Source organism: Cornus florida, unplaced genomic scaffold (genome assembly GCF_030987335.1).
Source record: "Cornus florida cultivar Cherokee Brave unplaced genomic scaffold, ASM3098733v1 CherokeeBrave_3.0.0_Hap2_Chr08, whole genome shotgun sequence".
Lineage (NCBI taxonomy): Eukaryota > Viridiplantae > Streptophyta > Magnoliopsida > Cornales > Cornaceae > Cornus > Cornus florida.
The window spans coordinates 9,428,240-9,489,187 of record NW_026775578.1 but is presented as its reverse complement, the minus strand read 5'-3'; the positions used below and the strand labels follow the sequence as shown (position 1 = coordinate 9,489,187).

The 60,948-nt window shown below is 36.2% G+C and overlaps 4 protein-coding genes across 9 annotated transcripts; all 4 read right to left on the bottom strand.

The window, feature by feature from the left end:
* Positions 1–1,255: 1,255 nt before the first annotated feature.
* Positions 1,256–6,224, bottom strand: LOC132269283 (U2 small nuclear ribonucleoprotein B''-like). 2 transcript variants are annotated; one of them, XM_059770430.1, is made up of 5 exons: positions 6,055–6,224; positions 4,854–5,026; positions 3,419–3,512; positions 2,395–2,477; positions 1,256–1,861 (listed from the first exon to the last, which is right to left on the bottom strand). In XM_059770430.1, the coding sequence occupies exons 1-5, from the start codon at positions 6,128–6,130 to the stop codon at positions 1,580–1,582; spliced, it is 708 nt and encodes a 235-aa protein (XP_059626413.1). In that variant the 5' UTR covers positions 6,131–6,224; the 3' UTR covers positions 1,256–1,579. The 2 variants fall into 2 exon arrangements, with proteins under 2 accessions (XP_059626413.1, XP_059626414.1); XM_059770431.1 differs by having other exon boundaries at positions 2,395–2,474.
* Positions 6,225–7,169: 945 nt separating this feature from the next.
* Positions 7,170–32,726, bottom strand: LOC132269282 (E3 ubiquitin-protein ligase listerin). Of its 5 annotated transcripts, XM_059770427.1 has the most exons (18): positions 32,450–32,726; positions 32,234–32,348; positions 31,407–31,469; positions 29,617–29,694; positions 29,375–29,466; positions 27,578–27,680; positions 24,245–24,397; positions 22,757–23,415; positions 22,082–22,574; positions 19,830–20,356; positions 16,452–17,184; positions 12,264–12,972; positions 10,627–11,669; positions 9,883–10,344; positions 9,563–9,793; positions 8,717–9,128; positions 8,562–8,619; positions 7,170–7,480 (listed from the first exon to the last, which is right to left on the bottom strand). In XM_059770427.1, exons 1-16 carry the CDS (start codon positions 32,503–32,505, stop codon positions 8,901–8,903), a joined length of 5,745 nt encoding a protein of 1,914 aa, XP_059626410.1. In that variant the 5' UTR covers positions 32,506–32,726; the 3' UTR covers positions 7,170–7,480; positions 8,562–8,619; positions 8,717–8,900. The 5 variants fall into 5 exon arrangements, with proteins under 5 accessions (XP_059626410.1, XP_059626407.1, XP_059626408.1 ...); XM_059770424.1 differs by lacking the exon at positions 8,562–8,619 and having other exon boundaries at positions 32,450–32,652; XM_059770425.1 differs by lacking the exons at positions 31,407–31,469; positions 32,234–32,348; positions 32,450–32,726 and adding exons at positions 30,593–30,681; positions 31,151–31,383.
* A 5,167-nt stretch (positions 32,727–37,893) lies between these two features.
* On the bottom strand, positions 37,894–38,560 carry LOC132269691 (uncharacterized). Its single transcript, XM_059770948.1, has 2 exons — positions 38,348–38,560; positions 37,894–38,103 (listed from the first exon to the last, which is right to left on the bottom strand). The coding sequence occupies exons 1-2, from the start codon at positions 38,558–38,560 to the stop codon at positions 37,894–37,896; spliced, it is 423 nt and encodes a 140-aa protein (XP_059626931.1).
* Positions 38,561–40,037: 1,477 nt separating this feature from the next.
* Positions 40,038–50,911, bottom strand: LOC132269281 (protein LURP-one-related 7). The gene is made up of 3 exons (XM_059770423.1): positions 50,393–50,911; positions 48,223–48,432; positions 40,038–41,237 (listed from the first exon to the last, which is right to left on the bottom strand). The coding sequence occupies exons 1-3, from the start codon at positions 50,609–50,611 to the stop codon at positions 41,091–41,093; spliced, it is 576 nt and encodes a 191-aa protein (XP_059626406.1). The 5' UTR covers positions 50,612–50,911; the 3' UTR covers positions 40,038–41,090.
* Positions 50,912–60,948: the final 10,037 nt, after the last annotated feature.

Below are 60,948 nucleotides of genomic sequence, written 5' to 3'. Positions count from 1 at the left end.
CTTTCGACCCGGGCAATCTAGAAGATCCACCGGCTAAAGACGTGGATGTGTAAAAGTGGGTCATTGCGTCTCAAACATGACAAGTTGCGGAAGTCTAGATATTTTTTTGCTTGTAATAATTCTGTTGTACACGTGTGCAATAACGCAATATAATTAATCAATGACCGAAATTACAAAATTGTACTTTAATCATGTTGTCTTAGTTGTAATTTCTCAAATTACAAATTTTTTTTTTTTGCCAATCAAATTACAAAATAGTAGAAGCTACTTTAAGTTTTCAAAGAGCTGTAGGTTAGGAAATTCAAATTCAATAAATTTCATTTCTAAAGAAGAAAAAATACAAGGATATTAGTGAAGGTTCATATCTTTAAAAGGGACAAGGTGAGTATATAAGTGGTTTGTGTTTATTGTTAATGACAAAAAAAAAAATCAATTATAAAATCATTAAAGATAATTATATTTTGCAATCGTGATGCCATGTAATATGGCGGATATGGTTTCACATAATCATTGTTGCAAAGATACACTTGTGCCCGCTAATTGTGCCTCACATGACTTTTTTTGTACTTATAATAAATTTACTTTGAACTCAGATTCTGAATTATAAAATAAATATTAAGTGTTGAATATTTTCAAAGTTCAAATATTTTGAGTTGAGTTTTTTTTTTTTTTTTCTTTTGTCTATTTTATCATCATTTACTGATGCATTTAATTAAGAATCATGGTCAACTCTTGAACTGGCAAGGGAAATCAATCTTTCAATAGAGTAATACTGTAACTTCTGAAGCCCAAATGTAAATTGCATAGGAAAATTATATTTGTTGCCCAATCTCAACATTCACCGTCCTTTGCAGGTCCATCACACGATGGAGAAAATTTTATTGTGCCTATTGTACAGTGCAACAAGCGCCTACCACATCCAATAGCAGTGCCCCAGCCAAATAAAAACAATAATTTCAATCGGTATGCTTAAATATCTAGAAGATCCATTATTTTCCCATTAAAAATGCAAGTTTTTTAATGGGTTGAGTTAAGCCTGATGCCATCTCCGGCTCCACATAAATTTTTTTTAAAAAAAATCCAATGTTTTCGGCCCTAACTTGGGTTAGTTCCCCTGCAGCCAAACAGGGCTACAAGCCTACAACAGGGGGACATAGAGCCATACCCAATTGGTTGGATAATCCAATCCAACCAAACGGCCCTTCCATTTAACACTTTGACTCTCTCCCATACAAACACCACACATACACCGACATACACACTTCAAATTTAGTCTACTAGAATAAAGAATGAATGCACCATCTGTAACCTAATCTTATCCAGAAGATGTGAGGCCCGGTGAGGGTTCAAGTCCAAAGTAGGTGTGTTATTTGCTAGGAATATATATAGACAAATATATATATATATACACAGCAACAATATCCATGCTCAACATATCACTATTAGCGTCTCCAAAATCCAATGCAGTTTCTGCAACCAGCACTCTCCAAGATCTATATGATTAGAGTAAGATCTTCAAATAGTAAAGTTGCTCAACCTAGGAAAACAAAATGAAGCACTTGCTGCGAAAATGAATTGGTTACTTCTTGGCATATGTGATGCCCATTGGGTGCTGAGGAGTGATTTTGAAGCCCCGAAGAGCCTGCATGGCAACCGAGGACTGCACATCGTCCTCGAATTCCACAAAGGCAATGCCTGGCTTTGCTTCGATCATTCGAACTTCCTTGAAACCGGGATATTGATTGAACAGCACTTGCAGCATCGTACTAGTCGTCTCATATGGTAAATTCTGTACAAAAAGTATATTATTTGGAGCTGCATCTGCTTCTTCTGTACTCGGCTTTCCTTGGCGGAAGGAAGCCTGCATGAACACATGCCAACAGTTCATTACAAGTTAGATTGGTCAAAAAGCACATGGGGAAACATTTTCAAATTCTTAAACAAATGTATACACTGGGAGAATAAAGACAAATATCAAATGTCATACATGGACAAGCTCACATTGCACTCCACGATCCACCTAACTCATCCTTGATGTTTATAGGTCAACAAACCCAAAAGCATGCAAACAATTTATCTTTCATTAGACCTATTTCATGCTATATTAGAATTTATCATGCAGATACCATCTACAGAAAGTCTGTAATTTCAATTATTAAAAGTCTATTAAGTATAATCTATTGTTGGTCACACCAATGTAGGGTGTTAAAAGGGGTAGACACGGTACAAATTTAACCTCTGATGTTATTTACAAGAATTAGCTGCTGTCAGACTTGTATCCTTTTAACTGCCCTCCAACTCAAACCCCCATTGGGGAGAGGGAGAGCCTAACACTAAAATAAATTTAAATTGAGAGAATAGAACTCAAATAACACTATAAATCAAGAGACTTACAGCTGAGCCTCCATTACTGTCAGCTCTTGTACGATTAGCAGTGGCAAATTGCTGCGCTTCTTCAGCCCGTCCTTTTCTTTCTACTGAACATGGAGATATAGGTTAAAAACAAAAAATCGCAACACAAAAGATTCTCAACTCATTAGCAAGCTTAACAAAACAAACACAATAATACCTAGGCATCAAACCAAACTAGAAGATAAAACGGAACACCATGTAAAGTATAAACCACTTCATCAGTGATCCCATGATACTATGTTGATTTTTCTTGGCACATCTATTTCTTTCAGTTGGAAATGCAGATATAGGTCAAAGATGAAATGGCACCAGCATACAAGAATGGTCAAATTATTAGAATAGCTTAACAAGTAGAACACAGCAAAACCAGGATACCAAACACAGTAAAACCAAGACATTAAACCAAAGAACACTAGGGGAAAAAATGGAAATACCATGTGAAGTGTAAACCACTTCAACAGTGATCTGATACCAGGTCGATTTTTCTTTGGCACATCTCTTCTTTTAATTCAAAGTGTCGATATATGTCCAAAAAAAAAAAAAATTGCACCACATACAAGAATATTATCATAGCTTAACAAGTCGCACACAGTAAAACCAAGATATCAAACTGGAAAGATAATGGTACTTCAATAAAAAGAATGGATACACCACGTAAAGCGTAAACCACTTCCATTAATGATATGATGTTAGGTTTTATATAAATTAGTGTTGGATATATGAGATGTCTTTGCAATTTCCTACTCCAAAATTTGGTTTTAGTGTGTCAATATGTCTTCTATGATAGTCAATTTCATATTTGTTCATGATAGTCAATTTTTTTTTTTTTTTTTTTTAGATCAGGCCACTCAAAAGAAACGTAACTTCCATTTACACAATTTAGCAATTGTTATCAGTTGTGTGTGTGTGTGTGTGTCTGTGTGCACGCGACACATTATAAACAAAGGGGAAAAAGAGAGAGGGAAAAAATGGTAGGATCAAAACTGCAGAAATGATTTCCATTTACCTTTTTCCTCTTGCTTCCTTTTCTTATCTCTTGGGACATGGGTGCCATCAGCTTTAGCAATAGAATCTGACTTCATTTTTGCATATTGTATCCGCTGCACCGAATCAAACACTCTGTCATATCATAAATATTGATTGGCTATATGAGCATATGGCATATAAAATTTTTTCTAGAAAATATTAAGTTACTGAACAAACACACAATGCAAATATAAAGTAAAACACTATAAGCAGGTGCAGCTTCTATTCAGGCTGTGAATGAGCCATTTCGAGCTTAACAGTGAGTTGCTCAAACACAGCTCTTAAAATTAACAAAAACACAGTCAAGCCTGACTACTTTATCTCTTGGGCTGATATTTAGCGAGCCTCTAACCAAGCTGATCCTGATATGAATTCGAGTAACTTGAAATTTTATATAATCTTAGGTTCATTAACTTATCAAGCTGAGTTCCTATTGAGCTTAATAAACTAATGAACTTTGACTAGTTATCTAACTCAGCTCGTTTACCAGAGTGATGGTCTCACTGAGCCGATCACAAGCGAGGTTTGAATGGTTTTACAACCCCAATTTCTGTATTCCTGAAAACCAAAATATATTACTAAGCCATTACTTATTCATAAGGTCATTCTAGTGCATGAGGCAGTGTATTATGAATCAAATGATTGCGGGAAGTAAGGAGCTATCTAATCCCCCTTGGCCTGCCCTTTCCTCTATTTTCAAAATTAACCCCATAGCTAGGGAGCTATTTGTATCTATTGTGGAAAAACAGAGGGATGGTGATAAGTGGAGATAATTGGAAGGAAAAAGGAGTTAAAAAAAAATAGGAAGAACTTTAATGAAAGAGATACAATGAGGTATAGAGCAAAAACTTTTTTTTTTTTTTCTTAGTTGGTACTCACACACACATGCCTCCATTGAGGCTTGAACTCCTAACCTCCCTTTGGGAGTTAAGGGCCTGATACCGCTAGACCACTGACCCGTTGGTGTATAGAGCAAAAACTTCACATGTGCCATTTCTCTAGTAAACCTACTCTACCAAATTTATACTACACACAACAGGACTGAACATTATCCCGGCAGAAGATTTCTAAAACATAAAAAACATCCCATATTCAAGGCAATTGAAAGACAGGATCAAGTACAAAAATTTCAGTCAATGAAAAATAATTTTACTTTCATCAGTGTTTTCAGCAAAGACGAGATCTTTTTTTCAAATTTATAACAATGATTAAATCCATTCAAGTTCCAATTTTCTCTTCGTAAGTTAATCATAAAAGCAACAGCAATAAAGCAAAACAGTAAAAGGGAGATACTAAGGCCAAGCTACAATTTAACTTAGTTTCCAAAAGTTTGAAGTTCAAATACATGTGCACACACTACATGAGTGAATGGACAAGATATATGAAGAAGTACTAGGTTATTTATTCAAACTTACCATAGGCTTATCATAAAATGGAAAATTCTGCATTTGTCGCACTGCATTACTGGCAGCTGTTACTTCACTAAACACAACCCATGCCTGTCCTCGAAGCTTGGCCGTCTTCAAGGTAACAAGGTCCAAAATCCTTCCATACTGCGAGAACAAGGCATAAAGAGATCTCTTCAACTCTGACAGAGAAATACAATAAAATAAAAAGTTGAATATTGCATTAATTCCATATTCCTGGAGGCACAAAAGACGGTATAGAAATGAAAATTTTAAGATGACATGTTAACTGTGATGTTGTGGACCAAATTTGGTGCCAGGTCGCAATGCGACCCATTGGATGAGCTTTGTGTGGACCCTAATTAGTACCCTCTTGTAGCTCGTTATATAATGGTGCGTAGGGTTTGGAGTGGGATCAGAGAGAGTCAGGGGCTAAAAGTTGTAATCTTCGATTTTACACATAGTGAAGACATTCGCCGGATCTCCACCATGGATGTAAGGTTTGCCGAAACACGTATAAATCTTTGTGTTCTTTGTGTGGTGTGTTTATTTTTCTGTCGTGTTTCGTAATTGCTGTTTGGTTCATTGCGTTTGTCGCAACACTAACCACCATCAATAGATCTCAACATCATCACAACTTTCAAAAATGGGATCATAAACAACATAAATAAATATTTGCATGATGCTTGCGGGCTTCCCTTTGGAGCACATAAAAATCGAAGCACATTGAGTATCTTGCATGATAAAAGTTATGCCAAGTAGGGACGGGCAGACATGTTATAAATAATTACTCAAAAAAACTATTACATATACTGATTAATTAGCTCATGTAAATACTAGTGCAAGGTAGCGATCGGTATTTTAATGAAATGAAAGCATTAAAAGTAAGAACAACACGAAACCGAGCAATTTTGCGATTCTCTTGTTTGCGTTCAACAATCTCTACATCGGAAGAGAGAAATTATAGAATTTCATTGGGTAATTTAATTTAATCAGTTTTCTCAGGTTAGGAATAATGGAAAATTAAAAATTCAACGTCATATTTTTCTTTTCCTACAGTCTTGTCTCTACGCAACCAAACTGGAGAAATTGAAAACATTCCTCATCTTTCTCTATCAAATTACTGAATCTTTAAACGGCGAGTAAAAAATATAAAATCCAAATCTAATTCTACAAAACGACAAGACGCATTGAAGAAGACGAAATTCACCTTCTTTCTTGACCTTCTCGTCAATGTTCTTTATGTATATAGTTTGATTAGGCGGTGTATCCCCATAGAGCATCATCACTCAGCACCTCTGGTTCAGTCTGTTAGCTAACCTAGAGAGAGAGTTTATTCGGACCTGTCTAAGATTCTAAAAGCCCTGGTACAAAGCTATGTTCCGATTTTAATTGGTAGCTGTAAGTAGTCCACGGCTATATATAACTGTGGGCCTTGTGGCCCACAAATAAAAATGTCCGTTGCTCCACCGGGCCCAAGTGGCCCTTCTAAGGTTTAATGGTCAACTAAAGAGAGAGAACTGAAGTTCAAAGGGACATCCTTAGATTCAATTTTAAACTGGTCTTTTCAATCCAAAATCAATTTCTTTAATAACTAGACAAATGATTAATAACTAGGCAAATGAGTCAATGACAAATGGTGCTAGTTCGATCTTCTTTTTTTTATTTCTTATTATATTATTTTTTTTTATCCCAGTCAGAAAGTGAGCACGCATATTTGTAGACATTCATGAAATGAAAAAGTATAAGGACTTGGTTAAATTCTGTGTCAGTTGACACAGATTTTTTTAAATTAATTATTTACATTACAGTTAAAAATACAGAATTTTCCAACTGTTACATAATTTTTTTTTAAAAATAGAAAATTATTTTCAGAATGGTTTCTGATCTGTTATCTGTCAACTTTTGAAGAATCTAGTTTTAAAAACCCCTACGTAAGCATATTGTAGGCTCAGGAGACAGCCTGATGAGCCCATTTTATCGACCATATGGCTAGTGCCATAAATATTTGAATTCCCCCTATGCAAAAGCAGCAGCAAAACTTGATCCCGAAGAAATAGACAACAGCACATACTCAAACATACATAAAACGCTAAACACACACACCCATACACGTGCGTGTGTTTATTTTTATAATGCTCCAAATGATATTCTTAGTTAGAAAACCACAAATTACTTGGGCCAAAAAAACCTTAAATCTCATGAGAATGGGTAATAAACAACACATTCAAAGTATAACATTGAACAGTGTACAAGGAAACATGTGTATATATATATATATAAATATATATATTAACTGTGTAGAATATGTGGACATGATCCTAATACACGTCACACTGAAGAGTTATTGAATCACAAAATCTACCATAGCATTACATAACAAAATACTGACCAAACAAATCCGGGCTTCGATAATTATGGTTTTTAATAATTCGTCTACTCCTGGGTGTAAATCAACTATTAATACAAATAGATAAATGTACAACAACTGTACATGTACTCTGCTAAACTTCAATAACAAGGGGCAGTCCCCTCTGGATTCTGAAACTACCAGCAGCTCACCAACACCCATTTGGACAACGCAAAAATCACAATCTTTTTTGGGAAATCAACTCTACAACATCGCCTGGTTTGGACTGCATAACACAAGAAAGCAAAGTCCAACTATTAAATACAATAAATACTAAGAAATCCACCCAAGAAACAAAAAAACAAAGAAAAATAAAAGATTATTACCAATGGACCTAACCTTTGGAAATTAAACCATACAGAACCTATTTGAAGAAACGGGTCCAGAAAACAACAATGATTTGTTGCATAGGCCTAAACATAACTCCCTCTAAGGGTCATCAAAGGCTCAAGAACTAGAGCAGTCCCCCTCAATTGAGGGTCTTTGGAGGAATAAACAGGATAATCTTTAACATTACTTGCACAAAGTAGCGGCTCTCAAAATCGGAACCTACATTCTCACATTTGATAGTTCAAGCTTCTACCAATGCACCAACCAATGGCCTCTTGTATTGTCCCTTACCATTACAAATTTTTTATTTTCAAGAGATCAAAACAACAAACCACATGCATCAGAATGCAGCCTGTTAAGATAACAAATGCCTATTGAGTACAAGTCTGCAGGACTTATCTTAATCTCCTACAACCAAGCACAAAAAATTATTTACAGCCCACGGGAGATCTCAGTAGGTCACGATTTCTAACTAAATTGCGGAAAGAGATTTTCTGTAGTAGTCTAAAACAGCTGGGGAAAGGAACAATGAATGTAAGCTAGTGGGCTATAGTCTGTGTTAATCGGGCTCTTTCGCGAGACAATTCGCCCATCGTACCGTCTTGAAGCGCTAAGATGATGCGGCAGATTTCAGATCAATTTGTGTGTTTTCACATCAATAGTCAAAATCAATTGTAATCCAGAAGTTCTAAATCTCCTCAATATATAAATTTAAAGGTTCTGACAAGTAAAAAATCAATACAATAGAAACTTCAGTAAATTCATATATTGAGGAGATTTAGAACTTCTGGATTACAACTGATTTTGACCATTGATATGAAAACACACAAATTGATCTGAAATCGCTAAAATTTCCCAAGAGTGAAGGTAATAATAATAAGCAAATGCTGAAATGGAGCTATGCAAGTCATGTGATTTTGAAGCTTACTTGAATCACATTAGACAGATATGAAACATAACACAGAAGAAGAATTTACCATTTCAATATGCGAAACATAGAATGGTGCAGACTCACCATCTGACAGACTTCAAGCACTACATGGAAACTTCATTGTCAACCATTGAACTAAATATTAAATCAATAAGTAGTCGACCCATCAAAATAATCGACTCTTTAAGAGAGAGAGAGAACCTCATTTCCCTGCTTCAATTTATGCTCCAGCTCTTTCAACTAGTTCAACCTTTGCTTGCTTTTGTATAGAGGTGTCGAGTGTCAAGTTACAGTGTCAAACAATCAAAATCAACAAAGTCCAGTATTCAAGACTTAGTCACCATTCCCCATAATCTAATGAGTTTCATGGCTTGGAATTTTAAAATCAAAATGGAGATTGGCACAATGGGCAAGTTGATTTGTGAGAGGTTGAGAACCATTTGTAGAGGCAGGCTGAATGGAACTTGTGCTTACAGGTCTTGCAAGCAAGGCGCGGTAGGCTGTGGTTGGCAGTGTGGATCACACTGTAACAAATGGGGCACTCCTCAACACCTTCAAATTCCTTGTCAAAATTGCTCTTCCATATTCGTATCGCTTCAGCTAAAGCTCCATTCTGCATCAACCAACCAAAAAAGGTTAATCTGCCTATAGACTTCATACTAAAATGGTTCAAAGTCTACCTAAGCCCATGAATAACCTGTTTAACTGAGAATAGAACTGCATAAGCTCTAAAATGTAATATACTGCTATTATGAATCAAATTCTTGTAATTCATGGCAAACCAACTACCCAAATGAACTACAATTAGCACCAAAAATAAATGTAATACTTTGCAGGGAAAGATACTACAAAATGATGTGCATAACATTTATCAAATGACAAACTGCTTTATGTTAGCAAACTGGGGAGCACACACAGTGAGCAACAATGCTTTTCTGTGACCCAAACTATCCAATTACCATGTACATTGCTCGATTTCCATTTACATCACTTTGATGAAATAATGTCTTATAAATTACTGCAGAAAGAAAAAACACACGGAAGTACCTGATTACGAACAAATAACAGCATAGACATTAACCATTTTCTCTGCTTCACTTCACTAATACCAAGGCTCCTTGTACAGTCAACGTCTACAGCCCGCAGTGGGTAAGATGCAGGAAGACGAATTACTAAATCCATTCCAGTTTCATCCTTTGTATAAGTAGCAACAATCTCATAGGCAGATTTACTCACACTGACTGAAAAATTCTCATCAGCAAAACTAGCTTTCTTAATCTGCATTGGTAGAATGTAGAAGTTGGAGCTTGCATAAAATAAAAGTTTTGTACCTAGAAACCAAAAGATCCAAGTCAACCTATACACACCTGAGATAGTTCATTTGAGATTAGAGGTGGGCTACACCATGTTTTTGTAAAAGACTCAATCGCAGATGATGTAGAACGGTCACGTATATTACTAAACCAGCCACGAACATATGCAGGAAGAATACAAAGCATCAAACCAAATATTGCACCAGCAAGTGAAACCATTTTCTCAGGTCCAACAGGCCAAAGTGATTCCACAGAGAACAACGCTGAACTGGTAGTGATGGCATGTGTTGCTGCAGTGGCAGCGTCCAATAAATCAGCAGGGAGTTGTACATCTTTCTTCTTTAGGCTATGTGTCAAGCTCAACAACTCCAATGGAACATGCTGGAAAAGGCAATCCAGTATTGTTGAATTAGAAGATTCTTGTATATATTGAACCAATCTCTCCCTTGCTGACGACGACGATGATAAGGATAGAAGATGTGATAACAACAAAGACCAGGCAAGAAAGATATTCACCTGCACAATAAAATCAATATACGACAACAATCGTCACTTTCAGTGAGAAAAAAAAAATTACGCTTAATAGGAATACAAAGAAAATAGGAGCTATCGCTTGGTGAAATGATTAAAGCTCGAGCTGAAAAAGCTAAGGATGTGGATTCGAGTTAGAGAGCCACTTTGTGTAAAAATAATAACAAACGATGGGTCTACTCTAGTCTTCCCCTCCTAGCACCCTGTGTAGGTGGGACAAAACGAAGCAGATAACAAAAAGTTTGCTAGTGATTGAAGCATACTCACACGTTGTGGTGCTACCAACTCCATGTCAAGAATCTCATATGGTAATTTTTCAAGCATGCAAGAAATTTCCTCCCTCAAATGAACCTCTTGTTCTGAAGATAAATCGAGACGAGACGAATCCTGGTCATCAGTGGTAACCCCATCCAAGAGACATGAAGTGTCTTCTCTAACAATAGCCAAGTGAGAAACAGGTTCGGTTGAGAGAATAACATAGGCAGCAAACTGCAAAGAAGGAACCGGTTTGGAAGAAAAAAGGATTGCATACAAAGAGCTTATGGGCCCTTTGCTTAGCCCCCACATTTGAACTGATTTAAAAGCTTTATCTCTAGCAAGTGTTGAGGATTTGACAACACTTGAAGCGACTAACTCCCAAAAGTGAGGATGATCAAGCCGGGTAGATGCTATAACAGATGAAGCCTCATAACAACATGAACTCGCAATAGCCTCAGCAGCACCAGTGGAAAAGAACAAGCGAAGAATACCTTCTAGACTCCGATCTATAAAAACACCCCATCTCTCACTTCTTAACAGGTTCAAATCATCTGCAACTTCTTCCTTGTGAAGTTCAACAAGCCCAAGAAACAGAGAAAATGCAGCAAGGGCATTCCTAGCAATCTTTATAGGAGAAGGTTTTAAAGCAGAAGCAGTATGCTCAATCATTTTCAGTGTAACTTCCATGTTAGAAGAATTAGCACTGTCTGTTATAGCACCATTCACATCTTCAGCTACTTCCTCCATCAATAAAACTGCACTTTCAATCCACCATCTTAAACGATACAGTACAAATTCCCAGTCTTCCTCATTAAATTCTTTCCAACAATACCCAACTGAAACTACCATTAACTTTGACAACAACATCTGCACCATTGGCAGCTTGTTAGCTGTAGCTGATCCACCAGCTCCATGTCTCTGCTTTTGAAATAATTCAAGTAAAAGTGCTCTCTCCTCATGGCTGATACCTCTCTCAGGCTTTAATCTTTGTGTTCCTCCTATTGCACTTAAGGGATAACAAGATATGACTAGCTGAAACCAATCTTCCATTTCTGCAAGGAAAAAAACTGTTTGTAACAACACTACTAAATCAGGGGGGAAATAGAGGGAAAAGCAAATTGAAGACTGATGCCTTTTTTTCTGTTAAAGGTAGGAAATGAACAAGGAAGTGGACCATGCCTCTTGATGCTCCCAACTAAGGACATACCCAAGCCCAAAAGAATATGATTGGAACACTGAAAACATACAGCATCCATTTCTACAACGTAAATCAATAAAATATAGATGGATGGACTGTTGTAATGCTTACTAGATCTTGGGTGGACTACAGCCCCTATGCATCAGGGCCTTGAGCAGTGGAATGCGAAATTTAACGCTATCTCAGTAACAAGGGTCTAGTAGAACATAGAAGAAAAATGCATTTACTGAACTGAAGAAAACATATTTGTTTACACCTCCGCCATGGGCTTAGCCCAAGTAGTATCAATTCCTCCCTTCCAAATGGAATGTTAAGGGTTCAAGTCCCCACTAAGACAATAATGGGTCTGTGTGTGACTTACCTAACAAAAAGAAAAAGAAAACAAAAAAAGAAAAAAGAAAAAAGATGAAAAAAGAAAAAGAAAAGAAAAGACAGCATTTTCATTTACCTTCTCCTGTTTGCCATGCAGTTAAAGGTGGGAACGATAGAGTTCTTTGGAGCCAGTCCTTGATAGCATCATGCATTTGATTTTCTTCATATGGATTAGGTTGAACAATTCCATCAGACTCATTAGATCCAATGCTCAATGGTCTAATAAGGACACTCATGATCAGAGGAAAAATCCTCAAACAATTGGAGTTTACTGCTGCACCAATGTAAAGTTTACTTCCAAGCAATTTAAAAAGCAACATAGCTTTGTCTTTATCCCATATTTTTTCTTCAAAAATAGTAAACAGTAACGATGCAAGAGCTCTCAAGAAGGGTTCTTCAATACTTTCCATTTGATCATACGAAGGAGGCCATACATTGGGAAAACTTAGTTCATCACTAGCTCCTTGGATAAGAGCACCGTCTAGCAAAACTTGGACAATAGAATCTAATAAGCTTCCTTTGGAAGAATAGTTTGCACTATTTGCATATGCACTCAGTAAAGGTAAGAAAGAGCTCAAAGCACTACCGCCATGCCACTTCCATGTGCATAATATTTCAGCTGCAAGCCAGGCTCGAGAATTATTAGCTTGAGCACTGATCAATTCATTCGTTGCTTCTGTAGTTGAAGATGGAAGAGTATGTGAAACAGAACCAGCAACAACCCTATCAATCCCGATTTTAGATATAAGCTTGTCAATCATAGCAACAAATCTGTGATTCATAGCCTGCACACAGTAAATGTTTGCAATTTATAAGTTAACCATATCTTGGATCAAGTAATACGAAAGTGTTCGGACATAGTTTTATATTTCCTTTCTTTGGTACATTGAACAGTACACTGCAAAAGGGAATGCATCTTTTGATTTTCAATCTATGTTCAAAATTGTCAATGCATCCTATGATTTATACTATGATACAATTTGCAATTTGAGAAATATGATATAATTTGATATATAGATCACAAATAACTAGGATGCACAAACAAGAAAATCTGTTCAATGTAGTTTGGCTAGAAGAAACTTAGATATGACATGGCAAGGAGCGATGACCTTGGAAACCCAGCTATGACTAACATGATGTCACATCCCATGTGCCCAAACATGGAGAGAGAGAGAGCAAGAGCAAGCTAGAGTGGGAGCAAAACATAAGAACATCCAATTTGAATATACTTTGGTCCAAAACCAGTCAATGCTTCTACACAATACTTGCAAAACATACATCCATCTACATATAAGCATATAAGATATATAGGAAACATATTAATTTTTCATGATGGAACACAAAATATAGTATGATATTATGATTGTAATTATTACTATTTCCGTATGTTAAAGTAATAAATAGAGAATAAATTTGCAAGTAAAAGATAATTTCTTGAATTTTACTCTCAAACTTAATCTCCTTTTATTATTAATTATGTTAATTTTTACTTTGGCAGGTCATGCTTTCAAGCTAGACCTTAATCTCATCAATGTACCTGTATCTACAGAACACAAACATGGGCAGGGTATATGCATTGGACATAAGAACCCAAATCTGAAACTCCAATCCTATAGGTGTGATGCTGCAAGGAAAAAAAAAAAAAAAAAGGGGGGGGCAGAGAATGGTTTCCTACTTTTGAAATTGACAGATTCAGTTTTTCCATCAAAATCACATTTAATTTAACTTCTGATGACCATATATCATACATTCTATAATTAATTGTACAATTAAGCAAACCGTGTGTGTAACCATGACTTAGCTTTTGGACACATTTTCCCGTATTCCAGAATTTAGGAAGGTCCAACATATGACATACCCGCACCCGATAAACATATACGTAAGTCCAGGTAATATAGCTTTCAAGTGGCCTTGGATGCAAACTTCAATAAGTTTTTTCACCTTCCAGTTCTAAGAGAAAAAGTTTGGCAGATTAATCTGGAATGAACAAATCTGGTGTCCTCTAGCCCACTATAAGCTAATCAATATCCCTTGAAAGGGCTTGTTAAGAGTTGAATTTTGGGTGCACCTAGGATCCCCACGCCTAGGAATAGTGATCCATGCTCCTGTGATTGCCGATTTGTGATTCAACAAAAATCTGCTCTCTCTTCACCAGTAAGTTTGATTCACTTTAGACAGTTTAGTTAACTTAGGTGACATCATTAGACTATTTAGCCTTATAGAATAAATGACATGTTCATCCTCATCACTTGAGTCCCAGAACTCATTTTTTTTCAGCAATTAACCACAACCAGCTTTATGAAGATTTAACCAATAAAATGTCACAAAATCAGCAAGCTTCGCCCTGATTCCAGCTTAATAAATCAACTGTTAGCCCAATATCCAGCCACAGTAACAAGTCATATAATTGTAGTCTGGGCAAACTTTGCTTAAACAATTGTTGGCCCATAAAATGAAAAATATCTTTGCCTAGTCTTATTGGACACTTCCTTTGGCAACAAAACTAGAAATGTAGAGAAACACCTTAGAGTAAGAAGAATTAAAAATTAGTCGAGCTAAACAGAGTATACGGAAGGTAAATTTAATAAAAATTTGAATTATGATAATATAATGATCACACTTCAAAACCAAAGGATCATTCAAAATAACCAATTTCGATATTTGGGGTCAATAATACAAGAGGATGGAGAAATTGGATACTGATATAACTAGGAATTGGAGCAGGATGGACAAATGGAGACAGGCTAGTGGCATTTTATGCAATAAAAGAACAACAAATAGGTTTTTAAAAAATTCTATAGAACCGTTATTAGACCAACTATTTTGGGGCAGAGTATTGGGCTTTAAAAAAGAAACAACAACGCATTCATGTAGCGGAAATGAGAATGTCAAGGTGGAAAATTGGAGTAACTAGAAGAGACAGGATCACTGATGAAAGCGTGAGAGAAATATTAGGAATGACACCTATTAGTGAGAAAATAAGAGAGACTAGACTTAGATGGTAATCATGGTATGGACACATATACCAAAGACTTGTAGATGCACAGGCAAGAAGAGGAAGACTACTAGTTGCCATAGAAGGGAAGAGACATAGAGGTCGATCCAACTTATCGTAGGTGAGATGGTGTGTCATAGAAATGAATAGAAAAAGAGAATTCATAGGGGGATTAAGGCAGGGATGATTAAGATAATTGCCAACCCAAAAAAAAAAGAAGAAAATTATACAATAAAAAAAGTTAAACTCCTCATTTTCCCAAGTGACTGAATTGTTGAGAGACAATTTCTAAATTACAGGTTGCATTGCATCAATCGCAACGATGGAGAATGATCAAAGAAACATGTTGAAATCTATTAGAGGATATATATGTGTGTGTGTGTGTGTGTGTGTGTAAATCAAAGTCATATGCATATCAACAAATCTTATGTATGTCAACAAGTTCTACAGACCTAAAATAGGAAGTAACATACTCTGGATTTGCGTACAGCTAATTCCTTACCAAATTTTATTTGAATGAATATATAAGAATTTTAGAATACAAGAGGTCAAATGTTCAATAAAATCTGGTAGCCTACTTGAGCAAAAGTAGGTAAAGCTACACCTACTAGAAGTGACATCTTCAATTTTACACAGACACCCAAGGCATGGAAATTAATTTATTACTTTTTTTAAGGCAACAATCTCTTTGGACAACTACGAATTTAAAACTGTGCCAGGGAAAGTACCATAGGCAGAAAAGTCGGCAAGAAAGGCCAATCACAATCAGGTAATGCAGTGGTGGTTGCACCTGCAGTATATAGGCCTATCCTAAACAATCTCCCATTCCGGTTTATCATAGGGAGTTCTAAGATACACTTTTTTTTTTTTTTTTTTTGATAAGTAAGAGTTCTGAGATACACTTAAATGCTTCCAGAATATATTTCAACACTGCACATTTCCCACAAAAAGGATTCACATTAAACCTAGAATGGATAGGCAACGCACTACCTTAATTCATGCTTTAGAAGATAACATTTGAAGGAACAATTAATCAAATTAGAGACTGCAGAATGCCAAAAAAAAGGTTCATAGACGTAAATGCAGGAACCAACTAGAGCATGCTGCCACGTCCTGAGGTTAAGAGACCAATAATGCAATCACTATATTATCAGAGGTGCTTCTGAATATTAGGGAAGGAAAAGGAAAAAAAAAAAAAAAAACTTACGTCCACAACTTTCCTAATCACACAATGTCAACATAAGTAACTACCAAAAATATCCCACTCACATTTGTAGAAGTGCTTTCGAGATTCAAGGTCGCTGATCTTTCCCCAATACTGAGATCTGGCATGATCCACGAAGGCCATAAATCACCCTTGCTGAGAAACTGGTCCAACAATTTTTGTTCCTCAAAATGATCCTGACAGAGACAATCAAGAACTTCGAGCATCCAAAGGCAGCACAGAGAAGTTATTTGATCAGTTTCTAATTTCTCTTCCTTGAGAATGGCAAACCTGATAGACTGAATCAAAACACTTCCCAATCTCTTCTGATTGTTTAAGCTTAGGTTTTTAACAAACTGATTACTTATCTTGCAACGGAACGCATGCACAAATTCAGACAAGTCAGCCCTTGCCTTGATTTTATTTGAACAATCTTTATCAAGTCGACCACTGGACAAAGCTGCCATGCTACATTCCCAGTCGATCACAACAATTGCAGCTAAAACATCTGGAACCATACCACTTCCCTCACTTAATGTCTTTAGGCAAAAGAAGCTACCATCAAGTACTTCAATTGCAAAATGAGCCATTTCAAGAACATTTATAGAAGATTCAAATCCAGGAACAGAATCATTTGCCGCAGCAGTTAATAAAGAGCATGCATTTGAAACCCAAGAAAATGAAGAATCCATTATGAAAGTGAGTAACTTTCTGAAAACCTCCTCAAATATCAGGATCATTGCATTACTGGACACAAAAGAAGTTTTATCATCCTCTGTTGAGCCACCAAGAACAGCCCTGCAGCCATAGATAAGGATGGGGCAGCATAAGAAAATGTAGAAGGGTTACAGTATACACCAAACAGAATAAATACTCAAATAAACGATTTTTTAACCTTTTTTTTATTATCAAAGGATCAACTTGATTTCAGAATGCAAATTGTCAATAGAAATAAGAACCTTGGCATATATGTAGCCTGATTGAATAATTCTGAGTTCCCATCAAGTGTGTCATTACACAGTTCACTAATCACCTGTATAACACGGACTCTCCTACTAAAAACCTATAACGTACCAGTTTGACACAATATGATAGGGGTATAGTATGTGATATATAACCAACACAAGTACCCAAATCAAACAACAGGGCCTCTAATTTTGAGGACAGAAAAGAAAGGTTTCCTACTTCTGAAATAAGTGGATTCCCTCTTCTCCTCGACATATCCATTTAATTTCAATTATTATTGCGTGTATTTTTAAAGAATAGTGGCACCGTATGTTACGCTTTTATGTAGCATATTATATTTTTAAGTTTGCAAGACATGTACATACCCGTATCAAAGTTTAGCGTTATTTACAATTCTCTTAATTTCACTTTTAAATTCTCTTATTGCGTGTACTTTCTTGCATTCTTTGAAACACATTTAGCTTATTTTATATCGCTTCTTGTATTTCATTACACCACCATTGTTTTTCTTGCTTTATAGATTTCTAACAGTTTCTCCTGAAGTTTCCGTAGCCACATTTCTTATGATCTGCTAGTTTTGACCACAAATTATCTATGATGTCATTCCAGTTCCATTGTTTTCTTGTAATATTTTATCTCTAGATTTAATCTCATTGCATATGTCAATTCTTTACATTTTATGTTCAAGTATCTTTTTCTTGTGCCTTATATTAGTATTATTAATTTTTTTTTTTTCAGGTAAGAACTCACAAACACTTTTGCCCACGCCTGGGCTCTTTGAGAATGGGGAGGTTATACCATTGGGCTAGAGGCCCCCTTTTTTTTTTTTTTTTATTCATTGTGCTTGGATATTTAAATCATTTAATATTCGATTAAATAGAAGTAGTTGGTATTGATTTGCGTGAATTTATTCGAGAATCATCTTACAAAATTTACATGTGCTCACTCTCTTCTTCCATGTTACAATAATCAATCCGTGTCTTATTCACACCACTCTCAAGTGTCACCAAATGTTTTTTTTTTTTTTTTTAAATGTTTTACTCTATTTTGAAGAGAGGTATTTGTTATAGCTAATCATATGCTCTCTTTTTTTGGATAAGTGCTATAGCTAATCATATGCTTTTGCAGTATCTAAGATTATCTACCCTGCATCATTTCCTTTCCAAAGCAATGTCCTACATGAATCCATATGCATCCTGTTTACTCAACTCCTACATTACCATTCAAGTCACCTCCTATGAGTATGTTTTCATAACTTGTTAAATTTCTGTACCATTTCATGATATTTTCATCAAGAGATTCCCAAAATATCTTTTCATGTTTTCATCTAGTGCTCTTTATGTTTCATAACCACTTATTATATTCAACAATATTGCATTAACTTTTAATATAACTTCTTGTCTTCTAACTTCTATAATTTTCTCCAATGTGCTACGCCTATATGTACAATACCCACCCGTACCCATTGGTTATTATTGACACCTGAACAAAACTGTGTCTATCATAAGTTCATAACCCAATATATCCAGCATTTTCTCCATCTGTCTAGTTTCTTGAAGACAATAAATGTTGATTTTCCTCCTCAACGTGTTCACAAGTTTAGTCCATGTATCAATTGATACCTCGAAATTCCATGTTGTTATTCTAATTTTCTGTTCCTTATTATTTTTTCAATTAGAATGAGAATACATCAAAAAGCCTCAACATAATTTTATAGCCAATTATCTTCTTAACACCAACCTCATTTCAAAACAAGCCTTGGATACCAGCAATGTGAGAATCAAATAACATAAATTTATGATCTCTTCACAACAATGATCTCATAGTTCATTTCAATCTCTCAAGTAACCGAAGTGTGCAAAGGAAAACAAATAGCAAGCAAGACATAGTAAAATAAATATTTAAAACAAATATAATAGACATGTATAACAATTCAACTATAATAAAATGTAAAAAATAAAACAAATCAAACAACAGCTGAATTTAAAGATTAATCAGCAAAATATTTCTCAACTACAACAAAATATTAGCAAATTTAACTAGATACAACAATCAAAGCATAAAAGACTAAATAACAGATCAAATTACAAGTACAACAGGAATGCATTCAGCAATATATACAACTATATGTGCAAAGTAACGTGTATAATATATGTGTATGTATTAATATGCAAGTGTTGCTTATATATGTGTGTTTGTATATTTCTGTGACTTACATATGCTTCCCATGTAGTGCCAATCTCTGCTGTCGGGGTTTTACTCCAAAAACACAGGATATCATTATTATCAATTAGAGAACAAATAAAATAGTGAATGCAGCATGAACTTAATGATTGTTTTTCATACTCATAATTTTTAAATCATTTTAATACCTCATTCATAATTTAGTATAGAAACAACAGTGTACCTCCCCAAGTAATTTAATGTATGCAAAGTTACAAATAACTCAAATGTATATTTTACTAAATTTCACATACTGCATAAACCGAGCATCAGAAGTTCCAAAGGGAGGCAGAGCACGAGCAATGGAAACAGCAGCCGAATCTAGAAGCTCATGATGCCAGTGGTCGGGTTGGAAGCCTTGCAGGTGATCAAAATCTACTCCGGCCTTCTTTTTTATTTTCTCTCTTGTTTTCTCCAAAAAGATTGCCAAAACAAGTAAGTGGTTGGTGTCTGGAATACCACCAGGCCTGGCCCCAAAGTGTTCACAATTTGTTGCGTATGTAATAATACTATTCCACTTTTCTGAAAAACATTCATCATCAAGTAATGCTAGCAAAAGATCTAGTCGAACGCTGATTGAGGAACTACTTTCTTGCAAGCACCAAGGGATAAATATTTCATTCAACACTCGCAATAACTGCTCAGAATCCACTTCTCTGTTTTTCTCATCAGAAATGCAACTGTAGGAATCACTTCCATTGAAAACAAGTTCTCCAATAATCTTGCGTGGTCCAAATACTGAAACTGCAGTCGACAAAAGCCTCACAGTATCTGGTGAGTCCTGAAGTCAAGTAGATCAAATAGAACAATGAAAGTAAGAGCACAGATGGAAGAATAGAAAAATGAAACTAAGAGCACAGATGTAAGATATATACAAAATGTTTTATTTATTTATTTTTATCCTTTGTAAAGGAAATCTTCACTGGGAAGCTTATGTACACTAATTTAATGCACCCTTACACAATGTCTGGCTATTAGACGCAAAATATAAAGACTAGACAATATTTCCAACAAATATAGTAGAACTAGCCATTGGATTAGCTTGCTGCAACTTTTCATACTTCTTTTTAAAAATAAATTCTTGAAGTATGAACTAGTACACAAATTCTCCATAATATACATGAGCTGGTCATCTTTGGTGCACTTTCTTTTTACTTTCTCTACATCACGCTCTTATCTAAACTTGATGAATTTCATCTACAAAAAGAAAGAAGCCAATATAAAATGTTAACTGAGTCCTACTCAACAAACCTAATACTTATATAAGAAACTCTATGCCCATATAAGCACATTTGTGATTTGTCACAGTAAAAAATGAACCCAATATCTATGTTACCTGGACTAGGATATGTGTGTCAGTTGCATGTATGTAACCAACCGTTAGACATATCAAATTACCAAACAAAAGGACACAGGACCCTGCTAAACATTCATATTATCCAAAATTTATAATTTATTCTAAAGAATAAAAATGATTTCTTTATGTTAGTTGCAAGTATGTATCCAAGCGTTAGACATATCAAATTACCAAACAAAAGGACACAGGACCCTGCTAAACATTCATATTATCCAAAATTTAAAATTTTTTCTATAGAATAAAAATGATTTCTTTATGTTGCATATTGTTTAACATACGCAATTTCTAATTTATTTTATAGAATAAAATATTCTCTTTATGTTACATAGTGTTTAATATACGAATTTCACTCATTTTGAAGCAAATATCATATAATTATATCATTGGAAACGCTTTTCACGTGAATGTCCAACCAGAAGTGTTGACACATATCCCTTACCCAAGGTATTCTGTGTCCGAAATAGGTACTTCAACTACTTTTGAAGAGTCCATGTAACATAGCCCACTATTCAAAAAGAAGTGCTAATAGAAGTAGAGCTTCAACAAAAACCTTAATAATATATATAAGACTAAAAATGAATTTTTAACAGAAATAAAGAAAGCCAAGAAAGCAGCATCTTGTCTGTGTATTGCTAAAACTGTAACCTGGTACATATCAGGGCAATCAAAGAAGCTTCATAAGCATATTAGATTACAATCCAAGACTGACCAAAATTTGACTGATTAAGATCCAATCATGGAACTATATTAGATCAATAAATTTAAATTCATAGATCTACAAAATTACATTACAGAATTCACTCAAATACAGAGTGTAATAAAGATCCAAATCCGATTACAAAAAGTATATTTAATATTTACATATATAAATATAATATATATTCTATAAAAAAAAACTTTTAAACGTTATCTAATACCAGAGTTATTATGTTCTGGATTCCAAACGCTAAACAAAAAGATACAAAAAATCTTTTATGGTTACAAATCAAATTTGTCGATCAATTTATAACAGAACCACCAATCAGATATGAGTTCAAATTCATAAACAGCACTAACCAATACATATTAACAAATGTATCCATTATGGTTGATATCGAAAACATGCCCCACAAACCATAATAAGAGTTATATTATAATACAGTAACTTACGAGTGTTCTAATCAATGGGAAAGACTTCGCCACCATTGGTCCAATTAAATGAACCAAGGGCCACGTTTCACCTTTCTGCACTGCATGCTGCTCCAATAATAACAAAAACTTGATGACCCGTTCAATATTATCAGTAGTACTCTGCATGTTATCAATTTGCTGAATTATCTCGACGCAGTTTTCTTGAAATGTTGTACAGAAAGGCAAGAGAAGATCATGTTGAAGGGAATAAATGCCGGAAAGAATTTCAATAATGCACTTCCCCAAATCTTGCAAATAACCTATTGAATACTTAACGTTGAGAGTGTCAATTGTTTCCTTGTGAGAAAGTTGAATGCTACCCTTAGACAGATACCTGGACTGCCCCAAGGAGACTCTATCCGGATCTTTTGAGCTGACAAACAGCAGGTAGTCATACCACATATGCTTTAGAAGGATCTTCTCAATGAGAGTAACATGGAATTGATGAATGGCATCTACTCCATCACAATACCTGATATAAAAGAGGAACAGAATGACAATTCATTGAAATGATTGAAGCGAACTATAGATTATCTCATGGCAAATAAAAGCGGATAAGGACAATATCCAGATCTACATGTTACATAGCACAAGAAACACGACACACTGGAATATGAAGTATAAATAAAATTCGAGAGATAAATGAAATCTCACCTTGAAGCATTTCGTAATCCCCAGATAAAACATTCTCTAAATGCCAGGAAAAATGCTAATCGATCTGCAGCTAAAGAATGGGATGGGTTTCTTCCAGCCCATAGGTTCTCAAAAAAGTCAATGAAGAACTTCTCTCCCACTATTGCTTGAGGAGGCAGAGTATCTAAAAATAGAACCAAAGCTGGATAAGAAACTTGCTGGGAGCCAAAGCACCCATTCCTAAGAAAATGCAAGAACCGGTTCAACACAGTTTTCTGACTATTCAAGGTAGTCCAACTGCTTGGAAATCTTCTGGAAAATTGCAATACCGTATCCCACATTGATGAATGGCAAGCCGGATCCATTTCTTGGAAAGATCCAAGTATTGCAGTGGCAACAGTTTTCATATTTCCTTCAGTAAAGACATGAGGAATGTTTTTAATAAAACTACTAAGCACCGAATACGTAGCTGCACGGATAGCAGGGCTTTGAGACTTCAGAAAGTCTAGAAAATATTTATGAGCAGTGAACAACCTTTCTGCATAAGAAATAGCTGCAGCCCTGGCTTTTGAAGCATGTTTTGGTTCAGCAGTTACATTTTCAAAGCCAGGTCTTTCAAATTGCAAGTTCACTAATATATCAAGAAGAGTGGCCAATGCGAGCAATGATGAAGAGATCACCTGCAACCCAGGGAATCGGAAAAATAAATTCAAGAACAAAACTATGACAAAACACCATGCAGGAAACAGATGTCAGCAATCGAGAAAGAAACACAGGACAACCATTTTGATAGATCACCCCGGCCCCCCAACCCCCACCCAAAAAGAAGAAGAAGAAGAAGAAGCTAAAACGATGTTTAACTAGGACATTTTAACCACAGTTTCTGTTCAATTAGAAAATATCTGCACACTGAATCCCCTCTATAAACACTTCTCATCACAAAAAGACAGCTGTATCATTCATCAATTCCTGCACGGTTGCCCCCCATGCAAAGAGATTTTTATTGACAGAAACTGGGCTATCTCGAAAGACCATGGAACTCATCATAGAAAAATTTTAGATCCTCTGAACAAGTTCACAGCATGTATCACCGGAACATCAAAACACATCCACAAAACCACTTAGAGATGAGTTGTTTCATGTTGATTAATGTCGAATATCATCTCAAAGCCATATAACTACCCTTTAAAAAATCACCAAGTTCCAAGCCATGTACTAAAGAAAGATTAACAATCATTCATTAAGAGTGATTTCAAGGGGATGCATACTGTATGCACAATCCACCACAAGACTAACCCAATAAAAATTTAAAAATTTACTTTATTCATTTTAAAAAGTTTTCAAAAAATGAGGACAATTTGGGAAAGTTTTAATTTGGAACGTCCCAAAAAGGAAAGTGGACACTTACTTTGGGACATGCCAAAAGAGAAAGACAGACACTTATTTTGGGGAGTGAGTATACATATACATATATATATATATATATGAGAGAGAACCCTGATTGCATACGTGCCGGTGTATATCTTCCAATTCGTCAGAAGCAGCTGCTTTATCAGACATATTCTCTGGCGTGAGCTTTAGATTCTCTTCCAAATACATAAATATTTCAGCTGTACATAAAATCAAGGCATCTAATCTCTTTTCCGGTGTTGAAAAGGCTGCCTGTTACATGATTGAACAGTATGATTAGCCAAAGTGAATGCGAACCCAGCTTTGCCCATTCAATTGATCAGTAAGTCATATGAAGCATGGACAAACAATATGGTATCCTTAGCTGACAGAAAAATCAAATTTACAGACAAGAATAACACTTAAATTTCAGCTTATATTTTTTGTTCTTTAAAAATGAAAAATTAAAGAAACAATAAGCGTGTAACAAAATGGGGAAAAAAAAAATTTATGCACATATTTGCAAATTTGAGATATAATTGGAATGTTCGAATCTAGAACAAGCTGGAAAATATGATAAATGTGCACCAATACAAATGCTCAAATAGGAATAAAATAATATTGCTCCAAATGGAATCCCCAATGCAAACTTTCAAATCCACATAAAATTAAAAAATAATTGCATCATCTAGGTCATTTATTTTTCCCATCAGGTACTTCTGTTTATTTGTGTTACTTATTCAAAAAATAATAATAATAAATAAATAAATTGAAAAAAAAAAAAGAAAGAAAGAAAGAAAGAAATTTCATCATCCGGGATCTTAAATTTTCCATATTATTAACAAATCTATCATGATCAAATTGTCATGTAAACCAGTTATCTACAGACACATAAGACACCATCGTCCATGTCCGTCCCTATTCCCTAGACAAATGAACAAGGTTTATCACCTTGAACTTAATTCATATGTATGCTGTATGCATATAAAGAGCACAGTACTAGATAAGGAACCATCAGCATGGCTTTCAAGAAAAGATTTAGCAATTTCTCATTGCCTATTTACATCTAATATACAATCTAGTTTGGAGATGATAAGTGGAGATAGTTTGGAATGCATCCAAAACTATTTAAATCTAATCTGATGCTGCACTTTGGGCAAGATTTGTCGACCCTACCAAGTTAAATCCATTCAGTAAGATTCAAAATAAGTGAATTTGACCAAACCACAGCCCTGAAGCACACACAAGTCTAAAATATTTGTTTTCATTTCTTTTGTTAATTACCACTAAATTTTTATTTTTATTTTAAAAATGACACATGAAAATCTTGAAGATGCAGACACGACATGATGAACTTTAAAAAAGTGAGACTGTAAGACACAGAAGGTGACAATAAAATACAACATGATTATAGTCACCTCTTATATAGAGAAAGTAATATATATAAGGAGACGACCTATGTTACATGCACTCTGGTACATGTGTCAGGTGCAGGTCCAAACATCAAATTTATCAAATCCTAGAACCAATGACACAAGTACACTACTCAAAATTCATATATTTAATATTTCACTCATTTTTTATATTATTACTTTTTCATTTTTGGTAGTAAATTGAATTTTTTTTTTTGAAGTAATACTGAGCGAAAAGGACATAATAAGAAGAGTTTTATATACAATTATATGATACACTTGAATTATTAAATATACTTGATAAGTATGTCCAAACATGCTTGTCAAACACATATCCCATATCCATGTCTGGAGTGTTGTGTCTCCCACACAAATACTTCGCGTTGTTCAAGATTGTATGCAGCATAAGAGACGAGTAACGACACGTGTATGATGTTTGTGTATGTACGTGAACATATAGAAATATGTATATTTATATGTGCAACCAATCTATTGACTCCTCTGTCCACTCATTGTCTAGTAAGCACTTTTTAAAATTTAAATAAAACCTTTCTACTCCTGGTGTTTTTCACTATCATAGATTTTTTTTCTTTTTTAAAATTTTTATATAAACATTCAATTGGATCTTTTTCTTCCAACTTTCTATATTCCATACTTAAAGAAAGTATGATGCTATGTAAAGATCCATTTTCCACATGTTGGAGAGTGTACATGAAGTCAACTATGTATCCACAATTAAGAAATTTATTTTTAAATTATAAGCACGTTCAGAATGTGTTGGACACGTCTCCTAAAGTGTACAATAAGTGTGGGTGTATATAACACTTGTTCAACAAAGAGAGGACTCCTCCTTTTACTTATTATTATATCCATGAAAATAAAATATTTTATATAAACACAAAAATATATCTAGATATCAAAGTTTGACTGCATATACATTTTCATAAACAAAAAAATTTACCTTCTTTACTCATAAAATCTGTGTGCACGCTAGGGCTAACCCAAATTGAAACGATAACTGCACCACGTTTTAGCCAAGTGACTCAGTCTCAGGATTGGGTTGAGGCTGGTCTAACCTCAAGCCCAAAATATGTACAAAGTGCAACATTAGCAATTTTTCTCAGCAATGTGGATATTTTTACAACTAACAATATTGAGCTATAAGCCTAAAATGCCCTATGAAAACATAAGTCATCAGGTAGAATGCAACCCCAATAAATAGGTTGTTGCCAGACCATTTTCTTGACAGGTGGGTGATCATACTATGCTACTACAGGGTCTGGTCATAGTCATGATCATTAATTGATGTTTATTGACTACCAAAAAACACAATGGGGTTTATGGGAGTTGTCACTCTGACTTTATTACTTATGATATACTATCGTAACTGATCACTAACCAAATCTCAATCCTATCATCTGCAGCGTCGAGGTTTATATGACAAAAACCTAAATACCCCCCTTCAAGATTAACAGAGTAGACTATTATCAATTAAAAGCGAAAGAGTGGGACACAAGGAAAATGTTACAGGTATTAAACTATGATCTTCTTTCTTGTTCTCTGTGTCATTTGGTCATTCATACTCGTTTGTAGAATAAGTAACCAACAGAGAAATAGGCAGGCTCTGGGGAGTTTTAATGTTAGAAACAAAATAGAAAGTTTCCAAGTTATTAATGAGTAGGTTTTGAACCTTAAAGAAATTCGTTACCCAACTTATGGTGTGAGAAAATAGTAGGCACATCTAAGGTAGTGTGTAACTGCCCCTCCGTCCACAGAATATCTATGGTGTATGCAAACAGTAAGTGGAATAATACCACTCCAACTCGCCCCAATAGGAACCCACAATCATGTCATCGACTTCTGCTTTCGAAAAAATCTTACTAAGCTCCTCCTCAACCAACATAAGAGAAGGAAATCACATGAAAATAAACCATCTCTCTCTCTCACACACACAGGGGAAATGGAATAATGATGAGCTGATAATCCAAAGTGCAATATAAATCAGTTATTATTATAATAAGTAGGAAAAACAAGAGTGCACCTGCAATGAATGCTTTGCAGCTTGAGAAACTTCAGAAACTGGATCAAACTGGGAAAACCACCACGGTCCCATCAAAGACTTCAGATGAGGAGCCAAGTCTCTTCTGGAAAAATTGAGAGGAAGGAAAAAAAATCCACAAACAAGTTCTCAGGAAATTTGATAGAAAAGAAGGAAAAGCATATAATAATTATGGAACAAAAATATCAACAACAGAAAGAGCCACAAATGCTACAGTAATATGTAAATATTCATAAACTTAAGAGCAAACAATTAATTAATAATTAGAGAAAGAGACGCCTACTGCAGATACAAGAGATCGTATATTCCTGCTCCAAGTTCATAGCTTTTCATCAGTGATCTTTCCAATCGCAATTCAATTAAATAAAATTTCCTTACCGTGAAAAACTAAAATATAAAAACTCAGATAGTGATAGCAATCATAGCGTGAGCAGTGTTGATTCGTTTGGAGTGATTCGCAAAGTAATTTCTTAACAAGCTACTAAGCATAACACTAAGAAACTTGAATTGTTCCACTGACATCTAAATGCCACGATCTCTTCTTTTTTTTTTTTTCCCCCGGATGCCACAATCCCTGGACCTAGAATAAGGGAACAATATTATTTTTGTTTTATAATCACTCTTTCTAAAAACAAGTGGGGAAGAAAGCACTAAATAACTGCAAGTCCGTAAATAAAACATGCCTACATGATAAACTAAATAAGTAGCAAGGCGGATTCTCAAAACTCAGGAAGATATACATTTGACTAGACCACCAAAACTAAAACTACTTATGCCTACTTCTGTACCGTATCCAAGAAAAAGAGCTAAGAAATATTTTTCAATTCACAACCTAGAGATTTGTCATTCCTCTGCTAAGGAACGCGGTCTCTTCTGTCCTATGACAAGATTTTGTGGATGTCACTTCTCCAAATTCGAGCAATGAGGTCATAAGTAATGACAGTTGAATAATTTTCTTTCAACAATCTCTTCATCAGCATTTAAATGCCAAGTTTGCCAGTTTATTTAAGGTGTTTAAGATACGGAGATGGTCCTTGTATTTATAATTTGGCAAGAACCATTCACATTTATACAGGTCAAAAAACAGAAACAACTTGCCCACGAACTGTTAACCACTTTACTCTAAAAGTTTAAGCTCTCTATAACTTGCACATGAACTGTTAACCACCCTCTACTCTAAAAGCATAAGTTGTTAGAGAGGGTGTGACTTTAATATTCAAATCCTCTAACATAAGTGTAACTTTAATATTTAAATTCTCTAACACACCCCTTCATGTGTGGCCTTCTTTTGGTCCAATACGTGTTTCAATTTGGGTGACGGTGAGGTTTAAACTCAGGACCTAGCTTGCTCTGATACCATGTTTACCACCATCTACTCTAAAAAATTAAGATGCTAGAGATGGTGCATCTTTAATATTTAAATCCTCTAACGTAGGATGTAACTTTAACATTTAAATCCAGTAACACAAATGTTATATAGACATCGACAAAATTGACATACAAAAAACCTAATTTTGCACATTTTCAACAACTATCACAGATTAAATAAATTATTGTACTAACTTTGGAAAACATGAACTATTTCCTAGTCCTTTCTTCACCCACGCGATGGAAGACCGACTATCAAACTAAAACATCCTAACAAGCACATCAATACACAGCTAACAAGTCACAGGACTCTCTTTCCCTACTTCTATACAGCTTTAAACAGTTAGTAGCATAAACAAGGGCAAGGCAAACAAGATGTATAGTTCAAATCAAGATAAGATAAGCCCATACCCAACAACAGTGACAAGATTAGTCATGGTGTCCTGCGTAGCTCGCCGAACCTCCCTATTGTAGTCCAGCAACAGCTTTTTGTATTCAAATGCCTAAGCAAGAAAAAGCAAAATACTTAAGTCACCATTATATCGAAGTGTACCACCATTTCCTTCCCCGATTTAATTTGAAAGTAATAGAAATAGCACAATTTCCAACTGCATCTATCAACCAACATTTGAGTTGAGAGGTAACAAGCATACCCATTGAGGAATGATAGGCACTATTTCCTTCCCCGATTTTTGTTTGAGTAGCAAAGACAGAGATGATAAAGCTTTAAGCTGCAGAAGAAAATGTTAGTGAACTTCTTAACTTGGGAAAAAAGAAAACAGATGGACGCTACATGGTTGAATTATAAGACTCATAAGCTCCAATATCTAACACTATTGAGATGAATAAACAGACAAAACTAGTCGGGAGTATTATAAGAAAACTAGATGCACAAACAAGCAAAGATGCAACAATGAGAGATATAAGGTGAATTTAAAATGCAAGACCAGTAATAACTGCTGAACCAAAAGTTGCTAGCATTAGTGATTTCTTATAATCTTGAATTTAGTTTTGTGAAGCACATTCACTTGCAATGCAGTGACCATTTAAGTAAGTTGGTCAAGTTGAGCTCAGACCTGGTCAACTACCACTCATTGGCAAGTAAATGCAACTGCCAAGTTCAGCCAGATAATATGTTAATAGTTATATAATGGATAGACTAACACCACTGATAAGTGAACCGAACAGCTAAAAGCCATAATACAAACTCTAGACTCTCTGCAAACAAAAGCAGTAAACTATGCCAAGAGAACTATCTACAGGGATTTTAAAATAGCCAATTAGGCAGCTAAGAAAGTCATGGCAGCAATGAAGAAACAACTACGGCAAAACAAATGAAAGTTTATTATTTATAAGTGCAGGAGAACAAACACCAATTGGGTTTCCAATACCCCACACCCCCCACCCACCCACCCACACACACACCAAAGATACCAATCGTGCTTTCACATGAATTTTATCAAGAAAACGTTGAACAATGATTATACGCTAAAATTATGGGAAACATTCTCCAACCAAGCAGGAAAAGCTCTGGTACCCACTTGATGTAGCCACAGGTTATCAACAAGACTTGTGAAGAACTTCCATGAACAAGTTCTAAAAAAATCATGCAATTAAGTAGCTCATGACCTCCAAATAATATGTCCAGAGAATCTTCCAAGCTTCCAAATAGTCCATCTAGAGAACGGCGTAGGAGATTAAGGTGCACAAACAAGAGACTGAAGAAGTAGAGAAGGATAACAACAATAATGATAAGTAGGTTGAGAGAAGAGAAAAAGAATAGAGAAGAGATGTAGGAATGCTAAAGAAAAATAGAATACAGCGATAAAAGTAGTGGAAAGGTAGCCATCATAGGATGATTCTAAATGACTCACCTCCCCCACAAAGAGGCAACACAGTATTTAATATATATAACTAAAGTAATTGGATCCTAACAATTGATTTCTAACTCCTGTCATCACTTTACATAATCTCAAGTACCAAGTCATTTATATCTCTTAAGTTGTCATATGCAGGTACCAAGTCTTTTAAGTTGTCATATGCAGGTGACTAGTTAAGTGGAATTTAAAAGGATGTTGATATCCCCCACGTCATAGGCTATATATAAATACACATAATAACCAGACAAAACTAATATGTTTATAATAAAAGATCAATTAAGTCCCAATAACTAAGCTCATTGCTCACCAGTTGCTAAGCAAGGCCATATAGAGACGAAATCGGAACACATAGCCGATCGGAACACATAGCGAACCCCGTGATACACGAACAGCCTCTTGAGTAAATTAATCTTGCTCCTTATCATTAACAAATCCATCATACATACAGTACCTTATCATTAACAATTCATCCTAGCCAATGACTGAACTATTCTTTTTAATGGACAAAGCTTTTGCTAAAAGCAGCACTCGAGAGTTTATTACAAGTAATCGTATAACATTACCTTGGTGGTCGGGTCCTTCCTCGCAAGCCTCTTTAAGTGTTGTGCCACTTCACCGTCCATATCCTGCGACACCAAAGCCACATAAGATCGATGGAGACAATAAATATAAGGTAACATAACATATTTAGTATGATATTGTTTTTTCCCATATCCGCAAGCCAAAGAGTGATTGAACTCTCATCCACAACTAAAGTACTAAACATGTTTGGCACGTGGCCGCTGCTGCACTCAGAAAATTTGGGGACTAAGACAGACTATGCGTATGCCCACAAACTTGAAAAATGCAACATTTTTACCCTGCAATTAAGGTAGAGCTTTTAACTGGAACGATAATATCATAACGATTAAAGACAAATTAAGTTGAATTGGGAATTGACTTACAATGCTTTCAAGCTATATAAAGAAAAATTCGACAACTTTAAACATCCTTTTTGTAGATAACTAAACTGAAACAAACACTTTGATTTTCAAGTCTGACAACAAATGCATGAACCTAGTTATAATTTTAGTTTTCTAAACAAAGTTGTACTAGAATGGCACGTGAATAACCCATTTTTTGTCTTCAAGTTTTTTAAGTGGGATTCAGTTCAATTCTTTTACTTCTTTAAGAAAGCAAGTTCTACTAGCTTTCGTTTTAAAGTTGTGCATAAAGATTTCTTGCAAAAGCCATAATTGTTTTTTTCTCTCTACTTCAAGCCCCCTCTCCTTCTTCTTCTCTCTATGAAATATCTATTTATGGATATAAATCGAAATTCAAAAATACATATATCATTCAATTACCAATATACAGACACAAAGGATCCAAAGAAACTGAGAGAAAATAATACCAAAAGTGGATTGCTTGCATCTTCGCCTGTGAAAGAAGAATCCAGCCGAGAACTACCCACATAGCCTCCAAATCCAACGGCCGTAGCACCCGACGGCAAGAGAGAAGCAGCCATACTAATATATATATATATATGCATCAAAGAAATCGTTAATACGAATTTCGCAATCTTGAAAACAAAACTCTAAAAAAAAAAACCAAGAAAGTGATGAATTACCTGCTGCTTGAGGGACGAGCCTTACTTCTGGCTCCTTCTCCTTTCTGTCTCCCCATTACTATATATATGTATGTATGTGTATATGATATTTTCTTTGTATATGAAAGAAGAAACCGGCGATTCTTTCTTTTGTTGAGTTTGGTATGAGATTTTCCGCCTCTTTCCCTGTGGAATCTTCTGTCGTCCCTCCCAAACAACGATCGCAGAGAAGAAGATTTCTTCCTTCTTTTTTTTTCCTCTTTCCGAAGAGAGCTTCGAAAACCCTTTTTGGGCCCGATGGGGGAGACAAGTCAGCCCGTGGGCTGTATCTATTACGGTATACGGACCAGATCAAAAAAACCCTTACTCGGCCCGGTGGGGGAGAAAAGTGAGCCCCTTGGCTGTAATTAGCGTATAAATAGACTCAAATGTATATATGATTGTTAGGGGTATTATAGTCATTCCGACGGAATGGATTTCATCGAACAATTAACGCAATTTTAGTAGTTTGACTTTGACTTCCTTAACTTGTCATGAACTTCTTAAATTAAATATATTGCTACTCAAAATATAACAAGAGCAAGAATTATAAAATACAAGAGATGAGAAGAAACGAGGAGGGAAGCGAGTTTTCTATTATTATGTTCTCGTTTGGTGTGTAGAACTCAATGCAATTCGTGCATATTAATAGGCAAAATTTTACACCTACTTTACTATTCTTTTCCTTCATCTTTTGTTTAGAGTCCACGCTTCTACACACTCAATCTATACATTTATTTCTTCTGACATCAATAAACCTATATAATTGGTGCAAGACATTTAATATATGTGGAACCCACAACTTTTACAACGCTCCCCATTAGGGTTCGTTATACTACACTAAGAATATGTCTCGTTAAAACCTTACTAAGAATAAATGAGTGAGATAAAAACTTAGCGAAGGAAAAAAAGTACATATTATTGTGTATCTAAAAATGGTATTACATAAGTTAATATTGCCTCATTAAAACCTTGTCGGAAAAACTAGTGGGAAAAACTATAACGAAGAAAAAATAATACAGTATGCCAATACCTTTTCAATTTAATTGTTCCCCCTCATTCAGCATTAAATACCATTGAGTCGACGCATTCCGATATTATGTACCAGATTCTTGAATGTTGTAGTTGGAAGCGCTTTAGTGAATAAATCTGCAAGATTATCACTAAAGCGTATCTGTTTAACATCAATATCACGGCTCTTCTTGAGCTCATGTGTGGAAAAGAATTTTGGTGAAATGTGCTTGGTTCTGTCATTTTTTATATAGCATTCTCTTACATATGCAATACACGCTGTATTATCTTCATATAATATTGTTGGACTATTTTTTATTGAGGAGGGTCCACATGATTCCCGAATATGTTGTACCACGGATCTTAAGCAGACACACTCTCTATTTACTTTATGAATTGCGAGTATCTCAAAGTGATTTGAGGAAGTTACAGTCATGGTCTGTTTCATAGATCGCCATGGTATAGCAGCATCACCACAAATAAACAAGTACCTTGTTTGTAATCGGGCTATATGTGGGTCAGAAAGATAACCTGCATCGATATATCCGATCAACTGGGGCTTTGATTTTCTTGAATAAAACAACCCCATATTAGTCATTCCCCGAAGGTAACGCAGAATGTGTTTGACCCCATTCCAATGTCTCTACAGGACTATGTCGTGCTAGTAAGTTGACTGCAAATGCTACATCAGGTTTGGTGCAATTCACAAGATACATAAGAGCACCGATTGCACTAAGATATGGTACTTTAGAACCAAGAACTTCTTCGCCTTCTTCTTGAGGATGAAAAATATTTTTCTTAACATCAAGTAATCGGACAACCATTGGAGAACTCAAAGGGTGAGCTTTATCCATATAAAAGCGCTTTAGGACTTTTTCAGTATATATTGACTGATGGATAAGAATTCCACTTGGTAAATGCTCGATCTGCAGGTCGAGACAAATTTTTGTTTTACCAAGATATTTCATTTCAAATTCTTTCTTTAAATAATTAGCAGTAGTGGTAAGCACTTCAGGAGTTCCCACAAGATTTAGATTGTCAACATATACAGCTATAATAGCAAATCCAGATTTTAATTTCTTGATGAAAATGCATGGACAAACTGGATTATTCACATATCTTCTTTTAGTGAATATTCAATGAGACGATTATACCACATGCGTCCGGATTGCTTCAATCCGTATAAGGATCGTTGTAGCTTGATCGAAAACATGATGCGCGATTTCAAGTTATTTGCTTCAAGCATTTTAAATCCTTTAGTGATTTATATATATACATGTCACTATCTAATGATCCATATAAATAAGTTGTAACCACGTTCATCAGACGCATATCCAATCCTTCTGAGACCATCAAACTGATCAAGAAGCGAAATATGATTACATCCATCAAAGGAGAGTATGTCTCCTCATAATCAATACCAGGTTTCTACAAGAAACCTTGAGCTACAAATCAGGTTTTGTATTTCACAATTTCATTTTTCTCATTATGTTTTCATACAATTACCCATTTGTACCCTACAGGCATGACATCTTCAGGTGTTTGGACTACAGGTCCAAATACTTCATGTTTTGCTAATGAGTTTAGCTCTACTTGTATTGCTTCTTTCTATTTTGGCCAATCATTTTTACGTCGACATTCTTCGACGTTTTGAGATTCAGGATCCTTATTATCACCTGCAATATTAAGAGCAACTGCAAAGGAGAATATATCGTTAATAATAACTTTTTTTCTATCCCACAATTCTCCATAGTTTAGTGAGATCTCAATATTTTCAAGTACCAGTGCCTTTTCAGGGCTTGTGCCACTTCTGGGGCATGCCTCTGCTGGGGTTTGCCTCTTCTGGGACATGTATCTCTTCTGGGGCTATTTGTTTGTAAAATTTAGATTGATTAATCATTTTCATTGTTCCTTTTGTAAGTATGGCCTCTTAAGGAACGTTAATTTCTTTATTTGATTTCTCTTGTACTTTCCTCTTCGGGGAACAATATCTTTTGCACCAATAGGCCTACCACACTTTTGGCGTGTTTTAGATACATATTGATGGGTTGTCCTTCAGGGACATCAATTTGGGCTAGAATATTTTACAGCCGGTATATGGGACTTTACCACTTTCTTTGTGTCAGTGAATGCATCTGGCAATTGATTTGCAATACCTTACAAATGAATGATCCTCTGAACTTCTAGTTCACATTAATATGTTCGAGAATCAAAATGAGATAAAGTCAAGATATTCCAATTAATCTCATGCTGCTCTGTTTGTTGTTTATTTTCTCCCTCTAATGGTGGGAAAACGGTATCATCAAAATGATAGTCAACAAACTGTGCCTTAAAGACATCACTTGTTATAGGTTCAAGATATCTAATGATAGATGGAGAATCAAAATCTACATAAATCCCAAGTCGTCGTTGAGGACCCATTTTGGTGCGTTGTGGTGGTGCAATAGGAACATGTATAACATAACCAAAAACTCGTAAGTGAGAAATATTTGGTTGTTGACTAACTATAAGTTGTAAAGGTAAAAAACTATAGTAAGCAGTTGGTCTAATGCTAACTAAGGATGCTGCATATAATATGGCATGTCCCCATAGGAAGTTTTGTTCTCATAAGTAATGGTCTAGCAATTAACTGAAGACGTTTAATAAAAGATTCTGCAAGACCATTTTGGGTATGAGTGTGTGGAACAGGATGTTCAACATCAATGCCAATTGACATGCAATAGTCATCAAATGCTCGAGACGTGAATTCAGTGGCATTATCAAGACGGATCGTCTTGATCGAATAGTCCGGGAATTGTGCTCGTAATTGAATTATTTGAGTAAGAAGTCGAACAAATGCAACATTATGAGTATAAAGTAAACTTACATGTGACCGCCGTGTTAATGCATCAATTAATACCATAAAATACCGAAATGGTCCACATGTTGGATGAATTGGTCCACATATATCCCCTTAGATTCTTTGTAAAAACATTGGGGATTCAACGACGACCTTTGAGGGTGATGGTCTGACAATCAATTTACCTAGTGAGCAGGCTGTACATGGATAATCATTTGACAAAAGAATTTTTTGGTTCTTTAGTGGATGCCTATGTGAATTTTTAATGATTCGGCACATCATTGTTGACCCAGGATGGCCAAGACAATCATGCCAAAGTATAAAAATCTTTGAGTTATAACACTTCTGGTGCTTTATAACACTTCTGGTACATTATAACACTTTGGGTGCCTACACTTCTGGTGCATCACAGCACTTCTGGTGCTTCGCACTTCTAATGCGTTATAACATTTTTGGTGTCTGCACTTCTGGTGCATCGCTACATGTGATTCAATTGCTCTTATAGTTGTGGAATACAATCCAGAAGAGAGAGTAGGGAGTTTTTCTAATACATGTTTCTGGCATGAAATAATAGATGTAATGCAAAAGTAGTCAACACTACCTTCATTTATAGTTTCAATATGATATCCATTACGACGTATATTTTTAAAACTCAACAGATTTCTTCTGGATCTAGTTGAGTACAAAGCATCCTCAATATATAATTTTGTTCCACATGGTAACAAAATATTAACTCTTTCAAAGCCTTCAATCAAGTCTGCAGGACCTGATATTGTAGTTACACTAGCTTCAGCTAATGTTATATGAGAGAAATATTTTATATCTCGAAGGATAGTGTGCGTTGTTGCACTGTCTGCTAAACAGATATCCTCACCAGATTTATTGGACTTAGTTGTCAGATCCATGCCTCTTCATATATGCAAATTTATAATTGATTAATTTCAAAAAGAAATATGAAAATAGATAAAATATAAATATACTAAGACATGAATAAAATCACACTGAAACAGATACAATAAAGTATACTTAGAGATTTACAATACAACAATTATCTTACAATACTGCTACAATATTGTCAATTGCAAATATCATACAGGAAAATAGGAGAACATAGTTGCAGTACGGGTAGTTGTAAATATCATACAGAAAATAGGGAAACACATTAATTGGTATAAACATCACCAATGAGATGGTCAATTTTGCCAATGGGGTCCTCAAAAAAATCCGAGACATCCAGGTAAGTGATGTCTACTGACTCATCATCATCAATAAAATTCATTTTAATATTTTTCCCTTTTTCATTTACTGAGGCTTGGTAAAGGTCGGCCAGATGTCTGGGCGTATGATAGGTGCGAAACCAGTGCCCTTTTATGTTACACCGATAACACGGCTGCTCTCCATAATTCTAAGGGGTTTTGTTTTGCAAACTCTTTTCTTTTGCCTGCTTGGTCACATTTGCATTCCACTTCTGGTAGACCGGCTTCCACTTCTAGTGGAACGGTGTGGGGTTTCTTCTGGGAAACTGTAAGAGATTCTGACCACCACGGTTGTGGTAATTGTTTCTACCATAACCATCCTAATGATCACGGCCAAGACCACGACCACGACCACGACCACGACCACGTCTACGACCGTGAGATGAGGATGCATTCGTTTCTGGGAATGGTGTTACTCCGGTCGGACGGGACTGGTGATTTTTCAACAAAAACTCATTATTTTGTTCAGCTACTAGTAAGCAAGAAATCAGCTCAGAGTATTTGGTAAATCGACGCTCTCGATACTGTTGCTGCAGGAGTATATTTGAGGCATGAAATGTGGAGAATGTTTTTTCAAACATGTCCTCGTCATTGATTTTTTCTCCACATAAATTGTGAGCTAATTTTGAAAAAAGCTAAATTAAACTCACTTGTGGTTTTAAAATACTGCAATCGTAGATGTATCCAGTCAAATCGAGCTTTTGGAAGAAAAATAGTTTTTTGATGCTCATATCGTTCTTTTAAATTATTCCATATGATGAGTGGGTCTCTAACTGTTAGGTACTCAGTTTTTAATTCCTCATGCAAATAATGGTGAAGAAAAATCATTGCTTTTGCACGGTCATGCAGGGACGCTTCATTATCTGCTTTAATTGTATGCCCAAGATTCACAGCATTAAGATGAATCTCGGCGTCAAGGATCCATGATAGGTAGTTTTTGCCCGAAATATCAAAGGTAACAAATTCAAGCTTGGTAAGATTCGACATTATCAAGAAACTAAAAATTATAAAATAACACAGTTAGAATTATTTCATCATAATCGAACTGAGCTATGCATCATAATAAAAAGAATAATCAATTTGAGATTATTAAAATACCGCCATTATTATAATATGATTTGCACAATGGTGATATCATATATATAAATAATAGTCAATTTATATTCATAATAGAACAAGTAGCTTGGTGGCTCATTATCTCAACTTGCGCATTAAACGGCCACCGTTCGAATTTTGTGGTAATTTTTTTTTTTTCTTTTTGCACTTTTTTTCATATGTATATCATATCCCAAAAAGGCATAATTTTCCATACATCCAATAGTCAAAAGTGCAATAAAAGTTAAACATACAAAAAGTCAAAATGTGAACATGTTTTGCAAATAGTCAAAGTTAAACATAATTGCACATTTTCTAAATATAGAATATGTATATATAAATATAATATTAAGTAAGTTCTATTGTCAACTATAACATAAAAGCTTATAAGCTAAAATAGTAAAGGAAACGTGCATGCTATATAAATGTGTGTATATATATAATATATATATATATATATATAATCAAAGACTCATAATCTTTCTATAATTTTGCGAAGCTTCATGTTCGCAAGGGTACTCAGTCTAAATGACTTCAGGTCAAAGAACTTCAGGTTCGCAAGGGTGCTTCAGCCCAACAAATTTTGCGAAACTTCGAGTTCGCTTGCGAAACTTCAGGTTCGCAAAGAGTACCAAATATTCAGGAAACTCTAGGCTCATGAAGAGTATATTAATATATGCAAAACTTTGGGTTTCCAAAAATTATTAAAAATTAATAATTTAGTATTTGCGAGACTTCAGACTCAATAATTTATTTTTTCTATAAAGAATGAACTAAAATATTATAATATAATAAATAAATAAGTATTTGTGAGACTTCAAGCTCAACAATTTTAATTATCTATAAAATATGAACAAGAACACTTTAATATAAATAATTATTTTTCTTATCCTTAGAAGTGAGAAAAAAAAATAAAATTTTCTTCTCAGTTGGCAGAGTCTCGTATTGATAACATTTTATAAATATAAAGCAAAATATATAGAAAGCAAGAACTATAAAACACAAGAAGTGAGAAGAAACAAAGAGAGAAACGAGCTTTCTATTATTATGTTCTCATTGGGTGTGTAGAACTCCATACAATTCATGCATATTTATAAGTAAAATTTCACACCTATTTTACTTTTTTTTTTTTCTCCATCTCTTGTTCACAGTCCACGCTTCCACACACACACAATCTATACATTTATTTCTTCTTACATCAATAAACCTATGTGGACCCCACAACTTTTACAACACCTATATTTTTTCTCTTTTCTAGTTTTTATATTTTTATTTATCTTTTTATCCAATAAATATTTACTTTGATAGTACAAAATAACAAAAACTAAAAAATTACAACCACGAGCAGGGGCATTAGCAGTAGAGTAATTAAGATGAAAAATGAAAGTAGGTGTTTATAATAAATAAATAAATAAAATTATCAATTTTTTTTATTTTTTTTTGTATGGAAAAAATTTGCTTACAAATCCGCTTTGCCACTATAGATTCTACCTACTTTTATGTAGCATTGAGTTTGTAGCTTGTAACAATGTCATAATTAGGCTCCTTGAATTGAGTCACAAACTCTTCAAATATATTATGCTAAATATAACATAATATACTGAGATGCAGTTTGATGTGCATATAAATATTTCACTAATATCATCTTCCTCTTTCTGTCCAAAATCATCATTTTACGGGTCTCGAAGCCAAAATGCACCATTTTTTGTTTGAAAGAATTGCAATAGCCGAATTGAAAATATAACCAGGACCTCCCTTTTTGATGCTTATATGCTGCTGCTTCAAACATATGATTTTCCTGTCTGCATTCATCTCTACCATTAGGCATTACATATAGATTATGAAACTAAATTTATTCTAACCAATAATGGAATAAGTTCACGGAAAAATGCCGAGAACAGTCACGACCGACACGGCTATGCAAGCACTACTCCAGTCCATCATACATAAAAATATTGCAAATCTGCCAGTTTTGTAAAGCAAATGTTCAAATGAAGGTCAGTTTGTCTGAAATCCCATCAACAATTTATAGGGTATAAAGCTCCATACTAGTCACACCAGTTGGGAGCTGGAAATAAGAGGGTAATGCCAAAAAGGAAGAAGGAAGCACCACTCAAATTAAAATTAAAAGCAAAGAAGAAACAAAATAATTAAAAGGAAAAATAGATGAAAGAAATCATGACAATCAGAAAAGTTTGAGAAGCTTACAAGAAAGTCACACACCCAAATCCATACCAACCCTTATATATGTATAAGGCAATGAGCTTTTGTTTATTGATTTATTCCTTTGTTCTCGACCAACAGTATGCAGGGGAGGGAAGGGAAGGAGAGTATGCAGGCCACGAATAAAAACTCTTAACCAAACCACATTTTTTTTTCCCCTTCTGTGAAAATGATTTGACAAAACTATGTATAAGTTCTCTTAGATCCATAATTTTCGTCCATCAAAAAATATTACAATCAAAGCAACAACTAAAGGGTGATCAACAAACTCAGGAAAAATGGTTAGTCGAAATCTACGCCTTGTTACAAAAAGCCTTCGAATCCCGAGCTTGTACATGAGGCTAGTCTGCATTAAATATAACAAAAAAAAGCTCAAAAGTCATTCATAATGAGAAACAGAACATATGATAATACTGTAGTAAGTACCCTGCTCAAATTTATACTTCAATTTTAGGCTTTTAGCTTTTAATGGTAGAATTTGGAGTGTCATTCAGGTTACATAAAAACAGCTTATCGCAGGAAAATGTCAAGTGTTATTCTACTTATTCCCTGATAGTTGTTTAAATTTGTATTAGATGCTCCAGTGCAGGATAGTGATCAACTCAAGTTCAATGCTGAAATATGATTCCAAATAAAAGGAAAGAACATCACCATGAACAGATTGACTTTGCACTTTGGACACCCATAGTTGATGGATATCCTTCATAAATACCGATGAAAATTTAAGAGGAATGCACACCTAGATAAGGACATTTACCACCAATAACAATATTCTTGGTGTGGTAAAAGTACGAGTTGCTAAGGTGAGAACACAGATTTGAATAAGAGGAGAGCAATTTTGTGCTAATAATGTCAAAGGTTAGGTCAGTACCCAATCTGTCCCTTCCATCACCCTCAACAAAAAGGGATCACATTAGTAACAATGACTTTTTAACATATCCAAAAACTTTACGTACAATAGAATTTTAAGTATGGCTAGCAGTTAAGGAGTCAACTTTCTACTTAATTCAGTTTGAGGATAAGGGATTTGATGTGGACAATACTAAAAATGATAAATCAGAAATAAGTAAATTCATGACAAGTTATAAGTACTAAGGTCATTAATAAATGGGAACAAACAATGGAGAGATATTCACCTGGTTTAGTTTTGAGAGAGAAGGGAAGTGAAATTTAAAAATGAAAGAATAAAACAGACAAAGCTCTGACTGTAAAGTAAAATGGATTAAAAAAATAAAAGAAATTAATGCAGCCAAACTTAACCAAATAAGATGAATAAGTTGAACTACAGAAGTTGTGTATATGTTGTGTTTTTTTGGAGTCTGATCACGCGTTGATAACGTGAAGTTTTTTGGGAAACTAATGATTTCAATATTTTTTTGGCTACTGGCGTGTTGGAACTGGTTCAGAGATTTGGTACCGGTTCCACTGAGTGATAGCCAAATCAAGGAAACGTTGAGATCAACAACTGTCCAGTGGGAATCGGTAGCCAATTCTTTGTACCGGTTCAAGAGTGGCAGAACGTTGCAGAAGTTTTTGGGCAACAAGTTGAACCGGTTCCAGAAAGGCTAAACCCGTTCAACACTTCTGAGAAGCTATGTGATTTACTTTCCTTGTTGGAATTGAACTCTACAAAAGGCAATTCTTGTGGGACAAGTTGGGTTCCATTGTATGGGGCTATAAATGTCAACCCTAATCAGTTTTTTTAGGGTGTAAAAAAGTGCGTGAAAATTAGAGAGAAATCATATGTGTTGTATGATTAATTTGTGCCAACAAAAGAGAGAGCAATTGAGAGAAAATTCTCGTTGTAATCTTCATATTCTTCATAGTGAATTTGTTCGGTGTGCTCCATGGACGTAGCCCTAAGATTTGGGTGAACCATGTATATCTTGTGTTCTTTTGTGTGATTTTTCTTTGTGAGTGCTTGTGATTATTCTTCGAACAACGTTGTTATTTGCGTTTCCGCCATAACAACTGGTATCAAATCCGGTTGATTGTGCAGAGTAACTCCAACAACTGGTATCAAAGCCCTTTGGTTAAGAACCTAGGGCACAGAAGGTATTTGACGAAATTCTGAAAGTTTTTCGATCAGATCTGTCCTTTCAAGTGGGAGTAATGGCATCAGAAGATAAGATATCCACATCCATGATCGAGAAGTTCGATGGCACAAACTTCGGTTTCTGGAAGATGCAAATAGAAGACTTCTTGTTTCAGAAAAATTTGTATCAACCTTTGGGAGAGAAGCTAGAGGATATAAAGAATGAAAAATGAGAATTACTTGATATGAAGATTCTTAGCACCGTCAGATTGACGTTGTCAAAATCAGTCGCCTTCAACATCAAGAACGAGAAGACGACGATGTCTCTCATGGCAGCCTTTTCTAGCATGTATGAACAGTTTTCAGCAGCGAACAAGGTGTACTTGATCAAGAAGTTGTTCAACATGAAGATGGTCGAAGGTGGTAAGTTCAACGAACATCTAAATGCGTTCAACGAGATAGTTGGACAATTAGAGTCTGTTGATATCGACTTCAAAGACGAGGTCCAAGCACTGCTAATTCTAGGGCAGTTACTCGAGAGTTGGAGTGGCATAGTTACAACGATGTAGCTCTGCAGGGAAGACCAAGTTGAAGTTTGATGAAATTGTGAGCATGATTCTGACTGAAGAAATCAGAAGGCAAACGGCAGGGGTTTCCACCAGTGGTTCGGTATTGAATGTTGAAAGTAGAGGCAAGGGTTCAAACAAGAAGAAGGGCAATGGTAATAGAAACAGAGGCAAATCCAAGTCAAGGAATGGAAGGACACAGTCTCAAATTTCAGGAATTCCACAGATCTCAGTGATGTTGAGTGTTGGAATTGTGGAAAGAAGGGACATTACCGTGTTGATTGCAGACTTCCAAAGAAGGGAACCGAAAGAAAAACTGAAGCAAACGTTGTCTTAGAAGAATCAGATGATGCATTAATATGCTCTTTGGAGAGTAAGGCGGAGTCATTGGTTTTAGATTCTAGCGCATTGTTTCATGGCACCTCAAGCAAAGAGCTATTTAATAGCTATGAACTGGGTAACCTTGGTAAGGTTTATCTTGATGATGATCAACCTTGCAGCATCGTTGGCAAGGGAGAAATGCAAATCAAGTTGAATGGATCAGCTTGGAAGTTAAAGGATGTGAGACACATCCCTGACTTGAGGAAAAATCTGATTTTAGTGGGACAATTGTCAGATGAAGATTTTGTTACAACTTTCAATGGAGACTCTTGGAAAGTTTCCAGAGGCATTTTGACCATTGCATGTGGTAAGAAATCTGACACTCTCTACACAACTACCAGTGCATGTGGGTTTATAGCAGTTGCAGAAAATAGAGAAGATCACAACCTTTGGCACCAAAGACTAGGTCACATGAATGAAAAGGTACTCAAGATTATGTACTCAAAGGGGAAACTACCAGGCATAAGGGCAATTGATATTGTCTTCTGTGAGAGTCGCGTGATAGGCAAGCAGAAGAGGGCCAGTTTCAAGAAGAGTGGCAGAGATCTCAGAAAGGAAAAACTTGAGCTAGTTCACAAGATGTCTGGGGGTAGCCACTATCTCATCCATTGGCGGAAAATTCTACTTCGTGACTTTCATTGATGACCACACGAGGAAGGTATGGGTTTATTGTTTAAAGCACAAATCTGAGGTATTTGATGTGTTCAAGAAGTGGAATGTCATGGTGGAGAATGAGACAGGTTTGAAGATCAAAAGGTTGAGGTCAGACAATGGTGGTGAGCATGAAGACACTGGGTTCAAGAAGTTCTGTTTTGATAATGGGATCAGATTAGAAAGGACTGTGCAAGGAACCCCACAATAGAATGGGGTGGCAGAATGGATGAACCGAACATTGACAGAAAGAGCCAGAAGCATGCGCATACATTCGGGTCTACCCAAACAGTTTTGGGCAGAAACAGTCAACACAACATCTTACTTAATTAATCGTGGACCATCGGTGCCCTTGAACTATCGAATACCAAAACAGGTATGCAGTGGCAAAGAGGTAAATCTTTCATGGTTGAAAGTTTTTGGTTGTATTGCATATGCGCATATTAGTGACCATGCTAGGGGAAAGCTCGACCCCAAGTCACTAAAATGCATCTTCGTTGGGTATGGCAGAGATGAGTTTGGTTATCGACTCTGGGATAATCAGAACAAGAAAATCATTAGAAGTAGAGATGTGATTTTCAACGAGAAGGTGATGTATAAGGGTAGAGATGCAGCACAGTTAACTAGTCTTGTACAGAGTAAGCCTGAGTTTGTTGAGTTAGATGATGATCTAGAGAACATTGACGCGGAGTAGACAGATATGGGTTCTTGGCCAAAACTCACAGAGCATAGTTCACCGCGGATTCCAACTCCTAAGCCTACACCCAAAAGGTCCACGCGACCTCATGTACCGAATCGGAAATGTTTGGATTATATGTTGTTTACAGATAATAGTGAACCTAAATGCTATGATGAAGCATGTCAGGTTGAAGATGCTAGCAAGTGGGAGCTTGCAATGAAAGATGAGATGAAGTCCCTTATCTCTAACAAAATATAGGAACTAGCCAAGTTGTCCATGGGGAAGAAAGTTTTTCACAACAAATGGGTATACAGGGTGAAAGAAGAACATGATGGTTTAAAGAGATACAAGGCGAGAATGGTGGTCACAGGCTTTCAGCAAAAGCAAGGCATTGACTACACAGATATTTTTTCCCCGGTTGTGAAACTGAGTACCATTCGCTCAGTTCTTAGTATAGTTGCAACAAAGGGGTTGCACCTTGAGCAGTTAGATATCAAAACTGCTTTCCTCCATGGTGACCTAGAGAAGGAGATTTACATGCAACAACCAGAGGGTTTCTCAGTCAAAGGGAAAGAGAAACTAGTGTGTAAGTTGAAGAAAAGCTTATATGGCTTGAAGGAAGCCCCGAGGCAGTGATATAAGAAGTTTGATGGTTTTATGAAGCGACATGGTTATAACAAGTGCAACGCTGACCATTGCTGTTACTTCAAGAGCAAATTAAAGAAGCAGTTGTCTAGTGAATTCGAGATGAAGGATCTTGGTGCAGCGAAGTAGATTCTTGGGATGAGGATTAGCAGAGACAAGCAGAAAGGTACTTTGCAGTTGTCTTAGGCTGAGTACGTCGAACAGATTTTGAAGAGATTCAACATGAATAATGCTAAGGCGGTGAGTACTCCCTTAGTTAATCACTTCCGATTATCTCAAGATCAGTGTCCGAAGATAGAAGATGAGAAAAACTTCATGGCTAAAATTCCATATGCCTCAACCATTTGAAGTTTGATGTATGCCATGGTGTGCACAATACCGGACATTGCATATGCAGTGGGAGCAGTAAGCAAGTTCATGAAGGATCTGGGCAAGCTACATTGGGAAGCAGTAAAGTGGATATTGAGATATCTAAAGGGTACCACAGACAGATGCTTATGTTTCAGAAGAGGCGAAATGAAGCTACATGGTTATGTAGATTCAGACTTTGCTGGTGAGGTGGACCACAAAAGAAGTACTATCGGGTATGTGTTTGTGGTGGGTACAACTGCAATTAGTTGGGTTTCGCAAATACAGAGGATTGTAGCGTTATCTACTATAGAGACAGAGTATGCGGCAATGACAGATGCCAGCAAGGAGATGATTTGGTTACAAGGTTTGTTGACAGAGTTGTAATTTGAACAGGTGAATAATGTTTTGCACAGTGATAGTCAGAGTGCGATACATCTGGCAAAGAATTCAGCATTTCATTCAAGGACCAAACATATAGGACTTTGGTATCACTTTATCAGATCTTTGTTAGAAGATGGGGTGTTGACACTTGAGAAAATACTTGGTACCAAGAATCCGGCTGACATGTTGACGAAGACAGTGACCGTGGAGAAACTAAAGTTGTGCGTAACTTCAATTGGTTTTTTAGCTTGAAGACAGAGAAGCGCGCTGACATGCATGAGAAGAAGATGGAATGGGTTTACAAGTGCTCCAGCCTCCAAGTGAGAGATTGTTGTGTTTTTTGTGGAGTCTGATCACGTGTTGATAACGTGGAGTTTTTGTTGGGAAACTAATGATTTCAATATTTGGCTACTGGCGTGTTGGAACCGGTTCAGAGATTTGGTACCGGTTCCACTGAGTGATAGCCAAATCAAGGAAACGTTCAGATTAGCCACTGTTCGAAGAGTGGCAGAACGTTGCAGAAGTTTTTAGGCAACAAGTTAAATCGGTTCCAAAAAGGCTAAACCGGTTCAACACTTCTGGGAAGCTACGTGATTTACTTTCCTTGTTGGAATTGAACTCTAAAAAAGGCAATTCTTGTGGGACAAGTTGGGTTCCATTGTATAGGGTTATAAATGTTAACCCTAATAGGTTTTTTTAGGGTGTGAAGAAGTGCGTGAAAATTAGAGAGAAATCATGTGTTACATGATTAATTTGTGCCAACACAAGAAAGAGCAATTGAGAGAGATTGAGAGAAAATTCTCCTTATAATTCTTCATCTTCTTTATAGTGAATTTGTTTGGTGTGCTCATGGACGTAGCCCTAAGATTTGGGTGAATCATGTATATCTTGTGTTCTTGTGTGTGATTTTTCTTTGTGAGTGCTTGTGATTATCCCTCAAACAATGGTGTTATTTGTGTTTCCGCCACAACAACTGGTATCAAATCCGGTTGATTGTGCAGAGCAACTCCAACATATGTTGTATTTTTCTAGTCATTCACACAATAAAAAGTCCTCATTTCTGAGCTATAAGAGCTCATAAATCCATTTCATAATCATTAAAACATAAAAATAAAATAAAATAAAAAATCAACTCAATAGCTGCAACTTTAAAATGTCCGGATGCTATAATTACCGTTGGGCACCATTATAATTTAAGAAAAGAACTTTGTTAAATAATTTTAACACTTATATGAGCTATAATATCATAAACGAGTAACATTTAGTGGGTAAGTTCATCGAACAACATTAAAATAGTTGTTATTAACTTTTATTCACACGTAGGAAGAAGAGGTGCAGGAGAACCAGGCAAACACCCATGGCAGGATGCTGCTGAAAAGAGGAATCGGTCACCAATTGTGAAGAAACAGACTTGGTGGATCTTGATCTGTTTTGTGTTTTTGTGGATAAGTTGGTGGAGCTTAATCTGTAATATGATAATGGCACTCTGAAAGGGTAATCAAGCTATAGGGGATTTATAAAGATTTTTAAAAATACTTCCAGTGTTACATTCTAGCAATATTAGTTAAGCTTTCAATTCCACTCAACAAGAATCAATTTATCTCACTAACTCAGAAGTGCTGCTAATTACTGTAAATAATACCTGGGCCACTATTGAATTGCCTCTATAAATGGTGCAGGACCTCTGGGAGGGGCAACCTTTCATCTTGAAATCAGAGTTCGAGTCTTCTGAATGTTCACCGACAAGGACCACCTCAAACTCGGTTCTACCAGGTGAATTTGGAGTCCTCTCCACTTCAAATATCAAGTACTCTTCGGTATCGCCCGCCTTAAAGCCTTGCCAAGATCCATTCTACAACCAGAAGATATAGCTATAAGCTAATCAATTCAAATGAACTCAAACAATGACAGTTTCTGAAGTCCGGAACCCTATTCAAGACCTCTCAGACATGACTATCACATGAAAAATGCACAATATCAGACAAATGATCACATAAGGTGCATCTAATCACCTAAACAATTGACTTGTGCAAGTATGTTTGATAACCCAAGTGGATTATGCAGCCTAACATATGAATACAGTTCTATGGTGCATTTTATAGAGCACTTTTACCATTTTACCACATATTGTGGGGTTAAGTGCAGACCATGTCTAGAAGGTGCTTGGCTTCCTTTCAATTGATATATATATATATATATATTTCCCGAATGGTAAGCTAACACACACACCCTTTTGCCCACGCCTAAACTCAAACTCCTCCCCTCCTCTTTGAGGATAGGAGGTTTTACCGCTAAGCCGAAGGCCCTTTGGTCAATTGATGTTTGAATACAAAAAAACATTTAGAGATTTGGTGGCTAATCCCTAATTCAAAGGATTATTGGTGGTTGATCTCCAATCAAAAGATCACTATAGGGTCTAGGACCCTAACATCTGGTATCAGAGCATTCGATCTAAGACCACCCAAAAAAAAAAATTCTCTGTTATTCTTCTTTATTATCTTTAATTCCATTAGTGTTCTCAATATGATGGTCAAGAACTCGCAAAAAAAAGTTGTTGCTCTTGCTAATACGGTTGACGCTATTACTACTAGGGTGGATGCGTTGTCTCCCAATTTCGAAGAGTCCATGCATGATACACAAACCACCAATGCCATTTTTCAACAAATCCAAGAGATGTTGCAGAATAGGCAAGAGCCTCAACCTATTCTTGATCATCCTCAACGTGACGATCGTGTTCTCCAAAACGACGTCAACCTTAATGATATGTTAATCAGTGGGCTAGTCCAATTATTCAAGGTCGAACTCTCCGAATCAATTTTCAAAAATTTGATGGTGTTGATCTTGAAGGGTTGTTGTTTCAAGCTGAACAACATTAAGAACTGAATGGTATTTTAGATGAGCAATGGTTCCATTAGCTGCCATGCATCTTCAAGGAGATGTTATTTCTTAGTATCGTTGGATTAAACAATCCCTTGGTGTTCTAACTTGGCAGCAATTTTTTCACTAGCCAAACGGTCTCCAACAGGCCCTGTTCGTAAATTTAATTCTGAGTTTGAGCGACATGCTAATATGGTTTCCAGTTTGGTTGAGTCGCATCAAGTTAGTTTTTTTTCTATCTGGACTTCGTGCTGATATAAGAGCTTAGTGTTCATTGGCTTTGTCCCATGAGTTTAACCGAGATATTTGAATTACTTCTCTCGAAGATGCACTTATCGCAACAACAACCCATGCTCCGCGATGCTGGCTAAATTTTTAGGCTTGAGGACAAGTCGTGTTTCAAAGGATCAGGTAATTTATATTTCCTTATTTTTCCTATATAAGGATATTGTAATAGAATTAGGGTATTGAATTGAAAAGAAACACCAGCAGGCCCTAGCAGTATAAGGCTCTTATTTCCCAAAGGGGCGTCAGGATTCGAACCCCAGTGGAGGCGGAGGTGGTGTATGTGAGTTTCCTAACTAGGAAAAAAAATATATATCACTCTAGGGTCTAGAACCCTAACAGATTTGGTCGGTTCGTGATGAAAATTGAACTCTATTCATTTTCTCACAAAAAAGTGGTTGCTTTAAATCCAATTTTGATACTTTTTACCTTACTCACCTCTAACCTGAGTGTTCTTAAATGAAACTATATAATCAATCAGTAGTGTGTGTATGTATACATCGCGTAATAAAATCCTTCAAATTCCTCCATTTCAAACGTAATGTGTGTGTATATATCGCGTAGAAACGAAGCTAATTTCTATTTAAAATTGAAAATTTTGAGTTTGGAAACAAAAAATAATTTGAAAGAGAAATTGAGAACTGACTCACATGATTACGGTACAAGGTGATAAGGGGATTTTCGGAGGCGTCGAGGACTCGCTTGCGACGGGGCGGAGTTGAGTTGGAAGATTGAATATCGACACTGAAAACAAGATCACCGGAGGCGTCGGCAAACCTGAGACCGTGATGCTTCTTTGACACGAATAAATCGACCGGAATTTTCAAATTCGCATTCGGAAATTCAGGTGGTGCTGATGTATCATCCATAATGAATGTGTGTATGTATATGTATGCAATAACTTCAGTGGACTCAGCTTAATTGTCACAACAATGAAACCATTTCATCAGAGTTGGGAGAGAATAATATTTCATCAAAGGGTGAGAGAGAGAGAATGATAATAATAATAATTGGTCTTTGAGGAGAGAGGTGAGGGAATCAGATGAGTTCTTTTCTTTTCTTTTTTTTCGAAGGGAATCAGATGCGTTCACCGGCCTGTTTTTGACATTTCTTCAACAAGTGGGAACAACAAAGTTGAAATGAAAATGACCCACGCGCACAAATTTTATGCCAAACTTGACCCAAAGTATTGAAACATCTTCGAGAAAGGGTTTACTTTTTGTTAGTGGTGCACCGGAATGGGCATTCTGGGTATGCATCAAAAGTGTAACAATTATATAGCACATTTACATTGAATGTACAAACATCTGTCCAGCATTAACACATGGTGTTATTGTTAAGAATTGTTTAAAAATATATTTAAATATAATTATAGTAAAGTATTTTGATTCATTTCTTTTGAATAATTAAAGATTCAAAAGTACTCACATGTATCTCCATGTTTTTGGATAATTCATGCAAACAAGTGAAATGTTTATACATTTATATAGTTGACATTTAGTATTGTAAATGAATCTATTAGATTCACCTCCTTTTAAAATAAACCATGTTAGTTAATCAAATTTATGATATGCATTTTGGCAAGTGTGATACATGACAAATTCATTCTCTTATAAAATTGAATATTTTAAATTCAAGTATTTTGGGATTGAACACATTTGTAAGGTTCATATTGAGAGGTTTATATAAGGACCATACTTCCCTCCTTCAAGTATGGATCAATATGAAACAAGTTCAATCCCAACGCATATTGATATTTTCTTAACTTTGAGTTAGAAGTTCTCTCTTCTAATCTATATTTGGGCATTCTGAAAAGAGATGAAGTGTTGAACCTAATAATGTATCAGGCAAATTAACTGTGGTTGGATCGAGGTCAGGCTTGGTTGAATCCTAAAAATATAGTTGCCATGATTCCTTGCATTTTGTGGGGGGTTTTGACTATCTTCAAGAAGCATTTACACGCCTCCAACATATGGTTAGGATTTTTTGAAACTTCAATTTCCGTTGTATAGGTGAGTGCCAGTGATTGTAGTAATTTATAATAATAATTTTTTCCAACAATTATAACGTTATTGTTGGTTTCAACATAAAATAATTTTCTTAAATTTTTTTTTTTCTAGGTCAAATATATATATATATATACACACACACACATACAGGGTGGGATGTGTTAAATAACTTGTTGAAAATTGATGAGTAATTTTTTTTTTTTTTTGTTAAGTTTTAATATTTTTTTATTCGTAAATATTTTACAAAATACTAAAAATATATATTTAAAAATACTAAAAAAAATATTTAAAACTGGTGCATTCACAATACAAAATTGTTACATTATACATAGGAAAAGAGGAAGATGTACAACTGGATCCTAATTTGTTGAAAATGTTTAGGGCTCATTTGGCATGCTTTTTGTTTCTGCTGTTTTTGTTTTTGAACTGCTACAATGTCGATTTTGGCAACAAAAATATGTGTTGGTGTGACTTTGTTTTATTTTACACTGTGCTAAAACACTTTCGTGAACAGTAGCCCAAAAGCAAAATACCAAAAAGTTTTTTTTTTCATTTTTTGATAACTGTTCATAACCCAAAACCATAACAGTAGCGTAACACGGGCCAAAAACAAAACTCCTAAAACATCATTCCCAAATGTGTTTTCGATTTTTTTTCAAAACACTTCAGCAAAAACACTGTTTTTGTTTTAGCCAAAAACAAAACGCCTAAAACAAAATGCATGCCAAACGGGCCCTTAGAGTTCTACCATTTGTGCATTTTCAGGTTGCAACTAAATCCAACTAACCTTCCGGATGTTCAATTTGGGTTGATCAAATTATTTGGTCAATGTTGAGTAATATTGGGAGTGATTAACCTTGCAACATAGATGTGGAGGGAAAAATCTCCCTCCAATAAGAGCAGTCCACGTCATCATAAATATAACTTTATCTTCGATAAAGGTCAAAGCCCATCTCGTTAGAAGCCCAAGTTGAGTTGGTCATTAGCCCAAAACTACTATTATCTAACTACCAGCTTTACTAAAGCTCGAATCAAGACACCAGTAGTCATGTGGACCAAGTTAAATGCGGCCCAAATCTATTTAAAGAAGGAGCCGGTCCTGCAAGGAAAAGGATTCATCAAAGGAAGCAAGTTCTGTGTAAGGAAAACCCAGTAAGGGAAGAATTATAAAGAGGAAAGAATTCTATTTGTAAAGAAATTGATATATGGAAAGAATTAGAGGACAAGCAACGCGAGTCATACCATAATTCTTCTAACTTTTATATATAAATAGAGGCCCAGACCTCCAGTAAAAGGATCAAGCAATTCTACGCCCCTCTAGACACTGTTCTTGTTTATCTTTGTTATTTATTGAGTGAGTTGTTTTATTTTTCTCAATCATTATTGGTTGAGCGAAATTTTGCACTTACACTTTGGCGCCGTCTGTGGGAATCATGTGCAAATATACTTGCGATACCCCTCGGATCCGAGACGTGGGTTGATCAGGTCCGAGTCCAAACCCGGAGGATATCAAATAATTAAAGTATTTTAAATCGAACACGGAATACAAAGTGAAATAAGAAATAAAATTAAATAACTGGAAGAAACTAAATTAATAAACCTTGAAATAAAATTATTCAAATCTGGTAATCCAAAACTCCATAAGTTTATAACTCGAGAATCCATCCAGTGGACCCCTTTTTAATATTCTCAATTCAAAACTGAAATGATTGAAATAAATTCCAAAGCTAATATAGAGAAGATTCCTACTTAGTCGGAGGAATGAATATTTGTATCTGCTCTGCACGTCCAAGCTCTAACCCTGGAACTGATGAACACCTGAAAAATAAAGGAGTGGGTCAGGCCCACATGCAAGTCCTGATCTACTACAATCCAAACAGTAATCCGACACGCAGATACATCCTAGGAAGACTCAACAATATCTAGAGTAGTCCATATATGTACATAGTACACATTATAGGACGCTCACTAGTTCAGTAGGTCTGTCTCAGCCTGAATAGAAGGCAACATGCAAATACGCACCCTAAGGTGGGCATGAGTACCTAGACCTACCAGGGAACAACACCTATGTCCAGTTATCCATCCTAGGCGATATACGCACCCTAACCATGGTCCTGAGACTCAGGCTCATACCATAGCACATAAAATAAATATAAAAAGTCTGTACTTCCTATACAAAATATCAGTCATCTATGTAGTGGTCTGATATATGTAAACACTCCATCCTGAAACCGTAGTAAGTCTTTCAATTCACAATTGATATGACACATGTAGGTGATGGACTTAACCTTTATGGTTAATCCATACCTTAATCCAATTTGGGTAGGACTTAATATTTTGAACTAATCCATTCCCAATATAGGTAGGTCTTAGTATTTTGAACTAAGCCATCCCTAATATGACACCGTCCCATTCCGGTTCATATATATATATCCATATAAGTAGAACTTAACTTTTTATTTTATGGTTAATCCAACTCATTCCAAATTAGGTAGGATTAGTGTTTTAACTAATCATACCTAGTATGTCACCGTCCCATACCGGTACATACAATCCTCCAGTTAACACAGTTGACAGAAATAGTAGAATTAACTATCAACGCATTCCAAAACAATCATAAGTATAGTTTAACATGTGTGTCACTAAACCATGTCTCCACTGAAAATTCAGAATCCAAGTTTCAGTCTATTAAATTGATAAAACAGGTTTATGCAATTTTGCTTATCCAAACAGTACCCTGACTGATGCACTTTATGTACAGATTTAAGCATCAGTTTAACCCAACTAAGCATACACATTATTGAATAAAAACATGCTTAAAACACAGTTGTAAAACATAATCCAAAACTTAAGACCATGCAAAAGTATCAAATCTCCTCCAAACAGTGTCCTAACAGAGATATACAACATATTTAATTGTCCGTTAATTCCAACCAAGTATACCTATAATTCAATAACAGAATGCTTAAACCTTAGCTACACAACATAATTTAAAACTTAGGGTCGTGTACAGGCATCAGATTTCTAAAACAGTCTGTACTTCAAATCAGTGGTTTAATCTTTCACATACAGCCCTTGTTTAAACTTATGTTAATTCTATCCTTTATTCTAGAATATAAGCTTGCTTCTCCATTATTTTATAAGTCCTAAGCAGTATATTACATCATTCAATAGCCTTTAAATAGTTTCAGAAACTCAGATTTAACGAACCAGACCATTTAAAACTCAGTATACGTGATATTTAAGAGAAAGAGAAGGCTCTGTGTTTTAAAGAGCCTTCTCCAAATAAGTAGAGCCTTCTCCATTCAAGTAGAGCATTCTCCACTCAAGTAGAGCCTTCTCCAAATAAGTAGAGCCTTCTCCACTTTAAGTATACGTCTGTTCTTCTTCTGTTGTCTTCTCCGACTCCGGTGGTTTCCAGTCATTGAACTTAGTTTTATTTCAGGTTTTAAGATCCCATCCATATCCAAAGTAATCACAAGACAGAGTTATATAAACAAGAATTTAATTAAACATCAGTTTGTAATGCAACGACAATCAGTTTGCAATCTACCGATTTCCTTAGATTTATTTTGCTCCATTCTTATGCTTAATCATGGATTAATGTTTCCCATAATATATTAAGCCTATTATAGTCCTAAGACATCAATTAAACAATTTATACGAAGTGGTAATCATCTGAACAGTCCATACAGTGCCCAAAGTCCAATTTGTGTGCATTTGGGTGAGAGCAGGCTCCATAAAATTTGAGCCTGCTCTTTTAAATGTTGGAGCCGGCTCCCTAACTTAGGGAGCCTGCTCTTTTCAGCATGGAGCCGGCTCTTTGTGTGAGGGAGCTGGCTCTCTCATTTTGAGAGCTTGCTCTCTCTCTTTCCGGCGCGTTCTGCGTTTTTCCACTTCATCTTCCTCGCATCCGGCGATACCCAAGCCTCTGTAAATAATTTAATACATGTTCTAGGGTTCCATTAAATGTTCTAGATTAACCCTAAATCCATGGTATACAACCACGACATGAATTGGACACACCGTTTGAAAACTACGACAACAGAGTTTTCAGTTAGAAAATTTAACCGATTTCAAAACAGATTAATTCTGTAAACTCCAACCCTATTTTAATACTGGTTCTAGGATTAAATCCTAGACCTAGACAAAATCCTAAACCATGGTTATACATCCACAACATGGATTTAACAGAATCTTTTAAACATAACGGCAGCAGAAATTCAACTAGTAACTTAAGCAAACTCAAACCCAATTATTACAATGAAATTAAATACTGTATGCTCATGCATAAAAGACGTGTTACAACATCTATTTAATCCATTTTAAACCTTATTAAATCCCTGGAGACTACCTAGGCATGCACAGAACACAAATTACAGAGAAAAGAGAAGAACAGAACTTGCCTGCAGTTTCAGATTTTGAAACTGTAAACCAACGTCTCTAGATTTCCCGTCAACGTCCTAGGCTGCCGTTCACCACCTCCGGTGCTCTTGGTTCAACCCAAAAGCACTCCACTCCTTCCTCCTTGAGCCTCTCTGTATATTAGTCAGACTCACTCTCTGTTTCTTTGTCTCTCACAATTCTCTTTTTTACATGAATAGGGTTAATAAAACCCTTGGCAACCCATACTTATGTATTTATAGGGTTTAATTGAAACCCTAATTTAAATCCTAAACCAAACCCTGAAGTAAAGCCTAAACCAATTATATGTCGGCTCCAATCCTAGACACGATGTAAAACATGAAACCCTAATTACCAAAACAGTGAATTCACATAAACATGTAATTAATTAAACTTGAGAAATACATTTAAATTAATGAAACAAACCAAAATACAATTTAAGCAATTGATTAAAGAAAACACAATTTAAAACGATTAATGAAAGAAAAACACAATTAACTGAAGTAAAAATAAAATAAATCAAATAAGCAAATAATTAATTAATCAAAACAAACAAATAATCAATTAATTTAATAAAAATACAATAAATAATTAAATTAAATTCCAGGACTGTCCTTTTAAAATTAGGGGTATTACAATACTCCCACTCTTGTTTTTGTTTCATAAGTGAATCCTGCAGCTACCATCCAGAATGTCGAACGGAGGATCTTCAGCAGATCAACACACGGAGTTGATACAAAAGATGCGTGAAGAGTTTCTGCACCAGTTTGACGTACTTCGTCAGGCAAACGAAGCAAGCGTGGCTCAGATCGCCTTGCTTCAACAGTAGAATAACGCTCTGCAAACGACGCTGGCTCAGTTGGCACCACCGCCACCAGTGGGTGACACGGCAGCACCCCCTAGTCAGAATATTCCTCCGATTACTGAACTTACACCTGATGGGGTTCCACCTAATGGGGCACGACCCAATGAGGTTCAGCATCAATGGAAGGCAAGATCCGAGGCTACGGCTTCAGATAACGTCCCTCGTCGCACGCAGAATAAGTAAGTCAAATCCAGCCATAAGCTTACGGTGTGGTCCAATGGAATCCCAGATGGTGCAGGTGTTCAGGATGCCTTTGATGAGAAGAGACTCCTAAAGATTCAGACACCTGCCGAGATGGCTAGAGAACACAAAATTCTTTGATCAAAACTCCTTTTACTGACGATGTGTATTTGGTTGAGAGGCCCAAGAAATTCACCATGCCTTCTTTCACCCAGTTTGATGGAACAGGGGATCCTTCTCGGCACCTAGATCATTATGCTCAAAAGATGGCTTTGGATGATCTTAATGACCCTTGGATGTGCAGAGTTTTTCGTACCAGTTTGACAGGAGCAGCACTAGAGTGGTTCAGGAATATACCGCATAAATCCATCCCGGATTACGTAACTCTATGCACCATGTTCCTGGCACAATATTGCGGAAATAAGAAGCAAAAGAAGAGCATTGCCAGCCTCTTCACCGTAAGGCAGAAAAAGCGAGAAACATTGCAGGATTTCTTGTCAAGATTCAACATGGAGGTATCAGAAATAGCGGATTGTCATCCCGCAACTACTATAGAGACATTTAAATTCGCAATGATTCAAGGGACGAAGTTCCACACTTCCTTAGTCAAGTATTCTTCTCCCGACATGCAGACTCTAAATGCCAGGGCCCAGATCTACATTCGGCTTGAGGAAAATATAGCCCACCGAGTGCAGCATGCTACCCTCGTGACAGTGGAAAACAAGCCTCGAGAAAGAATTCCAACTCCAAAGATTCAAAAAAGCCAACGTTCCTTAACGTCGGTCACCCAAGTACCTGAAAAAAGGCAAAGGGTAAAGGAAGGATTTATACCTCTCTGAACTACCTTGGCTCGGCTCTTCCAAGAGAATAAGACGAAGTTCACAACTTTGCAGCCAATAAAGCAACCCTTGAAGCAAAGGGACAAAAGCAAGCATTGCGCTTATCATCGAGATTATGGGCATTCAACCAACGATTGCCGATCCTTCAGGCGACAGGTGGAGAATATGATCGCCAGATGTGAGTTGACGGATTACCTCATGACAAAGGAGCATGCAAAACCCCGCGAGGTCTATCCCCGCAAGGTAGAAGGTACGCAAGTAAAAATCATCCATGCAATACATGGCATGTCTGAAGATGATCAAGAGTCCGAGGAGGTGTACAAATCCAGATTGAAGGCGACCCACAAGCTCAGGAAGATATCCTCGGTCAATACTATCAATTCGGGTAGCATTAGTATTGGATTTGGAGATGGCGACCTATCTAGAGTGCAACTCCCCCACGAGGATCCATTGGTCATCAGTCTTTTAGTGGCCAATTGTATGATCAGGAGGGTTTTGGTAGATCCAGGAAGTAGCGCTAACATAATCACAAAGACGGTCTTTGATCAGTTAGAGATCTCGTCATCATCTATTCGACCTACCTCCAGCCCGTTGATGGAATTCGATGGCACAAGAGTAAATCCCCTTGGAGTAATAGACCTGTCCGTAACCGCGGCAAAAAGGACTCTGAAGGAGAACTTTGTTTTAACAAAGATCCATCCTTCTTACAATCTCATCATGGGAAGAGGCTGGATACATCGGATGAGAGGAGTTCCGTCCACCCTCCACCAGGTGATGCGGTGCTTATCTCCAGACGGGAAAGAAGTAATTAATCTATGGGGCGATCAAGTCGCAGCGAAGGAATGCTATATGTTGACACAAGTTGAGGCGAAGAGGGTGTCGACTTAACAGCAACCAGGTGTGGCTTCCAAAATTGGACCTAAATAGCAATTACAGAGCCCTCTGCCCAAGTATCTTAAGGTAAAGGAGGAAGAGGAAATTACGAAGCCCACCGAGGAGACCCTCGAAGCCATGGAAGTTATCCTCGGCGACCCTCAGAAGGTTACTTATCTAGGCTCTTCTTCCACGTCCGAAGAAAAGGAGGCATTAATTGATGTTATCCGAAGCAATGCAGATGCCTTTGCATCGGATCACTCGGACATGGTAGGGATCGATCCCTCAGTTTCCTGCCATAGCCTGAAGGTGGATCCGGAGTTCAAACCGGTCAAGCAGAAACACCGAAGGTTTGCCCTTGAACGCAATCACATTATAGCTGAAGAAGTGAGCAAATTACTGCAAGCAAGTTTCATTCGAGAAGTGCAATATCGGCAGTGGTTGTCGAACGTGGTAGTTGTACAAAAGAAGAATGAAAAATGGAGGGTTTGTGTAGATTATACCAACCTCAACAAAGCCTACCCTAAAGATAGCTATCCTCTGCCCAAGATAGACCAGATGGTTGATGCTACCACCGGCTACGAGAGGTTGACATTCCTAGATGCATACTCGGGATACAATCAGATTCCTATGAACCCCGAAGATGAAGAAAAAATGGCTTTTATTACATAAAAGGGGACTTATTGTTACAGGGTCATGCCTTTCGGATTGAAGAATGCTGAAGCTACTTATTAACGCCTTGTCAACAAGATATTCAATAATCTGCTGGGAAAGACAGTTGAAGCGTATATAGATGACATGGTGGTAAAAAGTGTGAAGAAAGAAGATCATCCGAAGCATCTACAGGAAGTTTTCAATACTTTGAAGAAGTACAACATGAAGTTGAATCCATCCAAGTGCTCCTTCGCGGTATCATCAGGTCAATTCCTCGGCCACATAGTGAATAAAAGAGGGATAGAGGTAAGTCCAGCTCAGGCTAAGGCCCTCATCCAGAATCAAGAACCAAAAAATCGCAGGGAGGTGCAGGTTCTTACTGGTCGGATCGCAGCACTTACCCGGTTTATATCCCGATTGTCAGATAAGTGTAAACCATTCTTCGATGCTATACGATCTAAGAATAAAAATATATGGGGACCTCAGCAGCAGGAGGCCTCAGTCGGTTGAAAGGTTACATGGCTGAACCACCAATTCTATCCGCTCCAAAACCCGGGGAGGTTCTTATTATGTATTTGGCAATTTCTAATATAGCGACAAGTGCAGTATTGATTAGAAAGGAAGGAAAAAGGCAATATCCAGTCTTCTACACAAGTAAGACCATGACAGATGCGGAGACGCGATATAGTAAAGCAGAAAAAGTTATCTTAGCTTTGATCTATGCCAAGAGGAAGTTTCGGCATTATTTTGAATCTCATAGCATTATGATACTCACCAACTATCCTATATAGGGTATACTCTCTAAGCCCGATTTATCTGGGAGAATTACCAAGTGGGCTATCGAGCTTAGTTCATTCGACATAACTTATGAGCCAAAGGTATCGCACAAAGGGCAAGCCGTAGCGGACTTTCTTCTCTAGTATGAAGATACTCCCGAAGAGCCGGCACACCCTGAACCACAGTGGGAACTTCGAGTCGATTGCTCCTCGAATCAAGCAAGTGCTGGAGTAGGCGTTGTAATGTCAACACCTGAAGGCAGCAAGCTGCAGCAATCTATCTGTTTGAAGTTCCCAGCTACGAACAATGAGGCCGAGTACGAGGCATTACTTGCTGGTCTTCGATTGGCTAGCAGTTTCCAGGTACGTTGCTTAAAGGTTTTTAGTGACTCACAGCTTGTTATAAATCAAGTGACATGTTAGTACCATCCCAAAGAGGAGAGAATGAAAGCATATAAAGAAGCTGTAGAGAACGTTGCACAGGGATTTGATCAGATCGAATTCTATCAGGTACCTCGTGTTGAGAATGCCAAAGCAGATCAATTGGCCACATCAGCGTCATCTTCAAATGAGGATCTGATTCGGATTGTGCCGATTGACGTTCTG

What these genes read in the sequence shown, in the direction of transcription:
- LOC132269283 (XM_059770430.1), bottom strand. Translation starts at nt 6,130, where the DNA reads ATGATGCTCTATGGGGATACACCGCCTAATCAAACTATATACATAAAG. An exon ending in CATTTTATGATAAGCCTATG is followed by an intron (nt 3,513 to 4,853) that starts GTAAGTTTGAAT and finishes GATTCGGTGCAG; the next exon opens with CGGATACAATATGCAAAAAT. An exon ending in AAGGAAGCAAGAGGAAAAAG is followed by an intron (nt 2,478 to 3,418) that starts GTAAATGGAAAT and finishes CTCCATGTTCAG; the next exon opens with TAGAAAGAAAAGGACGGGCT.
- LOC132269282 (XM_059770427.1), bottom strand. Translation starts at nt 32,505, where the DNA reads ATGGGGAGACAGAAAGGAGAAGGAGCCAGAAGTAAGGCTCGTCCCTCA. An exon ending in GGATTACGAAATGCTTCAAG is followed by an intron (nt 22,575 to 22,756) that starts GTGAGATTTCAT and finishes CTTTTATATCAG; the next exon opens with GTATTGTGATGGAGTAGATG. An exon ending in TCTGATGCTCGGTTTATGCA is followed by an intron (nt 17,185 to 19,829) that starts GTATGTGAAATT and finishes CTATGGCTGCAG; the next exon opens with GGCTGTTCTTGGTGGCTCAA.
- LOC132269691 (XM_059770948.1), bottom strand. Translation starts at nt 38,560, where the DNA reads ATGTCGAATCTTACCAAGCTTGAATTTGTTACCTTTGATATTTCGGGC. An exon ending in TAAAAACTGAGTACCTAACA is followed by an intron (nt 38,104 to 38,347) that starts GTTAGAGACCCA and finishes ATACTCCTGCAG; the next exon opens with CAACAGTATCGAGAGCGTCG.
- LOC132269281 (XM_059770423.1), bottom strand. Translation starts at nt 50,611, where the DNA reads ATGGATGATACATCAGCACCACCTGAATTTCCGAATGCGAATTTGAAA. An exon ending in TCACCTTGTACCGTAATCAT is followed by an intron (nt 48,433 to 50,392) that starts GTGAGTCAGTTC and finishes TTCTGGTTGTAG; the next exon opens with AATGGATCTTGGCAAGGCTT. An exon ending in GCAATTCAATAGTGGCCCAG is followed by an intron (nt 41,238 to 48,222) that starts GTATTATTTACA and finishes TATTTAATGCAG; the next exon opens with ACTAGCCTCATGTACAAGCT.